This window comes from Pogona vitticeps, chromosome 9 (genome assembly GCF_051106095.1).
Source record: "Pogona vitticeps strain Pit_001003342236 chromosome 9, PviZW2.1, whole genome shotgun sequence".
In the NCBI taxonomy this organism is placed as follows: Eukaryota; Metazoa; Chordata; class Lepidosauria; order Squamata; family Agamidae; genus Pogona; species Pogona vitticeps.
In genome coordinates this window covers 19,680,681-19,752,585 of record NC_135791.1, presented here as the reverse complement: position 1 = coordinate 19,752,585, position 71,905 = coordinate 19,680,681, and the positions used below count along the sequence as shown (strand labels likewise).

The window sequence follows — 71,905 nt, the reverse complement described above, 5'->3', positions numbered from 1 at the left end:
GTGATCTGTCACCTCTAAGGATGGCAGTATCCCATTTGCTCTGATGGACCAGCTGGCACCAAACTCCGAACTGCCCCTCCCAGAACATCTATGTATCGTCTCTCATAAAACTAGACAGTTGGCATTCAGCTCTGTACTGAAAAGCTAAACCATCCACTTAATTTTAAAATATGCATGAAATCTTTGATGGAATACTAATGGGGGAAACAATTCAAAATAGTTGCAGTGTGGGCAGAAGCATTTGATTGAGTGCTTTATTAGAGGTTTTTTTCCCCTCCCTCCCTGGAAATAGTCTTAGGGACAATACAGTAATTAAACCATGACTCCAATGTGATTAAAAGTGTAACAAAAAGAAACAAATCCAGACAAGAAACGTTTCAATGTGTTTTACTCTGGGATACATTTTGTTTTAAGCTTCTATGTACATTGGCTGGTTGTGTTTTTATTGTTAAAAAAAATTGGCAATAGGAGACAAAGTCTTCTTAATGTGGAGAAAAATGCCCGGAGCATTATTTTGTAAACCAAAGATGGGAGGGATTTATAGTGGCTTTGTGTGGTGCTCTAAAAAGGCATGTGTGGGAATGTGTAGCTCAGAATGGGTTGCCTGACCTTCAAAGTTTTCTCAGCAAGATTTACTGGGGCTGGTTATGGGGATGCCGTGATCCTCCTGTCACAGTAGCTCCTTGGGCTGCTGATCCATTTCTAGATGCAATTCGAAGTATATCCGACAAAGCCCTACATGGCTTGGGCCCACGCTTTCTTAAGGACCGCATCTCCCATTATGAGTCAGCTCGACTGTTAAATCCATCAGGGGATGCCTTTCCCTTGGTCTCACCAACTTCACATATGTGTTTGGTGGGGACACGGGAGAGGGGCCTTCTCTGTTGCTGCTCCCAGATTTTGGAACTCCCTGCCACAAGAGGCCACACTGGCACCACCTTTGCTATCCTTCCACAAGCAGGAAAAGACCTTTCTCTTCAGATAGGCTTTTCCTTACGGACAGGCTAAGAGAGGTTTTTAAAGTGGGCTGATTTGCATTTTGTTGCTTCTATGTTTGTCTTAGCAATGCTTTTCCCTAACATTTGAAATATTATGTCATTAATCGTTTATTATTTGAATAATTGCCCATTTTTAGCTTTTAATAGTGGATTTTTCATTATTTAAGCCACCTTGAGTAGTGGTTGTTGTAGGTTTTTCAGGCTGTCTGGCCATGTTTTTGAGGTTTTTCTTCCTAACATTTCACCAGTCTCTGTGGCCGGCATCTTCTTGGGTACTTTTTTAGGAGAAAGGTGGGCTAAAAAAATATTTTAAATAAAATAAATAGAAGAAATAAATCCTCCTTTACATGATTGTAAACAATCCTTTCAAATATGGTGCTGGAGTAGTAGATAACCTCAAGTGCCAGAAAGATAAGCAAGCAGATCCTAGATCAAATCAAACCTGAAACATCCCTGGAGGCAAAATGTTAAAACTGAGGCTGCCCTACTTTGGGCACATCATGAGAAGGCAGTATTCTCCGGAAAACATAATAATTATGAGAAAGGTGGAAGACAGCAGGAAAAGAGGAGGATCAAACATGAGATGGACAGGGTCCATAAAGGAAGCCACAGGCTTGAGTTTACAAGAGCTGAGCAGGACCGTTGAGGACAGGACATTTTGGAGATGGCTCATTCACAGGGTTGCCATGAGTTGGAGGCAACTTGACAGCACATAAACAGCAGCAGCAACTGTTACTTCAGCATAAGAAGCTGCTGTATGCCGAATCACATAATCAGACGATCTCACCTTGCCTTATTTTGGTCTTGATATGTATCAGCTCATTGTCATTGCTCCAGCAAAAGTGCAGAAATCTCTCCGATGCTTCTCTTGAGGATGTGACTTCTCCTTAACCTCTTTTAAATCCCTGCCAGTTCCATGTAGCCTCTGGAACAACCCTCTAGCCCAAATTCCCTGCTGAAGCAAAGTCTCAAGGCATATCATATGGCGGACCAAATGTTCTTTCCTTGTTGCTCGCCACTGTCATTTCATTGTCTCTGCTGTTTCCTTCACATCAGATTTTGACTAAAGGCTGCTCTGGGGTGAAATCCTACCTTTTGTTTGTTCAGTATTTTTAACATTGTTTACGTTGGGGTATTTATTTATTAGATTTTTATACTGCCCATCTAGCTGCCAAGGCCACTCTAGGTTGTTCACAAAACAGAATAAAACAATAACATAAGAGACAAAGATAATCAACAATGACCAAACAAAATATAAGAGCAACTAAAAGAAATCACACTAAGAAGTCACAGAATTAAAGCATAATAAAGTAAAATTCTTTGTAAATTAAAAAATAGTTGCAGTAGTAAAAAAAGGTAGACTTAATGATAGTGTGGACTTTCTTCACCTTTGAATATTCTTTGAAGATTGGATATGAGAACTAATGGTACAATTCTACATTGTAGGTACGCAGTCCTGCTGTACACCCTCCTGCCGTACACCCTCCTGCTGTACACCATCCTGCCGTACACCATCCTGCCGTACACCATCCTGCCGAACACCATCCTGCCGGACACCATCCTGCCGGACACAATCCTGCTGTACACATTCACGGTGAACCACATCACATAAGTGTTCTAGGACAAGTGAGTATTGTTAATAATGTTGCATGGGAAAATCTTTTCACTTCTACTGAGAGTTTTGACTGAAGGAGTCTTTGCTCTTCCATCTTGACAATCTCTACTCATGTTGTTCCCTCTTCAAGTCCCACCACGTGTCCACATCCAAAAATCCTTTCAACAGCCTAAATCTTTCTGTCCCTTTGTACCTTTCCTCAGTTCCCTCTCATCCTCTGTAGCCTGAGGTTCAATTATCCAAGAATGAAACCAGCATGTTCCTGAACTGAACACGTCTTCTTCCCCTGTTTATTCTTCCCTCCGTTTTTCTCTTTTCAAGCTGTTCTTTACTCTGCTTGGGTGTTTTGAGTAGAACTTCTCAGGGAGGAGTGCAGGGACCTATTGTCATGTTTTCCTGATCTCAAGTATTCTGACTGAGACAAAGTAAACACCTTCTGGATGGCAAGAAGAATGACAAGCAGACCAGGGCTTGATCTGGTACATTACGGAAAATAATTGCTCCACCAGGAAGAGCCCCCAAATAAAGAGCATTTGGGTGTCTTCATGAAGTTTCATCTTCTGTCTTTCTCTGAAAATAGAACTTCATTGTACTCTTCTTTGTTGCAGTTATCAGTCGTTCTTCATGACCTAAAAACAGTGGTGAGTATTGCTAATAATTCTTTGTAATCAGTCTTTTAGTTTTTCCTGAGGCATTTCATGTAGTAATCCAGACCAGAGCTGGTTACAGGGAGAACATAAAATTGTTTATTGTACCACTAATACATTAAACAAATATAAGGATGACATGATGTTTTATTTTACTATTTGAATTAATGATATATAAATACACATAAAGGATATGATGACGACAGCAACGACAATGATGATGCCTCTCTCCCAACAAGGGACTCAAAGCGGCTCAGAACAATATGATTAAATAGTATAGACTTAAGCATAGTTCAGCCTCTGCCTACCTCTGAGTAATTTGTAAAATACTGAATATGAAATAATTGTATATTCTTATGTTGTAGATTGGTGAGATCAAGACCACGGTGCCAGAAGATGTGAGTACTGTTGACAATTTTGCAAGAAACATTGTTTTCTTTCTACTGAACATAGAATAAAGACTGAATTTGCTTGAAAGGTTGATTTCCAGTAGCTGCCATGACATATGTTATCTTTGCTTTTGAAATTATCCAATTAGTGTACTAAATGCAAAATGAATGATGTTACCACTGCCATCTTTCTGCTGGATTAAAGCTCATAGACTCTATAGAGTTTTAATTGGGGTGGGGGGAAGCTTTTGTGTTTTAATCTCTTCTTTACGTTCTTCTCTTCCCTTTCTTATTTCTTGTGATCCTTAGAGCGGAAGCTCCTTAGAGCAGGGCCTTTCCTTTGGGTCTGCTATTCTAAAACATTTTGCACATTGGGAGCGGTTTGTGGCCATTTCTTCTGTCCTTGTTACAAAATATTTACAAGGCACAGTGGGATTTGTATCCCACTGTGCCATTTTTTAAAAAAAATCATCCCCTACAACTGTATCTGCTCTGGAAATCTTTGAAATTCTGTAAAAAAATATAAAAGAAGTCCACTTCTCTGTTTGAGTTCCTTTTCTGTGGGAGGCACAGACTTTATCATTGAAAATACTGAGACAAGATAAGTATCTTGTGGATGCAAGAAAAATGTCAATGAAACCAGTGTAGAAACAAGGACATGATCATGAATAAATATTGCATCTGGATTGCCCTCGAAATAAAGAGAGTTTAGATGTCTTAATGAAGACTCACCTGCTGTGTTTTTCTGTGGTTAAGAGGTCACTGTACTTTTCTATGCTGTAGGTTAAAGAAGATGTCGAGAAACTAGATGCACAAGTGAGTATTGTTAATACTTTTATGGTTCTTCTTTCACTTTTTATTGACACATTTAATAGAACAACCAATATGATTGTCTGAAGGGATTTTTGTCAGATTGGCAAAGATCCGTAGTGATATGTTACATAATTCAGGTGTATGTTGTGTGCTACTACTATATACCTTGTCTCTGAGTGTACATTAAAATTGTAAAGGAGTTTCAAATCTGGGTGAACACCTCCTTGTGACACTCTGCTGACATTCATAAATCTTCATAACCACATAATTTTCCAGGATTTCCTTACTGAACTGAGATCTCTCCATGTCAACCTTCCCACTTTTCAATTCTAGTGTTATAAATGCACCATGAGTAAAAGTGCCTTCTGCCCCTCTAACTACTTGTTGTGACCTTTAATTTCATTGCTTCTACACGTTTCCCAGTCTCCTTTCAGTTGTGAAGTTTCCACTAAGACACTGGCATGTCCTAGGTTTGTGCCATTCCAAAGCATTTTGTTTGTTCATGTTAGTTAGTTTAAGTTTACTGTATTGGCTAAAAGCCATCACAATTCATTGAGATACAAATATGATCAAATAAAATCATGATAAAATCACAGTCATGCAAAATGATAAGAGACCTATCCACAGAAGGAAGGATTAAAAAAAGGGGGGGGGGAGAGAAAGTCGGGAGAACATGTGTCGGTGCCCTTCATATCTTGGAGTCCTCCACATAATTGATTGTGATAGCTCTCAGGAAATTAGTGCTGATGTTTCTGGCCACTTTTGCAAACAGCGATGTTCTGTATGTAACACATGGGTCACAGTCCGAGAGTAACCTGCCCACCTTTATCTGAGGGCTTTCCTCCTGTAGGGAAGCCAAAATGTTTCCCAGGAATTTTTCCCTAGGGTTTTGATGGAGCTGACAGTTGACTAAATAGTGAACAATATCCTCTATCTCACCTGCTCTGCAAATACAGTGGTGCCCCACTTGACGATTACCCCCCTTCACAACGAAATCGCTTCACGATGAGGTTTTTGCAATCGGTATTGCAATCCAAAACAATTATTAAATGGGGAAAATCCATTTTACAATGATCGGTTCCCTGCTTCAGGAACCGATTCTTTGCATTACGATGATAAGAAACAGCTGATCGTCAGGTTGCAAAATGGCCGCCCATTGTTTTCCGGACCTATTTCCGGAAGACAGCGACCAAAAATGGCTTCCCCTATGGAGTATCTTCACTGGACAGTGAGGTATTTCCCCCACTGGAACGCATTGAACCAATTTTCAATGCATTTTAATGGGGTTTTTCTTTCGCTTGACGACAATATCGCTTAACAGCGATTTTAACGGAACGGATTATCGTTGTCCAGTTGGACGTCACTGTAGACAGCCTTAGATGCTTAGGGACATTCATGTACCTGCTGTTGGCCTCTTCTCGCTTCTCGGCTTCTTAAGGCTAAGATCAAGTGTAGTATCTGTTCTTTTCCGTGTTTATCGATATTTCAAAATATATAATATCAACCAACAGCATTCTGGTAACTTAAGAGTGGTTTCCTTAACCACCTTTGACCATAGGAAGTAACATTTTTTTTTACTACAGGTTAATGACCTTGTTGAGGAACTGAAAGCTGAAGTGAGTATTGCTGATCATTTTGATGGCCAATCTTTTAATTTGCACCAAATCTTTTAGAATTTCTTGAAATTTCTTCAAATTTTGACTGACAGCGGAGCAATCCTGTCTTTTGGTTGTTACATTGTTTACAGCATTGTGCACATTGGGAATACTTCATAAATAACAAAAAAAATACTCCAGATTCAGGAACAAATGACACCTTTATTAGAACACTAAAACTGTATAGCAAAACTAAAAAATAAACAGCGAGCTTTCAATGATAATTCATCTTCCTCAGGCTGAGCACCATGTTCTCATGGGTAGGTCAAAAATGATATGTAAAGTCCCAAAGTCTCATGGCCACTGTTTGCTGCCAGGTGTAGCTTCTTAAATGCAGATAGCTGTCATCTGCAGTCTGCAGGAGCCCTGTTGGGAGAGGGTGTGGCCTCAGTCTCCTCTTCAGCCAGTGGTTCCGAATTTATCACCCATCTCTCTAAACAAAGGATGGCCAAGCATTCTAATTCCCTCCCGCCTTCTTTTCCCCCTTCCTCCTTCTTGACTGAGGAAAACAAGCAGGGTAACGAGAAGCATGGCAAGCTTTAAATCAGAGATGGGATTAATAATGTTTAGTTAAACCACCAGGAACAGTTAATTCAAGCTAAATTAAAGCCAAATCAATAGCTTTACTTGGTGGATGCTCTCCTCAGCATGCAGTACTGCTTGTCTGGTGTCAAGAATCCAGGATGTTCAACAACTCACATGGGTGTCTTGACCAGCCATTTTACGGTAACGTACACATCTTTGCACTGAAAGCTCACTGTTTTTTAAAAAATGTGTTTTGTTTATTTAGTGGTTCAATAAAGGTTTCACCTGTTTCTGCATTTAGATTGTTTTGGAGAATACCACAACTTTTTCCTGATTTTTATTTACCAAAAAAAAGGGCATATTAATAAGGCAGGTACTCATTTATTTGTCTTTGAATATTCTCTGAAGTACCATTAGATATGAGAACTAATAGTAAAATTCTACTTTGTAGGTTGCCACTGACAAGAAAACCCTGTTGCTCCAAGTGAGTATTGCTAATAATTTTTCATGTAAAAATCTTGCAACTCATATTGGAAGCTTCCCAGTAGTTACCCTTGCACATGGAAAGCACCCTATAAACAACAGTAATATTAATGAGGAGGATTAAGGTGGCTAAATGAGAGTCTTTGTCTAACTCTGGATATTTAAAAAAGGGGGGGTTGCTTTTCTAGATCGTAGACTAAAGCTGCCTTTGAGAGGCTAAAACTAGGAGATTAAATCTGTGATGTAGTCTCCTAGTTTTAGCCTCTCAAAGGCAGCTTTAGGGTTATCCCAAGAATACACCCACAACAAAAATACACGCTGATCAGCATAATCACCCAATCTCCTGAAAAGGACAAAAGCTGATCCCACAGCTATGAATACTCAGCTATCCAACAAACTGCACCAGAGCACAGACAGTTCTGAGTCCTGTCCTCTGAAGATGCTGGCCATGGAGACTGGTGAAATGTTAGGGAGAAAACCCTTAAGAACACAGCCAAACCGCCCAGAAAACCCACAACAACCATAGGATCCCGGCTGTGAAAGCCTTCGGGAATACATTGTTCTTTACTCTGCTTGGGTGTTTTAAGTAGAACCTCCTCAGAGAGAAGTGCAGGGACCTGTTGTCATGTTTTCCTGTTCTCCAGTATTCTAAATGACACGAAGTAAAAGCCTTCTGGATGGCAAGAAAAAGGAGATTGGATGATTATGGGTGATTATGAACAAGAAGATCAGGGCTTGATCAGGTACATTACAGAAAATAAATATTCCACCAGGCAGTGCCCCCAAATAAAGAGTATTCAGATGTCTTTAGGAAATTTCATCTGCGGTCTTTCTCTGAAAATAGAACTTCATTGTACTCTTCTTTGTTGTAGGTAAAAGGCCTTGTTCAAGCTGTAACTTCAACAGTGAGTATTGCTAATAATTCTTTATAATCAGTCTTTTAGTTTTACCTGAGGCATTTCATGTAGCAATCCAGACCAGAGCTGGTTATTGGGACAACATAGAATAATTTATTGCACCACTAATAAATTAAATAAATATAAGGATAACATTGATTTGTTTGTTTTTCCATAATATCTTTGTTGTAAAAACTTGACAGGCTAGCAGTCTTTTACCAGGCAGAACTCCAGATCCCCGTTTTAGTCTACTGTATGAAGTCCTAAATGACTGGGTCCAGGATATGTGAGGGGCTGTTTAATCCCATATCAGACTTCCTGGGCTTTACGATATTTTACAGGAGGCCTTTCTAGCACCCTAAGAGAAACACGTGGTGCAGACACAGAAAAAAAATTAGTGGCTTCTTTCTGGCTCCACAACTCCCTCCTATGGGAGTTATTGCTGGACACCTCCCTTCTGTCCTTCCATGTGCAAGAAACAACCTTCCGTTTCAGGCAGTCTTAATATGTAAATTTGGTGGAATTTTAAGGGGAGAATTGTCATCTTTTAAATGGTGGGTTTATCACCTGCTTTCAGAAGGATGCTTCTATTCTGCCTTTTAATATGATTATGTTGAATTGTTTTTAAGAGCATGATTCTTACACTTTGTAATTGTTTTAATATTTGTGTTTTGTTACACATTTTTCTAAAACAACCCGAGTCCCTTGCTGGGAGAAAGGGGGGGGGGGTATAAAAGGAATGAATGAAGTGAACTGACGAACAATAAATAAATGTACATTTTAAGGGAGTTATTATAATTTTATTAAATAGTATACACTTTATCATAAGTCAGCCTCTGCTAACTTCTGTGTAATATGTAATGAATTAGAAATGACTGTATATATCTACATTGCAGCTCAAGAATACCCTGAATGAAGATGTGAGTACCATTGCTGATTTTGCAGGGGAAGTAGTTACCTTGACACTGAGAGACTGGCAGAATCCACTTGACTGGATGAATCCCAGAAGCCATCACAAGGGATGGGATCTTTGCTCCATCCAGTGTCATAAATGCAAAAGGAATGATGTTGCCACTGTCATCCTTCTACTGGATTAGGCCTAAAGAGAATAGACTCTATAGATTTTGGATGGGGATGCTTGTTCATTTAACTATCTTCTCCGGCTACTTCTACTTCCCATTCATGTGACACTTTTCTTAGATCAGAAGCTCCTTTAAACAGGGCACTGGCTTTGTGTCTGCCATTCACAGTATACACATCGAGAGTGGTTTGTGCTCAGTTGATCTGTCCTTGTTACAAAACTATCACAAGGCATGGTGGGATTCGCATCCAAACCTCCATTTTAAAAGCCTCTTTTCTCACAACCACATGCATTCTGGAAACCATTGACATTCCATAAAAAATATAAAAGAAATCCACTTTTTCACTGGAGCATCTCTTCTGTGGAAGACACAGATTTTGTCCCCATACTGAGACAAGATGAAAGTCTTGTGGTTGCAAATAAAATAAAATGCAATTAATCCATTATAGAACCAGCGACACTAGGGTGAATATATGCTGCATCCTGAATCTCCCCAATAAAGAGAATTTAAATGTATTAATGAAGATTCATCAGCTGTCCTTGTCTGAGAATATACTTTTCTATATTTTAGGAACAGGCAGATATTAAGAAATTACTAGAACAAGTAAGTGTCATTAATTTTTACAGTAACCTTTTTAGTTTTTAGCAACATGTTTAAAATTGTCTGAAGGGATTTTTCAAGGGTGGGAAAGGGTCCATAGAGATACCTTAAATAATTCAAGTGCCTAGTGAGTGCTTCTACTGCACACTTGGACTCTGTGTGTACTTTAAAACAATAAAGGCATTTTAAATCTGGAGGAACAACCCTTATGACACTCTCCCAACATTCATGAATCCCCATAACTGGGTATTTTTCCAGTGACTTCCTCGGTCAATTGGGATCTCTCTGTGTGCCCTTTCAAAGCTAGTGTTATAAAGGCACCATGAGTGAAAGTTTCTTCTGTTTTGCTACTTACTTTGCTTTGATCTTTACTTCATGGACCCTACATGTTTCCCAGTCACCTATCAAGTAGATGTTTCCATGGGGACACTGGTGTGTCCTGTTTTTGTGCCATTCTGTGTTTATGCTGGTAAATGAATTATAAGAACCAAGAGTATTTGGGTGACTTAGGAATGGTTTGCTCTGTTTCTAAGAAGTAACTGTGTTTTTCTCTATTACAGGTTGATGAAATTACACAGAAATTGGATTCTGATGTGAGTATTGCTGATCATTTTAATAGCTAATCTTTTAGTTTACACTTAATCTTCTAAAATGTCTTAAAAATTTTAATGAAGGCTCCTTAGGAGAGTAATCCTTCCATTGGTTGTTGCATTTCTTAACATTGTGTGCATTGGAAATACTTTGTAAATAAAATTAGTATTAATAAAGGAAGGTAATCTTAACGATGGTCTGGCCTTTATCGATCTTTGAATATTCTCTGAAGTAATATTAGATGTGAGAAGTAACTGTACAATTCTACCTTGTAGGCTGAGAGTGATTCCAAAGTTATGTGGGAACAAGTGAGTACTGCTAATAATGTTTCATGTGAAAATCTTGCAACTCATATTGGAAGCTCCACTGGATGATGCCCAGTAGTTACTGTGACAATGATGGATATTTGACAATTAGTATCCTAAATGGGCACCAACAATGAAACACACTAATTCTTCTAATGGCCCACCTTCAAAAGTCACACATTTTATTTTCTCTGAGAAGGAAACCTGGTGGTTGATTGATTCTTATCTCCATGTTCCTCTCTTCCTTCTGTTCTCTCCTCTCTGTCTTTCACAATGGAAACTCATTTACAAAAATGGCTTGCTCTCTTTCACTGCCACTCTAAAGTCAATGATTGCGCATCGAAGGCACCCTAGAAACAACAGCAATATTAAGGAGGAGGATTAAGGTGGCTAAATGAGAGTCTTTGTCTAACTCTGAATGTTACAAAGAAGGGAAGAGAAAAACTACAGTCCATGGTTTGGGAGAGGTTACACTTCTAATGATGTCAAGACCCTTATTTGATCTATCTCATTCTTACTTTCAGTCAAACATGCTTTGCCAGAAAAGATCAAAAACTATCCTAGATATAAGATTTGTAGCATCCTGGCAAATGCTCTTGCAGGTCAGAAGATATGTCCATCTCAGTCTTTGCTTTTCCATTTTAACAATCTCTGCCCATGTTTTTCACTAGTCAAGTCAATGTCCAAAATCCCTTCAACAGCTTTAATCTTCCTGTCACACAAGGATGTTTCATTAGCCTGGAAAAGTCTCCAGTGAACAAGTGTTTGGATGTCTTAACGAAGTTTCATTTACTGTCTTTCTCTTAAAATAAATCTTCACTGTACTTTTCTTTGCTATAGCTGCAAACTGTTCTTCAAAATCTACAATCATCTGTGAGTATTAATAATAATTCCTTATAATCAGTCTTTTAGTTTTTATAGAGGCATTTCATTTTGTAATCCAGACCAGAGTGGTTTACAGGGAATATATAAAATCATTTATTTGATTACTAAAAAAGTAAACAAATATAAGGATCACAAGGGTTTTTTAAAATTTTCCCCGTAAATCTTGTAGTACCAGCTTCACCTGCTGGAAGCAGAATTCAAAATGTTGGTTTTAACTTCAAATTAAAGTCCCTAATCATATGGCCTCAGGAGACGGGGATGACGGAGGATGAGATAGTTGGACAGTGTCATTGAAGATACCAGCATGAATTTGACCCAACTCTGGGAGGCCGTGGAAGACAGGAGGGCCAGGTGTGCTCTGGTCCATGGAGTCATGAAGAGTTGGACAGGTCTAAACGACTAAACAACAAATTCTTCTTCCTGCAATACTCTCTGGGTTTTAAGATCTTTTGCAGGAGCCCTTTCTCTCGGTTCCACCACCCTCAAAGGCACAGCTGGTACACACCTGGGAAGATCCTTTTTAATGGCTGCTCTCCAACTAAAGAACTCCCTCCTACAGGAGATTCAGCTGCCCCTCCCTCCTGTCCTTCCTCCTGCAAGCCAAATCCTTCCTTTTCAAGCAAGCATAAGATGTAAAAATTTGTACACTGCTACTACAGAAAGGATTCTAGGGGGAGAACCTTTATTCTATGTTTTAAAATCTTGGGTTTATCACTTTCAGAAGGGTGATTATATTCTGTCTGTAAATAACTATCATGTTTATTGTTTTTTTAATAATGTAATTCTTGCATTTAGTAATTATTTTAGTTTTTGTGTTTTTAAACTATATTTGTAAAACAACCTGAGATGAATGAATGAACAAGCAATAAATGCACATTGTAAGAGACATTATATTTTATAATGATGAAATATTATATACTAAATCATAATTTGGTTTCTGTCAACCTCTGAGGGATTTGTAAAATATTGAACAAGAAGTAACTGTATGTTTCTATGTTGCAGCTTAAGGAGATCGAGAAAACTGCATCAGACGATGTGAGTACTGTTGTGAATTTTGCAGGGAAAATCATTGACTATATACTGAACATAGAATATAGGTAGAAGTTGCTAGACTGATTTCCAGTAGCTCCCATGAGATACAGGGTCTTTGCTTCTGCAATTATCCATTTAGTGTACTATAGACTCTATAGAGTTTTAATCGGGGTGGGGGAAACTTGTTTGCTTTACTCTCTTCTCCACCTTCTTCTCTTCCCTTTCTTATTTCTTGTAACTCTTTTCTTAGAGCAGAAGCTCCTTAGAGTAGGACCCTGCCTTTGGGTCTGGCATTCTTCAACATTTTGTACATTGAGAGCAATTTGTGGCTGTTTCCTCTGTCCTTGTTATAAAACACTCACAAGGCACAGTGGGATTAATGTCCAAACCACCATTAATTTTTTTTCCTTACAATTGTATCTGCTCTGGAAATCTTTGCAATTCTGTAAAAAATATAAAAGAAGTTCACTTCTCTGTTTGAGCTCCTTTTCTATGGGAGGCACAGATTTTATCACTGAAGATACTGAGACAAGTTAAGTATCTTGTGGATGCAAGAAAAATGTCAATGAAACTAGTGTAGAAAAAAGGACATTATTGTGAATAAATATTGCATCTGGAATGTCCCCCAAATAAAGAGTTTAGATGTCTTAATGAAGACTCACCTGCTGTCTTTTTCTGTGATTAAGATGTCACCGTACTTTTCTATGTTGTAGGCAAAAGCAGATCTTCAGCTGTTAGAAACCATAGTGAGTATTTCTAATACTTTTTATGGTCAATGTTTCCGTTTTTACTCATACATTTAATAGAATAACCCTTGTATGATTATCTAGTGATTTTTCAGGGGTGGGCAGAGGTCCATAGTAGTATGTTAAATAATTCAGGTGCAAAGTAAGTGCTACAACAATAAACCTTTTCTCTTTGTGTGTACATTAAAACAGTAAAGGTGGGAGAACATCCTCTAAGACATCCTGATGACATTTGTAAATCTACATAACTGTGGAATTTTAATTTATTTTCTTGCTATACTGAGATGTCACTTTTCAAAGCCAGTATTATAAATGTACCATGAGTGAAAATGTCTTCTGTTCCACTACATACTTTGGTCTGATGTTTCATTTCATTGATCCTACATGTTTCCCAGTCTCTTTTCAGATGTGAAGTTTCCACTGGGACACTGGTGTGTCCTCTTGTTGTACCATTCTAAACCATTCTCTGTGTTGAATGTTGCTAAATAAGCAAAATGAACCAAGAGCATCTGAAAGATTTAGGACCTGTTTGCTTTACCCACCTCTAGGCATTGTGCATAATTCTGTTTTTCTGCATTACAGATTGGCAAAGTTATGCAGAATGTGCATGCTAAAGTGAGTATTGCTGATTAATTTGATGGGCATTTTTTTAGTTAGCACTTAATATTCTAAAATTTCTTAATTTTTTTCTAAATCTTGACTAGAGGCTCCTTAGGGTTGCAATCCTGCTTTTTTGCTTATTACATTCCTTAACATTATGCACATTGGGGGCACTTTGTAAGTAATATTTTTTTGTAACATTAAAATAAGGTAGACTTAATGATGCTTTGGCCTTTATCCACCTTTGAATATTTTATGTGGTAACATTAGACATGAGAACTAATTTTTCAATTCTACAATGCAGACTGAGAAAACTGAGGGAACCCTGTCAGAAAAAGTGAGTATTGATCACAATTTTGCATGCGGACATTATTTTACTGATACTGGAAGTTTTGATGATTCCCAGGAGTTACTGTGGCAAGGAGAGATCTTTGCTTCTGACTTATGGCAACTAGTATATAGTATATGGGGCACCAACAAGGAAACACACTGATTGAGCAAGTTTCAAAAATCAGACTTTCTTGTTCTCTGAGAAGGAAAACTGGTGGTTGATTGATTCTTATCCCCATGTTCCTTTCTTCCCTGTGTTCTCACCTTTCTGTCTTCTTTTACGTTAAAAGCTCCATTACACCAAGGGCTTGGTCACTTTCGCTGCCACTCTAAAGTCAATGACTGTGTGCATGGAATCACCATATAAACAAGAATAACATTAATGAGGCTAAATAAGATGGCTAAATAAGAGTCTTTGTCTAAGTCTGAGTGTTAAAAAAGGCTGTACTTTTCTAGTTTGTAGACTCAAGCTACCTTTGGGAAGCTAACACCAGAAGACTATATCTGCGATAATACCGAATTAGTAGAATTTCTTCTGTTTTACATGGATGTATCTAATACAGAAAGCAATTGATAGGGCAGGATGGTGCTCCAGGGAGTTTTGTACTGGTGTGACATTCCCGCATGTGATGTTTCTCCTTGTGTTTTTATTGCAACCTCTGTTAAAGGCTTTTTTCCTGACTTTTAAACCTAGGAGTCTGTTAGGTTGTCTATAAGTAGAAAAAAACCCTAAAGCCAACACATCAGCACCCAATGTTCCCATGATTATGTGGAAAGCAACAAAAGAAGGCAAACAATGATATGCATATTGTAAAGTTTTGCCTACCAAAATCCACTCCAGTAATCTCAGTCTCCCCAATACTAACAAAAGGCATTTGGACAAACTGTAGACTGTGGTTTGGGAGAGATGCTACCGGCTATGATATCAAGACACTCGTTTTTCCTATCCCATTGTTACGTTTAGTCAAATGTACATTTTTGGAAAAGGTCAAAAACCATCAGAACTCTATGTACGGGATTTAAGATTTGCCCTCTAAGGGCAAATTGTTTTGCAGGTCAGATGACATGCCCACCCCAGTCTTTGCTCTTCCATTCCAGCACTTTCTGTCCATGTTTTTCACTTTTCAGGTGATGGGACCTGAAAAATGAAAATCCCTTCAACAGCCTTAATCTTTCTGTCCCTCACCACCCATGGGATGCTGTTTCATTACTACATTTCGCCACTTCTCTCTCATCCTCTATAGCCTGAAGGTCAACTGCCACCATCCTTATCCCAGAGTAAAGCCAATCTGAAGGACATATGACTGAACTGAACACCTCTTCTTCCATTTCTCCTTTTCTTTTCTGAAGCTGTTCTTTACCCGTTTTGGGTGTTTTGCTTAGGACTTCCTCAGGGAGTAGTGCAGGGACTTGATGTCTTATTCTCCTGTTCTCTAATGATTCTATTGAGACAAAGGAAATGCCTGACGAATGGCAAGAAAATCTACCATCACACCAGGGCTGGATGAGGTATAGTGTGGATAATAAATGCCCCACTTGGAAGAGGCCCCAAATAAAGAGCATTTAGATGTCTTAATGAAGGTTTATCAACTGTCACTCTCTGAAAATGAAATGTCACTGAACTCTTCTTTGCTATAGGTAAGAGAAACTCTGCATGAAATAAAATCAGGGGTGAGTATTGCTAATAATTCTTTGTAACCATTCCCCCCCCCCCCAGTTTTTGAAGAGGCATCTCATATAATAGTTCAGATCAGGGCTAGTTATAGGGAGAACATAAAATCCCTTAGTGGACCACTACAAAAATTAAACAAATATTATAAGGAACATATGGAATTTTTGTTTCATATAATTCTTGTTGTATTAGCTTCAGTGAGTGGCAGACTTTTACTGGGTACAATTCCCAATCCTGGTTTCAATTTATAAATCCCTAAATGACTGGGTTCAGGCTATTTGGGGGATGCTTTTCTCCATATCAAGCTCCCTGGTCTTTAAGATCTTTTACAGGAGGCCTTTCAAGCACCACGTTCAGAAAACCTCACTGGGCAGCCATGCACTCAGGGAAAGCTTGCCTTAAGAGAAAGGTCTTTGCCTGTCTGCAAAAGGATAGTAAAGATGGGGCCAGTCTAGCCTTTTGAGGGAGGGTGTTCTAAAATCTGAGAGCCACAACAGAGAAGGCCTTCTCCTGCGTCCCCACTAGACACACCTAGACGTTTGGTGGGACCAAGAGGAAGGCCTGATGGTCTTAACAATCAAACAGGCTCATAAAGCCTTGAGAGAGCCACTTAGGGTTTTATAGTTTGGAACCATCCCTTTAAATTCTGCCATTATTATTTTTTTATGACGTGATTCTTCTATTTCATAATTATTGTAGGATTTCTGTTCTTTAAACTATTTCTGTTAGACAACCTGAGTCACTTTACAGGGAGAAAGGAGGGGTATAGAATTAATTAATTAATTAATTAATTAATTAACACTAAATGAATGTACATTATAAAAGATATTATATTGATATGATTCAATAGTATAGATTTAATGATAATTCAGCTTCAGACCTCTTCTGTGAAATTTGAAACAGAATGAATAAGAAATAATTCTATATTTCTATGTTGTAGATCGACAACATCAAGTCAAAAGTGCCAGAAGCTGTGAGTACTGCTGCTAATTTTGCAGGGAAAATAGTTTACTTTGTACTGAACATATAATATATAGTAGGACCCTTGTATCTGCAGGATCAGGATCCACTGATTCACTTATCCATGGTCTGAAAATATGAAAAATATTAAAAGAAAAATTCCAGGAATTTTATATATATTTAATGATGAAGTTACCAGAACTAGTTACTAGAGGAGATAGAGAGCATGCTCTGTATAGTATTTGCTATTATAAAAATATTTGCTATAATCCGTGTATTTCAGCATCCATGGCTGGCAGGGGTGGTGGTGGTTGGGTCCTATTCCCTGTGGATACAGAGGTTGGCCAGTGGGCAGAATTTCCCTGACTAGGTGATTCCCAGTTGCTGCCACAAGGGATGGGATCTTCGCTTCTGAACATTCTAATTAGTGTATTAAAGGCAAAATGAATCATGTTCCCTTAAGCTTTGCTTTAAAGCCCATAGAATCTATAGATCTTGTATTGGGGAAAAGATTGTTTGCTTTCCTCTTTTCACCTTCTTCTCTTCCCTCTTTTATTTTCTGTGACTCTTTTCTTAATGAAGATTTGTCTGCTGTCTATCTCTAAGAATATCATTGTACTTTGTTGTAGGGACACACTGTTTTTAATACAGCCAAATCACTTGTGAGTATTTCTAACAATTTTTATGGTCAATGCTTTAGTTTTTAGTTTACTGAGGCATTTCATACAAGAATCCATATTTGATTGTCTGAAGAGATGTGGGGACAAAGGTCCATAGCGGTACAGTATATTAAATAATTAAGATGCATAGTGTATGCTACTACAATACAGTTTGACTTTGTGTGTACATTAAAACACTACAGTTGTTCTTTTTTTTATATAAATTGGATACCATGCCAATATTCATGAATCTTCACAACTGGCTAATTTCCCAGTTACTTCCTTGCTGAACTGAGATGCCTCCAAGTGCCCTTTCAAAACTGTTGTTATAAATCCACTATGAGTGAAAGTTTCTTCTGTTCTTTCAATTATTTTGCTTTGATCTTAAATTTCATGGATCCTACCTGCTTCTCATTCTCTTTTCAGATTGGAAGGTGTTTTTTTAAATGTCATTCTGAAGCAATGTGTGCATTGATGGTGCTAAATGAACGATATGAACCAGGAGGTTTTTGGTTGACTAAGGACTGGTTTGTTCTACCCACCTCCAGGCCTAAGAAGTAACTGTGTTTTTTTGCATTGCAGGTTGACAAAGTTGGGCATTTATTGGGTCATTTAGTGAGTATTGCTGTCTTTTAATTTCCACTAAATTATCAAAGACCAAAATCAGTTTGTCTGACTCGAGAAACCCCGGACTTCCATGCTGATGTATGCTGTTTGCATTTGACATCTCACACTGATTGTCATAAATGTAGGATGAGCTTCTGTTGTAGCATGAGTATGTGTTGTGATTTCATGCTGACCTTTACACACGGATTAGTTAGATGAAATCTCATCTCAATCACCTATGAATTACCAAAACCGTTCCCTCGAAAATAAGGCCTAACCTGAAAATAAGCCCTCCTATGGTTCGTCAGGATTCTTGTAATATAAGCCCTAACCAAAAAATAAGCCCCAGTTAAGTGAAACCCTGACCTCCAGCATTTTGGGAGCAAAAAAATTATGAGCCCCTGTCTTATTTTTGGGAAAACATCTCTGAGGCAGTGGCCCACCTCCCGACTGCTCCTTCCTTGTCCCATCCTCACCCTGTCCCTTGCTTGTGGAAGGAGGGGGCGCTGAAGGATTCATCAGCTGCCACTGGCAAGCTGGCTAAGGCTTGCCCTGGGGAGTCCCTCCGCTCAGGCTACTCATGGGGGAGGTGACTTAGCTGGCACCATTCTTTGCCCTAGACAAGCACTAACCCGGGGCAGCTGCAGCAACATCGTTCAACAGCAAAAACAGGAAAAACAAACAGGGGGATCCTTGCTCCCTCAGAGGTTGAGGAAGATGTTTGGAAAATATGAGGGCTTGAATGTTCTTGTGGCATTAGAAGTTGCTCCTCATAAAAGCATTGCTTGCACGTGATTTTTGCCTCTCTTGTCCATATGGGTGGCAAGAAAAGGAGAAGAAATACTAATGATTGTTGTTGATTTCTTCCCATTAAATAGTTCCGAAAGAAGAGATCTGCAGTAAGTATGTCTTCTTCTTTGTTTCTTTTGAGATATATCCATTTCAATACATATGAATGTGAGTAGACACACAAACACAGACACAGAGAGAGAGAGAGAGAGAGAGAGAGAATGAGAGAGAGAGAGAGAAATATGCAGGAACAGACATTAATCTCAATTGGTATTAGGATTAATTTTATTTGTAGTTGTCTTCTCACCTGACTGTCCTCTAGAATAACCAACAGGGAATATCAGCTGGACATTGTCAGCCAAGAGAAAAGTTGGACACTGACCTGACATCTGTGGGACTGTCTGTCACATCCAATTTTAAAAGATCCCTCAGCAGATCATGCATCCTGTTGGCATCTGAGCTTTTTCAGTCAACCTGCTAAGACTTGTTCACTTGCTCTCTGTCACTGTGAATTCGCTGAGAAGGAAAGATACCTAAGTAGTGCGCTTTTAGATACCTGTGTTTGCCTAATGTGCTTTCATTATGAGGGAGGAAATTTTGAGCAATTGTGAAGGTGAGCAAAGTGGAGAACCAGATAAGTTTTGAAGTACTCATTGGGGAGCGATATTCCTTTGAGGAATACCGTTTTGCTGTTTCTTTACTGAGACGTAACTCTACTCAAGAAATAGAACTTTGTTTCAATACAATACTCATTTGATCCTTCTAGCTCTTGGCGTATACTTTCCAGAATGTATTGCCTGCTTGCCCTCCTGGAAGATGAATAACTGTTCCTCTCTCTTTTTCAGGAGCCTGAACCTGTGCTAAGCCTGGTGAGTCCTCACAAGGGGGCGTAGGCAGCCCAGGGAAACGTTTCCCACTTCTAAGGATACTTTCTATACCTCGGTTGTACTGCAACAGCAGTCACGCGGGATAAATACCGGGAGAGTGCCCCAATTTCTTTCACGTTACCAATTCATTTTTTTTTCTGAGTCGAATTGTTATGGCCAGCTAAACCATGGTACCAATAAAGAGTTCTATCTTCTCTTGTTTGATGGGGCACTAAACCCAAGTCACTTTATATTTTTTTTGTTTTTTTAAACGTATTAAGGGTACATCGCTATGTCAGATACTATTTTCTAATGGGAAGATTTTCCTCCCTTGCGCTGGAGCTGCTGAAATTAATGTGTTGCACTAAATGAACCTAGCACCCCCACCCAGGGCTGTAGCACGTCCAGACAGCAGGTGGAGTAAGGCAACATTTCACTCTCTGGCTGTAGATTGTATGAGTTTAACCAAGGTGAAAGAACAAACATTGGCTTTGATGTGAGGTTGCAGCATATTGAGAGACTTCCTTGATCAAAAAGTCACTAGAATATGTGTCACATACAGAGTAAAAGTCTGCTAAGCTGAGTGATTTCGATCTATCCCTCTCTTCTCCCTCTATGTTCAGAGCAGAGGGATTAGCAGCCATTTGTTTTGAGACGGTTCTGCTTCCTCTCCTCTGAGAAAGTCAAATCTAGTTGAGGTCCCTAGATAAGTCAGGATATACTTTGAGTTTAAGCAAAGCAAAAAAGAAGCTGTATCTCTTAGAAGAGCCAACACTCGACTCAGAGACCTCATGAACACCGTCACACAATCTCGAAAAACAAATTAATTGCTTGCTTACCTGCTGAAAAGTAAGAATAACTCTGGCTTTCTCTATTTTAGGTTAGTGATCTTCTAAGCGGCGGTGGAGTGAGTATTATAATTAATCAACTGATAGAGAAATTGCAATAAAGAACTTTGGCTCTTTGACTTGTTAACAACGACATGGGCAAAGAGGTCTGGCCTGATGGGAATATTTAGGAACATTATTCAAGAAGGAGAATAGCTGTTGATTTCCATATTTTTGGCTGTTTATGCAGTGAGACATCTTGTGCCACTGAGCCCTGTCCCTTCTCCACTGTCCAAAGCTTCCTCCTTGTCTTTCTCCTTCATCTTACCTGTCACCTTTATGCCCGCCTTTCTACTAGAAAATAATACTCAAGGCAGCTGACAAGAATCCTTCCCAGAGAAAAACTAAACCAAACGACTTGATAGCTCAGTGGTCTGGCTCTCTAGCTGCCGAGCCAGAGGTTGGGAGTTCAGTTCCCCACTGTGGCTCCTTCAGAGGGGCTGGACCCGATGATCCTTAGCTTCTGCAATTCTGAGATTCTTAGCATCGTTAGAGTTGTTGCAACACTGAGAACCATAAAATCCATGAAAAAAAAAGGAAACGAAAACCTATTAAATAAAAATGTAAAATAAGGGAATGAATGCAAATATATAAATATTACAGTCAGGGAGAGGTTATACACCCATGAAAAAGACATGTTTTCACATGTTTCTCAGGGCAGAAAGAGAGAAAAAGGATGGGAATTTTGAAGGATGTGCCTTCCACAGTTTGGGAGTCATACAGGGAGAAGCTCTCCCTCTCACGCCTGCCTTGTTTATCCATACAACACCGAAAGAACACTTGGCTTCTAATGTGAAAATCAACCAGATGACTATATTGATCTGCATTCTCCCCTCTGTCCCCCCTTTTCAGAGAGTTGGTCTTTCTCTCTGGTTAGCGCAATGTACCCATTATGTCTACTCGTCTTCTCTTTGCTTGTCAGTTTTATGTTATCGGTGGCGGCTCTGGCTTGGTGACCCTAATCAGGTTATAGATAGGAAAGTCTTGTGCTTTAAGCTGTGGAGAACAAGGATTGAAGGGCTGAAAATGTGGCCACAGGCATGACCAGAGTGTCCAACCTCTGAGGCAGTGGCCCACCTCCTGACTGCTCCTTCCATTGTCCCATCCTCACCCTGTGCCTTGCTTGTGGAAGGAGGGGGCGCTGAAGGATTCATCAGCCGCCACTGGCAGGCTGGCTAAGACTTGCCCTGGCGAGTCCCTCCTCTCGGGCGATTCATGGGTGAGGTGACTTAGCTGGCACCATTCTTTGCCCTGGACAAGCACTAACCCAGGGCAGCTGCAGCAACATCATTCAACAGCAAAACCAGGAAAAACAAACAGGGGGATCCTTGCTCCCCCCCCCCCCGGAGGTTGAGGAAGATGTTTGGGGAATGTGAGAGCTTGAATATTCTTGTGGCATGAAAACTTTGCTTGCAGGTGATTTTTGCCTTTCTTGTCCATATGGATGGCAAGAAAAGGAGAAGAAATACTAATGATTGTTCTCAATTTCTTCCCATTGAATAGCGCCGAAAAAGATCTCCAGTAAGTATGTTTTTTTCTTTGTTTCTTTTGAGATATATCCATTTCATGTGAATGTGAGTAGACCCACAAACACATACGCACAGAGAGAGAGAGAGATGCAGAAACACACATTAATCTCCATTGATGTTAGGATTAATTTCATTTGTAGTTGACTTGGCACCTGACTGTCCTCTAGAAATAGGGAATATCAGCTGGAGATTGTCAGCCAAGAGAAAAGTTGGACACTGACCTGATGTTTGTGGGACTGTGTGTCTCATCCAGTTTTGAAAGATCCCTCAGCGGATCATGCATCCTGTTGGCATCTGAGCTTTCTCAGTCAACCCGCTAAGACTTGTTCACTTGCTCTCTGTCCCTGTGAATTCGCTCTGAAAGAAAGATACCCAGGTAGTGCGCTTTTAGATACCTGTGTTTGCCTAATGTGCTTTCATTATGAGGGAGGAAATTTTGAGCAATTGTGAAGGTGAGCAAAGTGGAGAACCAGATAAGTTTTGAAGTACTCATTGGGGAGCGATATTCCTTTGAGGAATACCGTTTTGCTGTTTCTTTACTGAGACGTAACTCTACTCAAGAAATAGAACTTTGTTTCAATACAATACTCATTTGATCCTTCTAGCTCTTGGCGTATACTTTCCAGAATGTATTGCCTGCTTGCCCTCCTGGAAGATGAATAACTGTTCCTCTCTCTTTTTCAGGAGCCTGAACCTGTGCTAAGCCTGGTGAGTCCTCACAAGGGGGCGTAGGCAGCCCAGGGAAACGTTTCCCACTTCTAAGGATACATTCTATACCTCGGTTGTACTGCTACGGCAGTCACGCGGTAGAAATACCGGGACGAGTGCCCCAATTTCTTTAACGTTACTAATTCATTTTTTTCAAGTTGAATTGTTATGGTCAGCTAAACCATGGTACCAATAAAGATTTGTATCTTCTCTTGTTTGATGGGGCACTAAAGCCCCGTCACTTGAGGTTTTTATCTTTAAAAAAAACATATTAACGGTACATCGATATGTCAGATACTATTTTCTAATGGGAAGATTTTCCTCCCTTGCGCTGGAGCTTCTGAAATTAATGTGTTGTGCTCAATGAACCTAGCACCCCCACCCAGGGCTGTTGCGTTTCCGGACAGTAGGTGGAGTAACACAACATTTCACTGTCTGGTTTCAGATTGTATGAGTTTAACCAAGGTGAAAGAACAAACATTGGCTTTGATGTGAGGTTGCAGCATATTGAGAGACTTCACTGCCTTACTTGATCAAAAAGTCACTAGAATGTGTGTCACATACAGAGCAGAACTCTGTTAGCAGAGTGATTTCGATCTATCCTTCTCTTCTCCCTCTATGTACAGAGCAGAGAGATCAGCATCCATTTGTTTTGAGACGGTTCTGCTTCCTCTCCTCTGAGGAATTCAAGTTTAGTTGAGAGCCCTAGATGAGTCAGCAAATACTTTGAGTTTAAGCAGAGCAAAAAAGAAGCTGTATCTCTTAGAAGAGCCAACACTCGACTCAGAGACCTCATGAACACCGTCACACAATCTCGGAAAACAAACTAATTTATTGCTTACCTGGGGAAAAGGAGAATAACTGGCTGTCTCTATTTTAGGTTAGTGATCTTCTAAGCGGCGGTGGAGTGAGTATTATAATTAATCAACTGATAGAGAAATTGCAATAAAGAAATTTTGCTGTTTGATTTGTTAACAACAAGGTGGAAAAAGAGGTCTGGCCTAATGGGACTCTCCTTTTTCTGTCTCCTTTCCCTGTAGTTCTGTGTAGTTGTAGATTATCCACTGGTTGTGCACCTCTACCGTGATAGTAATAAGTGGTGCTTTCCCTTAATGACTACAAAGTTATTCTTCTTGGGGTTTGTTCTTCTTCATGGCCTCTATGAATGCACACTAATGGGTTAAAGCTGCGCTTGCACAGAGGCCTCGGAACATTCTAGAAATAATTTTGGCCCCTCCCCGAAGCCCTCATGGTCCACCCCCCTTGACAGTTACCTCAGTTCCATTTCTTCCGCTGCTGCAGCAGGTCTCCTGCCTACAGTTCTGTGATAGAAATCGAATTTCCACTGTGATTCTTCAGTCATTTTCATCCAAATCATTTGCTCCAAACAGTGTCATAAATGCAAAATGATTGATGTTGCCACTGTCAACCTTCTACTGGATTAGCCCTAAAGAGCATAGACTCTATAGATTTTGGATGGGGAAAAGCTTGTTCATTTAACTATCTGCTCTGCCTACTTGTACTTCCCTTTCTTATTACATGTGACACTTTTCTTAGATCAGAAGCTCCTTAAAACAGGGCCCTGGCTTTGTGTCTGCCATTCACAGTATACACATCGAGAGTGGTTTGTGCTCAGCTGATGTGTCCTTGTTACAAAACTATCACAAGGCATGGTGGGATTCGCATGCAAGGCTCCATTTTAAAAGCCTCTTTTCTCACAACCACATCCATTCTGGAAACCATTGACATTCTATAAAGAATATAAAAGAAATCCACTTTTTCACTGGAGCATCTCTTCTGTGGAAGACACAGATTTTGTCCCATACTGAGTTTGTCTTGAGATGGTTCTACTTCCTCTCCTCTGAGAAAGGCAAGTTTAGTTGAGAGCCCTAGATAAGTCACAATGTATTTTGAGTTTAAGCAAAGCAAAAAAGAAGCTGTATCTCTTAGAAGAGCCAACACTTGACTCAAGAGACCTCATGAATACCGTCACACATGATTCTTCCATCCTGAGAAGTCTCTTGTCTCTGACAAATCTTGAAAAACAAATTAATTGCTTGCTTACCTGGCAAAAAGGAAGAATAACTCTGGCTTTCTCTATTTCAGCATGGTGGTCTTCTAGGGGTGAGTATTAAAATTAATCAACTGAAATGGAAATTGCAATAAAGAACTTTGGCTCTTTGACTTGTTAACGACATGGGCAAAGAGGTCTGGCCTGATGGGAATATTTAGGAACATTTCTCAAGAAGGAGAATAGCTGTCGATTTCCATATTTTTGGTTGTTTATGCAGTGAGAAATCTTGTGCCACAGAGTCCTGTTCCTTCTCCAGTTTCCAAAGCTTTCTCCTTCTTTTTCTCCCTCATCTTACCTGTTACCTTTATGCCCGCCTTTCTACTAGAAAATAATACTCAAGGCAGCTGACAAGAAGCCTTCCCAGAGAAAAAAGAAACCAAACTACTGGATAGCTCAGTGGTCTGGCTCTCTAGCTTCTGCAATTCTGAGATTCTTAGCATCGTTAGAGTTGTTGCAACACTGCTCCTTCCTTGTCCCATCCTCACCCTGTGCCTTGCTTGTGGAAGGGGGGGCGCAGAAGGATTCATCAGCCACCACTGGCAGGCTGGCTAAGACTTGCCCTGGCGAGTCCCTCCTCTCGGGCGACTCATGGGGGAGGTGGCTTAGCTGGCACCATTCTTTTCCCTGGACAAGCACTAATCCGGGGCAGCTGCAGCAACACCATTCAACAGCAAAAACAGGAAGAACAAACAGGGATATCGTTGCTCGCCGGGAGGTTGAGGAAGAGGTTTGGGGAATGTGAGGGGTTGAATGTTCTTGTGGCATAAAAACATTGCTTGCAGGTGATTTTTGCCTTTCTTGTCCATATGGATGGCAAGAAAAGGAGAAGAAATAGTAATGATTATTCTCAATTTCTTCCCCTTCAATAGCGCCGAAAGAGATCTCCAGTAAGTATGTCTTTTTCTTTCTTTCTTTTGAGATATATCCATTTCAATACATGTGAATGTGAGTAGACACACAAACACATATGCACACAAAGAGAGAGAAATATGCAGGAACACACATTAATCTCCATTGGTGTTAAGATTAATTTCATTTGCAGTTGATTTAGCACCTTTCCGCCCCCTAGTGTAACCAATAGGGAATATCAGCTGGACATTGTCAGCCAAGGGAAAAGTTGGACGCTGACCTGACGTCTCTGGGACTGTGTGTCACATCAAATTTTGAAAGATCCCTCAGCGGATCATGTATCCTGTTGGCATCCAAGCTTTCTCAGTCAACCCGCTAGGACTTGTTCAGTTGCTCTCTGTCGCTGTGAATTCACTGTGAAGGAAAGATACCTAAGTAGTGCGCTTTTAGATACCTGTGTTTGCCTAATGTGCTTTCATTATGAGGGAGGACATTTTGAGCAATTGTGAAGGTGAGCAAAGTGGGGAACCAGATAAGTTTTGAAGTACTCATTGGGGAGCAATATTCCTTTGAGGAATACTGTTTTGCTGTTTCTTTACTGAGACGTAACTCTACTCAAGAAATAGAACTTTGTTTCAATACAATACTCATTTGATCCTTCTAGCTCTTGGCGTATACTTTCCAGAATGTATTGCCTGCTTGCCCTTCTGGAAGATGAATAACTGTTCCTCTCTCTTTTTCAGGAGCCTGAACCTGTGCTAAGCCTGGTGAGTCCTCACAAGGGGGCGTAGGCAGCCCAGGGAAACGTTTCCCACTTCTAAGGATACTTTCTATACCTCGGTTGTACTGCGATGGCAGTCACGCGGTATAAATACCGGGACGAGTGCCCGAATTTCTTTAACGTTACTAATTCATTTTTTTCAAGTTGAATTGTTATGGTCAGCTAAACTAGTGGTTCTTAACGTGGGCAATAATGCCCCCCAGGGGGCGATTTCATTTTTCAGGGGGGCGGTAGAACAAAAAGGCGCGGTGTGGGGGCGCTGGAGCAGAAGGGGGGCGGTAGGGGGGCCCTGGAGCAAGCCAAACCTGTGAAGATGGCTGCAGCCTTTTTACAGTGTGCATGAATATATATTTTCCTCCAATTTTAATTTAGTTTCAGACTTTTTGTCTTGAAATTTTTAGTTCCTGCATTTGTTTTTATGCCCTTTTTATATTTCTTTTTGTGTCTTAAAATTCACTTGCAACTAAATCATTAAATGTTACTTTTTGGGGGGCATTTCATTTTCTTGGAATTTAATTTTGTTTTCAGGGGTCATTGGATTTAAGTGTCATAAATAAATAAATAAACAAACAAACAAACAAGATATCATCACTGCAGGTAGGGGGCGATGATAACTTCCTCAATGGCTCAAGGGGGCGTTTCTTTCAAAAAGGTTAAGAACCACTGAGCTAAACCATGGTACCAATAAAGATTTGTATCTTCTCTTGTTTGATGGGGCACTAAAGCCCCGTCACTTGAGGTTTTTATCTTTAAAAAAAAAACGTATTAATGGTACATCGATATGTCAGATACTATTTTCTAATGGGAAGATTTTCCTCCCTTGCGCTGGAGCTTCTGAAATTAATGTGTTGCGCTCAATGAACCTAGCACCCCCACCCAGGGCTGTTGCGTTTCCGGACAGTAGGTGGAGTAACACAACATTTCACTGTCTGGTTTCAGATTGTATGAGTTTAACCAAGGTGAAAGAACAAACATTGGCTTTGATGTGAGGTGGAAGCATATTGAGAGACTTCACTGCCTTACTTGATCAAAAAGTCACTAGAATGTGTGTCACATACAGAGCAGAACTCTGTTAGCAGAGTGATTTCGATCTATCCTTCTCTTCTCCCTCTATGTACAGAGCAGAGAGATCAGCATCCATTTGTTTTGAGATGGTTCTGCTTCCTCTCCTCTGAGGAATTCAAGTTTAGTTGAGAGCCCTAGATGAGTCAGCAAATACTTTGAGTTTAAGCAGAGCAAAAAAGAAGCTGTATCTCTTAGAAGAGCCAACACTCGACTCAGAGACCTCATGAACACCGTCACACAATCTCGGAAAACAAACTAATTTATTGCTTACCTGGGGAAAAGGAGAATAACTGGCTGTCTCTATTTTAGGTTAGTGATCTTCTAAGCGGCGGTGGAGTGAGTATTATAATTAATCAACTGATAGAGAAATTGCAATAAAGAAATTTTGCTGTTTGATTTGTTAACAACAAGGTGGAAAAAGAGGTCTGGCCTAATGGGACTCTCCTTTTTCTGTCTCCTTTCCCTGTAGTTCTGTGTAGTTGTAGATTATCCACTGGTTGTGCACCTCTACCGTGATAGTAATAAGTGGTGCTTTCCCTTAATGACTACAAAGTTATTCTTCTTGGGGTTTGTTCTTCTTCATGGCCTCTATGAATGCACACTAATGGGTTAAAGCTGCGCTTGCACAGAGGCCTCGGAACATTCTAGAAATAATTTTGGCCCCTCCCCGAAGCCCTCATGGTCCACCCCCCTTGACAGTTACCTCAGTTCCATTTCTTCCGCTGCTGCAGCAGGTCTCCTGCCTACAGTTCTGTGATAGAAATCGAATTTCCACTGTGATTCTTCAGTCATTTTCATCCAAATCATTTGCTCCAAACAGTGTCATAAATGCAAAATGATTGATGTTGCCACTGTCAACCTTCTACTGGATTAGCCCTAAAGAGCATAGACTCTATAGATTTTGGATGGGGAAAAGCTTGTTCATTTAACTATCTGCTCTGCCTACTTGTACTTCCCTTTCTTATTACATGTGACACTTTTCTTAGATCAGAAGCTCCTTAAAACAGGGCCCTGGCTTTGTGTCTGCCATTCACAGTATGCACATCGAGAGTGGTTTGTGCTCAGCTGATGTGTCCTTGTTACAAAACTATCACAAGGCATGGTGGGATTCGCATGCAAGGCTCCATTTTAAAAGCCTCTTTTCTCACAACCACATCCATTCTGGAAACCATTGACATTCTATAAACAATATAAAAGAAATCCACTTTTTCACTGGAGCATCTCTTCTGTGGAAGACACAGATTTTGTCCCATACTGAGTTTGTCTTGAGATGGTTCTACTTCCTCTCCTCTGAGAAAGGCAAGTTTAGTTGAGAGCCCTAGATAAGTCACAATGTATTTTGAGTTTAAGCAAAGCAAAAAAGAAGCTGTATCTCTTAGAAGAGCCAACACTTGACTCAAGAGACCTCATGAATACCGTCACACATGATTCTTCCATCCTGAGAAGTCTCTTGTCTCTGACAAATCTCGAAAAACAAATTAATTGCTTGCTTACCTGGCGAAAAGGAAGAATAACTGTGGCTTTCTCTATTTCAGGTTGGTGGTCTTCTAGGGGTGAGTATTAAAATTAATCAACTGAAATGGAAATTGCAATAAAGAACTTTGGCTCTTTGACTTGTTAACGACATGGGCAAAGAGGTCTGGCCTGATGGGAATATTTAGGAACATTTCTCAAGAAGGAGAATACCTGTCGATTTCCATATTTTTGGTTGTTTATGCAGTGAGAAATCTTGTGCCACAGAGTCCTGTTCCTTCTCCAGTTTCCAAAGCTTTCTCCTTCTTTTTCTCCCTCATCTTACCTGTCACCTTTATGCCCGCCTTTCTACTAGAAAATAATACTCAAGGCAGCTGACAAGAAGCCTTCCCAGAGAAAAAAGAAACCAAACTACTGGATAGCTCAGTGGTCTGGCTCTCTAGCTTCTGCAATTCTGAGATTCTTAGCATCGTTAGAGTTGTTGCAACACTGCTCCTTCCTTGTCCCATCCTCACCCTGTGCCTTGCTTGTGGAAGGGGGGGCGCAGAAGGATTCATCAGCCACCACTGGCAGGCTGGCTAAGACTTGCCCTGGCGAGTCCCTCCTCTCGGGCGACTCATGGGGGAGGTGGCTTAGCTGGCACCATTCTTTTCCCTGGACAAGCACTAATCCGGGGCAGCTGCAGCAACACCATTCAACAGCAAAAACAGGAAGAACAAACAGGGATATCGTTGCTCGCCGGGAGGTTGAGGAAGAGGTTTGGGGAATGTGAGGGGTTGAATGTTCTTGTGGCATAAAAACATTGCTTGCAGGTGATTTTTGCCTTTCTTGTCCATATGGATGGCAAGAAAAGGAGAAGAAATAGTAATGATTATTCTCAATTTCTTCCCCTTCAATAGCGCCGAAAGAGATCTCCAGTAAGTATGTCTTTTTCTTTCTTTCTTTTGAGATATATCCATTTCAATACATGTGAATGTGAGTAGACACACAAACACATATGCACACAAAGAGAGAGAAATATGCAGGAACACACATTAATCTCCATTGGTGTTAAGATTAATTTCATTTGCAGTTGATTTAGCACCTTTCCGCCCCCTAGTGTAACCAATAGGGAATATCAGCTGGACATTGTCAGCCAAGGGAAAAGTTGGACACTGACCTGACGTCTCTGGGACTGTGTGTCACATCAAATTTTGAAAGATCCCTCAGCGGATCATGTATCCTGTTGGCATCCAAGCTTTCTCAGTCAACCCGCTAGGACTTGTTCAGTTGCTCTCTGTCCCTGTGAATTCACTGTGAAGGAAAGATACCTAGGTAGTGCGCTTTTAGATACCTATGTTTGCCTATTGTGCTTTCATTGTGAGGGAGGAAATTTTGAGCAATTGTGAAGGTGAGCGAAGTGGGGAACCAGATAAGTTTCGAAGTACTCATTGGGGAGCGATATTCCTTTCTTCCCATTAAATACGTAGCTCCTACGGAAGAGATCTGCAGTAAGTATATCTTTTTCTTTGTTTCTTTTGTGATAAGAATAGACTATGTCTAGATGGGCGGCATATAAATGCAATAAATAAATAAATAAATAAATATATAAATAAATAAATGAAATAAATAATCCATTTCAATATACGTATGTGAATGTTAGTAGAAACACAAACACATACACAGACAAAGGGAGAGAGAGGGAGAATATGCAGGAGCACACATTAGTGGATTTCCCCCCCGCCCCATTTTTCATATGGACTTTATTTTAAATTTGAATATATAGCTTGTTCGTGGAAACTGTGGTCATGCCCCACTCAAAACCAGAGGCCAACAGATCTGAAACTGAGTCCTGGAGAGTAGTTGTGTTAGCCACATTTAGCTGTGTTATGTCCAGAGACTTAAAAATGTCTGGTAGGAGAAAATGGGCTACTGAGTGTCTGTAATCTAGAATTTTAAAATCTCATCTCCCACAATATTACACTAAAATCACTAGTAAGAAATTGGGGATTTTTTTGAAGCCTGGAAAAAGTACTGCTGTACTTGAGACCACCGTAATCAATGAGTTTTATCACAGTCCTACATAATTACCATGAGTATTAATGGATCTACAGCTAAAGTTTAGTTCAACCATGACTCAGGGTAGCAATGAACCGTTTCAATTTTAGTATGTAAATCGATCTGTTGTTCTCCATATGTTTTGAACTACAGTTCCATATTGAGATTGTGGCTCTCTATATGCCCTTGTGAATTCTGACTGGTTGTGTTCAAATATGGTGGTGACCCAGCTTGCACTCTGACCCTCTACATCTGATAAGCAGGCCGGCCAGAGTGGGCTGGCTGGGGAAAGCTCACGGTTGAGGTGGGGCAGTATCCCATTTGCTCTGATGGACCAGCTGGCACCAAACTCCGAACTGCCCCTCCCAGAACATCCATGTATTGTCTCTCAAAAAACTAGACAGTTGGCATTCAGCTCTGTACTGAAAAGCTAAACCATCCACTTAATTTTAATATATGCATGAAATCTTTGATGGAATACTAATGGGGGAAACAATTCAAAATAGTTGCAGTGTGGGCAGAAGCATTTGATTGAGTGCTTTACTAGAGTTTTTCCCCTCCCTCCCCGAAAATAGTCTTAGGGTCAGTAGTTAAACCATGACTCCACTGTGATTAAAACTTTAACAAAAAGAAACAAATCCAAACAAGAAACAAGCCTAAACAAGTCCAAACAAGAAATAAATCCTCCTTTACATGATTGTAAACAATCCTTTCAAATATGGTGCTGGAGTAGTAGATAACCTCAAGTGCCAGAAAGATAAGCAAGCAGATCCTAGATCAAATCAAACCTGAAACATCCTTGGAGGCAAAATGTTGAAACTGAGGCTGCCCTACTTTGGGCACATCATGAGAAGGCAGTATTCTCCAGAAAACATAATAATAATAATGAGAAAGGTGGAAGACAGCAGGAAAAGAGGAGGATCAAATATGAGATAGACAGGGTCCATAAAGGAAGCCACAGGCTTGAGTTTACAAGGGCTGAGCAGGACCGTTGAGGACAGGACATTTTGGAGATGGCTCATTCACAGGGTTGCCATGAGTTGGAGGCAACTTGACAGCACATAAACAGCAGCAGCAACTGTTACTTCAGCATAAGAAGCTGCTGTATGCCGAATCACATAATCAGTCGATCTCACCTTGCCTTATTTTGGTCTTGATATGTATCAGCTCATTGTCATTGCTCCAGCAAAAGTGCAGAAATCTCTCCGATGCTTCTCTTGAGGATGTGACTTCTCCTTAACCTCTTTTAAATCCCTGCCAGTTCCATGTAGCCTCTGGAACAACCCTCTAGCCCAAATTCCCTGCTGAAGCAAAGTCTCAAGGCATATCATATGGCGGACCAAATGTTCTTTCCTTGTTGCTCGCCGCTGTCATTTCATTGTCTCTGCTGTTTCCTTCACATCAGATTTTGACTAGAGGCTGCTCTTGGGTGAAATCCTACCTTTTGTTTGTTCAATATTTTTAACATTGTTTACGTTGGGGTATTTATTTATTTGATTTTTATACTGTACAATTCTACATTGTAGGTAGACACTCCTGCCGTACACGTTCCCGTTGAACCACATGACCCAAGCATTCCAGAACAAGTGAGTATTGTTAATAATGTTGCATGGGAAAATCTTTTCACTTCTACTGAGAGTTTTGACTGAAGGAGTCTTTGCTCTTCCATCTTGACAATCTCTACCCATGTTGTTCCCTCTTCAAGCCCCACCACCTGTCCAGATCCCAAAATCCTTTCAACAGCCTTAATCTTTCTGTTCCTTTGTACCTTTCCTCAGTTCCCTCTCATCTTCTGTAGCATGAGGTTCAATGCCACCATCCTTATCCCAGAATGAAAACAGCGTCTTCTTCCCCTGTTTGTCCTTCCCTCCATTTTTCTCTTTTCAAGAAGTTCTTCACTCTGCTTGGGTGTTTTGAGTAGAACCTCCTCAGGGAGGAGTGCAGGGACCTATTGTCATGTTTTCCTGATCTCAAGCATTCTGACTGAGACAAAGTAAACACCTTCTGGATGGCAAGAAGAATGACAAGCAGACCAGGGCTTGATCTGGTACATTACGGAAAATGATTGCTCCACCAGGAAGCGCCCTCAAATAAAGAGAATTTGGGTGTCTTCATGAAGTTTCATCTTCTGTCTTTCTCTAAAAATAAAACTTCATTGTACTCTTACTTGTTGCAGATATCAACCCTTGTGCATGAAGTAGAAACAGTGGTGAGTATTGCTAATAATTCTTTGTAATCAGTCTTTTAGTCTTTTCTGAGGCATTTCATATAGTAATCCAGACCAGAGCTGGTTACAGGGAAAACATAAAATTGTTTATTGTACCACTAATACATTCAACAAATATAAGGATAATATTGATTTGTTTATTTTTCTACAATAAACAAATATAAGGATGACTTGATGTTTTATTTTAAAATTTGAATTAATGATATATAAATACACATTATAAAGGATATGATGATGATGATGATGATGATGATGATGATGATGATGATGATGATGATGATGATGATGATGATGATGATGATGATGCCTTTCTCCCAACAAGGGACCCAAAGTGGCTCACAACAATATGAATAAATAGTATAGACTTAAGCATAGTTCAGCCTCTGCCTACCTCTGAGTAATTTATAAAATACTGAATAAGAAATAATTGTATATTCTTATGTTGTAGCTTGGTGAGATCATGACCACGGTGCCAGAAGAGGTGAGTACTGTTGACAATTTTGCAAGAAACATTGTTTTCTTTCTACTAAACATAGAATAAAGATTGAATTTGATTGAGATATGGTATTTTTGCTTTTGAAATTATCCAATTAGTGTAATAAATGCAAAATGAATGACGTTACCACTGCCATCTTTCTGCTGGATTAAAGCTCATAGACTCTATAGAGTTTTAATTGGGGTGGTTGAAAGCTTTGTTCTATTCTCTTCTTCGCCTTCTTCTCTTCCCTTTCTTACTTCTTGTGACTCTTAGAGCGGAAGCTCCTTAGAGCAGGGCCTTGCCTTTGGGTCTGCTATTCTAAAACATTTGTGGCCATTTCCTCTGTCCTTGTTACAAAATATTTACAAGCCACAGTGGAATTCGTATCCAAATTGCCACTTTTTAAAAATCATCCCCTACAACTGTATCAGCTCTGGAAATCTTTGAAATTCTGTAAAAAATATATATAAAAGAAGTCCACTTCTCTCCTTTTCTGTGGGAGGCACAGACTTTATCACTGAAGATACTGAGACAAGATAAGTATCTTGTGGATGCAAGAAAAATGTCATTGAAACCAGTGTAGAAATAAGGACAGGATCATGAATAAATATTGCATCTGGATTGCCCCCAAAATAGAGTTTAGATGTCTTAATAAAGACTCACCTGCTGTCTTTTTCTGTGGTTAAGAGGTCACTGTACTTTTCTATTTTGTAGGCAAAAGATGATATGCAGAAACTAAATGGACAAGTGAGTATTATTAATATTTTTATGGTTATTCTTTAACTTTTTACTGACACATTTAATAGAACAACCAATATATGATTGTCTGAAGGGACTTTTCTCAGATTGGCCAAGATCCGTAGTGATATGTTAAAAATAATTCAGGTGTATGTTGTGTGCTGCTACTATGTACCTTGTCTCTGAGTGTACATTAAGCTTGTAAAAGGGTTTCAAATCTGGCACTCTGCTGACTTATGGCACTCTGCTGACATTCTTAAATCTACATAACCACGTAATTTTCCAGGATTTCCTTGCTGAACTGAGATCTCTCCATGTCAACTTTCCCACTTTTCAGTTCTAGTGTTATAAATGCACCATGAGTGAAAGTGCCTTCTGTCCCTCTAACTACTTGTTGTGACCTTTAATTTAATTGATTATACACGTTTCAAATGTGAAGTTTCCACTAGGACACTGGCATGTCCTAGGTTTGTGCCATTCCAAAGCACTGTATTTGTTCATGTTAGTTTAAGTTTACTGTATTAGCTAAAAGCCATCACAATTGATTGAGATACAAATATGATAAAATAAAATTATGATAAAATCACAGTCATGCAAAATGATAACAGTCCTGTCCACAGAAGGATGACTAAAAAGGGGGGGGGAGTTGGGGGGGACATGCGTGGGTGCCCCTTCATATCTGGGAGTCCCCCACACAATTGATTGTGATGGCTCTCAGGAAATTAGTGTGGGTGTTTCTGGCCACTTTTGCAAACAGCGCTGTCACAGTCCGAGAGTAACCTGCCCACCTTTATCTGAGGGCTTTCCTCCTGTAGGGAAGCCAAAATGTTTCCCAGGAATTTTTTCCTAGGGTTTTGATAGAGCTGATAGTTGACTAAATAGTGAACAATATCCTCAATCTCACCCGCTCTGCAAATATACAGCCTTAGATGCTTAGGGACATTCATGGACCTGCTGTTGGCCTCTTCTCGCTTCTTGGCCTCTTAAGGCTAAGATCAAGTGTAGTATCTGTTCTTTTCAATGTTTATTGACGTTTCTAAATATACAATACCAACCAACAGCATTCTGGTGACTTAAGAGTGGTTTCCTTTACCACCTTTGACCATAGAAAGTAACAGTGTTTTTTTTTTTAACTACAGGTTAATAGCCTTGTTCAAGAACTGTGTGCTGCAGTGAGTATTTTGATGGCCAATCTTTTAATTTGCACCAAATCTTTTAGAATTTCTTGAAATTTCTTCAAATTTTGACTGACAGCGGAGCAATCCTGTCTTTTGGTTGTTACATTTTTTTCAGCATTGTGCACATTGGGAATATTTCGTAAATAACAAAAAACAAAAACAAAACTCCAGATTCAGGAACAAATGACATCTTTATTCGAACACTAAAACTGTATAACAAAACCAAAAAATAAACAGCGAGCTTTCAATGATAATTCATCTTCTTCAGGCTGAGCACCAAGTTCTCATGGGTAGGTCCAAAATGATATGTAAAGTCCCAAAGTCTCATGGCCACTGTTTGCTGCCAGGTGTAGCTTCTTAAATGCAGATAGCTGTCATCTGCAGTCTGCAGGAGCCCTGTTGGGAGAGGGTGTGGCATCAGTCTCCTCTTCTGCCAGTGGTTCCGAATCTCTCTAAACAAACGATGGCCAAGCATTCTAATTCCCTCCCACCTTCTTTTCCCCCTTCCTCCTCCTTGACAGTGGAAAACAAGCAGGGTAACAAGAAGCATGGCAAGCTTTAAATCACAGATGTGATTTAAAATGTTTAGTTAAACCACCAGGAACAGTTAATTCCAGCTAAATTAAATCCAAATCAATAGCTTTACTTGGTGGATGCTCTTCTCAGCATGCAGTACTGCTTGTCTGGTGTCAAGAATCCAGGATGTTCAACAACTCACATGCGTGTCCTGACCAGCCATTCTACGGTAACTTACACATCTTTACACTGAAAGCTCACTGTTTTTTTAATTTGTTTTATTTATTTAGTGGTCCACTAAAGGTTTCACCTGTTTCTGCATTTATATTATTTTGGAGAATACCACAGCTTTTTCCTGATTTTTATTTACCAAAAAAAGTCATATTAATAAAGGCAGTTACTCATAATGAGGGTCCAGCCTTTATTTGTCTTTGCATATTCTCTGAAGTACCATTAGATATGAGAACTAATTGTAAAATTCTACTTTGTAGCTTGCCACTGACAAGAAAACCCTGTTGCTCCAAGTGAGTATTGCTAATAATTTTTTATGCAAAAATCTTACAACTCATATTGGAAGCTTCAGCAGATAATTCCCAGTAGTTACCCTTGCACATGGAAAGCACCCTATAAACAACAGTAATATTAATGAGGAGGATTAAGGTGGCTAAATGAGAGTCTTTGTCTAACTCTGGATGTTTAAAAAAGGGGGGGTTGCTTTTCTAGATCGTAGACTAAAGCTGCCTTTGAGAGGCTAAAACTAGGAGACTAAATCTGTGATGTAGTCTCCTAGTTTTAGCCTCTCAAAGGCAGCTTTAGGGTTATCCCAAGAATACACCCACAACAAAAAACACGCTGATCACCATAATCACCCAATCTCCTGAAAAGGACAAAAGCTGATCCCACAGCTATGAATACTCATTTATCCAACAAACTGCACCAGAGCACAGACAGTTCTGAGTCCTGTCCTCTGAAGATGCCGGCCACGGAGACTGGTGAAATGTTAGGGAGAAAAACCTTAAGAACACAGCCAAACAGTCCAGAAAACCCACAACAACCATTGGATCCCGGCTGTGAAAGCCTTCGGGAATACATTGTTCTTTACTCTGCTTGGGTGTTTTGAGTAGAACCTCCTCAGAGAAAGTGCAGGGACCTGCTATCATGTTTTCCTGTTCTCCAGTATTCTAAATGACACGAAGTAAATGCCTTCTGGATGGCAAGAAAAAGGAGATTGGATGATTATGGGTGATTATGGACATGATTAGGGACATGGTGGCGCTGTGGGCTAAACTGCAGAAGCCTGTGCTGCAGGGTCAGAAGACCAGCAGTCGTAAGATCGAATCCACACAATGGAGTGAGCTCCCGTTGCTTGTCCCAGCTCCCGCCAACCTAGCGGTTTAAAAGCATGTAAATGCAAGTAGATAAATAAGGGCCATCTCGGTGGGAAGGTAACAGCGTTCCGTGTCTAAGTCGCACTGGCCATGTGACCACGGAAGATTGTCTCCAGACAAACACTGGCTCTATGGCTTGGAAACGAGGATGAGCACCGCCCCCTAGAGTCGAACACGACTGGACAAAAATTGTCAAGGGGAACCTTTACCTTTACCTTTATGGACATGAAGATCAGGGCTTGATCAGGTACATTATGGAAAATAAATGTTCCACCAGGCAGTGCCCCCAAATAAAGAGTATTCAGGTGTCTTAAGGAAATTTCATCTGCAGTCTTTCTCTGAAAATAGAACTTCATTGTACTCTTCTTTGTTGTAGGCAAAAGGCCTTGTTCAAGCTATAATTTCAGCAGTGAGTATTGCTAATAATTCTTTATAATCGGTCTTTTAGTTTTTCCTGAGGCATTTCATGTAGCAATCCAGACCAGAGCTGGTTACTGGGACAACATAAAATAGTTTATTGCACCACTAATAAATTAAATAAATTTAAGGATAACATTGATTTGTTTGTTTTTCCATAATATCTTTGTTATAAAAGCTTGACAGGCTAGCAGTCTTTTACCAGGCAGAATTCCAGATGCTTGTTTTAATCTATGAAGTCCTAAATGACTGGGTCCGGGATATGTGAGGGGCTATTTTATCCCATATCAGACTCCCTGGACTTTACAATATTTTACAGGAGGCCTTTCTAGCACCCTCAGAGAAACACATGGTGCAGAGAGAGGGAAAAAAAAACATTTTTAGTGGCTCCTTTCTGGCTCCACAACTCACTCCTATGGGAGGTATTGCTGGACACCTCCCTTCTGTCCTTCCATGTGCAAGAAAATACAGTTTTCAGGCAATCTTAATATGTAAACTTGGTGGAATTTTAAGGGGAGAATTGTCATCTGTTCTTTTAAACTTGCTTTCAGAAGGACATTTCTATTCTGCCTTTTAATATGATTGTGTTGAATTATTTTTTTAATAACATGATTCTTACATTTTGTAATCATTTTAGTATTTGTGTTTTGTAACCCATTTTTCTAAAACAACCTGAGTCCCTCTGCTGGGAGAAAATGGGGAGGGGATATAAAAGGAATGAATGAAGGCATAGACAAGCGAACTGACAAACAGTAAATAAATGTACATTTCAAGGGAGTTATTATAATTTTATCATAAGTCAGCCTCTGCCAACTTCTGTGTAATATATAATATAACAAATTAGAAATGACTGTATATATCTATGCTGCAGGTCGAGAACACTGTGAACAAAGATGTGAGTACCATTGCTGATTTTGCAGGGGAAGTAGTTACCTTGACACTGAGAGACTGGCAGAATCCACTTGACTGGATGAATCCCAGAAGCCATCACAAGGGATGGGATCTTTGCTCCATCCAGTGTTATAAATGCAAAAGGAATGATGTTGCCACTGTCATCCTTCTACTGGATTAGCCCTAAAGAGCATAGACTCTATAGATTTTGGATGGGGATGCTTGTTCATTTAACTATCTTCTCCGGCTACTTCTACTTCCCATTCATGTGACACTTTTCTTAGATCAGAAGCTCCTTTAAACAGGGCACTGGCTTTGTGTCTGCCATTCACAGTATACACATCGAGAGTGGTTTGTGCTCAGTTGATCTGTCCTTGTTACAAAACTATCACAAGGCATGGTGGGATTCGCATCCAAACCTCCATTTTAAAATCCTCTTTTCTCACAAACACATCCATTCTGGAAACCATTGACATTCCATAAAAAATATAAAAGAAATCCACTTTTTCACTGGAGCATCTCTTCTGTGGAAGACACAGATTTTGTCCCCATACTGAGACAAGATGAAAGTCTTGTGGTTGCAAATAAAATGAAATGCAATTAGTCCATTATAGAACCAGCGACACTAGGGTGAATATATGCTGCATCCTGAATCTCCCCAATAAAGAGCATTTAAATGTATTAATGAAAATTCATCAGCTGTCCTTGTCTGAGAATATACTTTTCTATATTTTAGGAACAGGCAGATATTAAGCAAGCAGTAGAACAAGTAAGTATCACTAATTTTTACAGCAACCTTTTTAGTTTTTAGCAACATGTTTAAAATTGTCTGAAGGGATTTTTCAAGGGTGGGAAAGGGTCCATAGAGATACCTTAAATAATTCAGGTGCCTGTGTGTACTTTAAAACAATAAAGGCATTTTAAATTTGGGGGGACAACCCTTGTGACACTCTGCCAGCATTCATGAATCCCCATAACTGGGTATTTTTCCAGTGACTTCCTCGGTCAATTGGGATCTCTCTGTGTGCCCTTTCAAAGCTAGTGTTATAAAGGCACCATGAGTGAAAGTTTCTTCTGTTTTGCTACTTACTTTGCTTTGATCTTTACTTCATGGACCCTGCATGTTTCCCAGTCACCTATCAAGTAGATGTTTCCATGGGGACACTGGTGTGTCCTGTTTTTTGCCATTCTGTGTTTATGCTGGTAAATGAATTATAAGAACCAAGAGTATTTGAGTGACAGGAATGGTTTGCTCTGTTTCTAAGAAGTAACTGTGTTTTTCTCTATTACAGCTTGAGGAAATTATCAAGAAATTGGATTCTGATGTGAGTATTGCTGATCATTTTAATAGCTAATCTCTTAGTTTACACTTAATCTTCTAAAATGCATTAAAATTTTTAATGAAGGCTCCTTAGGAGAGTAATCCTTCCATTGGTTGTTACATTTCATAACATTGTGTGCATTGGAAATACTTTGTAAATAACAAAAGAAAATTAGTATTAATAAAGGAAGGTAATCTTAACGATGGTCTGGCCTTTATCAATCTTTGAATATTCTCTGAAGTAATATTAGATGTGAGAAGTAACTGTACAATTCTACCTTGTAGGCTGAGAGTGATTCCAAAGTTGTGTGGGAACAAGTGAGTATCGCTAATAATTTTCCATGTTAAAATCTTGCAACTCATATTGGAAGCTCCACTGGATGATGCCCAGTAGTTACTGTGACAACGATGGATATTTGCTTCTGACCTTTGACAATTAGTATCCTAAATGGGCACCAACAATGAAACACACTAATTCTTCTAATGGCCCAGCTTCAAAAATCATACCTTTTATTTTCTCTGAGAAGGAAACCTGGTGGTTGACTGATTCTTATCTCCATGTTCCTCTCTTCCTTCTGTTCTCTCCTCTCTGTCTTTCATAATGGAAGCTCCTTTACAACAATGGCTTGCTCTCTTTCACTGCCACTCTAAAGTCAATGATTGCGCACATCGAAGGCACCCTAGAAACAACAACAATATTAAGGAGGAGGATTAAGGTGGCTAAATGAGAGTCTTTGTCTAACTCTGAATGTTGCAAAGAAGCCTGTACATTTCTAGATTGTAAAGCTGCCTTTGAGAAGCTAAAACTTCAAGACTATATCTGCGATAATGCAGTATTGGTGGCATTTCTTCTAGTTTACATGTTTGTATTTAATAAAGAAGGCAACTAAAAAGGCAAAATGGTTTTCCTGGGGGTTTTGCACTAGTTATTTCTCCATGTGATTTTCTTCTGCTGTGTCTTGAATGCAGCATTCATGGAGATGTCTTCCAGCTAGTTCTATTAAGGGCTTTCTTCTGACTTTTAAACCTAGGATTTCCATTTTCTCTATCAACAGGGAAATAAAACTCAAAGCAAACACATCATAACCACACTACTTATGTTTATCTAGAAATGCACCCCAAAAAGCAAACAATTATATCCATATTTTAATAGTTTGCCTATTAAAATCTGTTTCTGAATACTTGGAGCAGTAACCTCTGTTTCTCTAACACAATGGAAAGGGAAGAGAAAAACTACAGTCCATGGTTTGGGAGAGGTTACACTTCTAATGATGTCAAGACCCTTATTTGATCTATCTCATTCTTACCTTCAGTCAAACATGCTTTGTCAGAAAAGATCAAAAATTATCAAAAACGACCTGAGGTGTAAGATTTGTAGCATCATGGCAAATGCTCTTGCAGGTCAGAAGATGCACCCATCCCAGTCTTTGTTCTTTCATCTTGACAATCTCTGCCCATGTTTTTCACTACTCAAGTCAATGTCTCAAAATCCCTTCAACAGCTTTAATCTTCCTATCACACAAGGATGTTTCATTGGCCTGGAAATATCTCCAGCTAACAAGCAGTTAGATGTCTTAACGAAGTTTCATTTGCTGTCTTTCTCTGAAAATAAAACATCACTGTACTTTTCTTTGCTATAGGTAGTAACTACTCTTCAAAACCTAGAATCATCTGTGAGTATTAATAATAATTCCTTATAATCAGTGTTTTAGTTCTTATAGGAAGAATATAAAATCCTTTATTTGATCACTAAAAGGATAAGCGAATATAAGGATCACATGGGTTTTTCAAATTCTTTTCCATAGTGCTTGTAGGACCAGCTTCACCTGCTGGAAGTAGAATTCAAAATGCTGGTTTTCACTTATAAAGTCCCTAATCATATAGCCTCAGGCCACATTTGAGGGGTTTAGTCTTCTTTCTACAATACTCTCTGGTTTTTAAGATCTTTTGCAGGAGCCCTTTCTCTCGGTTCCACCACCCTCAAAGGCACAGCTGGTACACACCTGGGAAGATCCTTTTTAATGGCTGCTCTCCAACTAAAGAACTCCCTCCTACAGGAGGTTCAGTTGCCCCTCCCTCCTGTCCTTCCTCCTGCAACCCAAGACCTTCCTTTTCAAGCAAGCATAAGATGTAAAATCTGTACACTGCTACCACAGGAAGGATTCTAGGGGGAGAACTTTTATTTTATGTTTTAAAATCTTGGGTTAATCACTTTCAGAAGGGTGATTATATTCTCTCTGTAAATAACTATCATGTTTATTGTTTTTTTAATAATGTAATTCTTGCAGTTAGTAATTATTTTAGTTTTTGTGTTTTTAAACTATATTTGTAAAACAACCTGAGATGAATGAATGAACAAGCAATAAATGCACATTGTAAGAGACATTATATTTTATAATGATGAAATATTATATACTAAATCATAATTTGGTTTCTGTCAATCTCTGAGGGATTTGTAAAATATTGAACAAGAAGTAACTATGTTTCTATGTTGTAGCTTAAGGAGATCGAGAAAACTGCATCAGACGATGTGAGTACTGCTGAGAATTTTGCAGGGAAAATCATTGACTATATACTGAACATAGAATATAGGTAGAAGTTGCTAGACTGATTTCCAGTAGCTCCCATGAGATACAGGGTCTTTGCTTCTGCAATTATCGATTTAGTGTACTATAGACTCTATAGAGTTTTAATCGGGGTGGGGGAAACTTGTTTGCTTTACTCTCTTCTCCGCCTTCTTCTCTTCCCTTTCTTATTTCTTGTAACTCTTTTCTTAGAGCAGAAGCTCCTTAGAGCAGGACCCTGCCTTTGGGTCTGGCATTCTTCAACATTTTGCACATTGAGAGCAATTTGTGGCTGTTTCCTCTGTCCTTGTTATAAAACACCCACAAGGCACAGTGGGATTAATGTCCAAACCACCATTATTTTTTTCTTTACAATTGTATCTGCTCTGGAAATCTTTGCAATTCTGTAAAAAATATAAAAGAAGTCCACTTCTCTGAGCTCCTTTTCTGTGGGAGGCACAGATTTTATCACTGAAGATACTGAGACAAGTTAAGTATCTTGTGGATGCAAGAAAAATGAAACTAGTGTAGAAACAAGGACATCATTGTGAATAAATATTGCATCTGGAATGTCCCCCAAATAAAGAGAGTTTAGATGTCTTAATGAAGACTCACCTGCCGTCTTTTTCTGTGATTAAGATGTCACTGTACTTTTCTATGTTGCAGGCAAAAGTAGATCTTCAGATGTTAGAAACAACAGTGAGTATTGCTAATACTTTTTATGGTCAATCTTTCAGTTTTTACTGATACATTTAATACAATAACCTATTTATGATTAACTAGTGATTTTTCAGGGGTGGGCAGAGGTCCATAGTAGTATGTTAAATAATTCAGGTGCAGAGTAAGTGCTACAACAATAAACCTTTTATCTTCCTATGTAAATTAAAACCGTAAAGGTGGGAGAACATCCTCTAAGACATCCTGATGACATTCATAAATCTACATAACTGCACAATTTTTAAATTATTTTTTTGCTATACTGAGATGTCACTTTTCAAAGCCAGTATTATAAATGTACCATGAGTGAAAATGTCTTCTGTTCCACTACGTACTTTGGTCTGACCTTTCATTTCATTGATCCTACATGTTTCCCAGTCTCCTTTCAGATGGGAAGTTTCCACTGGGACACTGGTGTGTCCTCTTTCTGTACCATTCTAAACCATTCTCTGTGTTGATGCTGCTAAATAAACAATATGAGCCAAGAACATTTGAATGATTTAGGACCCATTTGCTCTACTACCCACCTCTAGGCATTCTGCCTAATTCTGTTTTTCTGCATTACAGGTTGACAATGTTCTGGAGAAAATGCGTGCTACAGTGAGTATTGCTGATTAATTTGTTGGGCATTTTTTAAAGTTGGCACTTAATCTTCTAAAATTTCTTAAATTTTCTTAAAATCTTGACTGGAAGCCCCTTAGGGTTGCGATCCTGCTTTTTGCTTATTACATTTCTTAACATTATGTACATTGTGGGCACTTTGTAAGTAAAAACAATTTTTTGTAATATTAAAATAAGGTAGACTTATAATGCTTTGGCCTTTATCCACCTTTGAATAGTCTATGTGATAACATTAGACATGAGGTCTAATTTTACAATTCTACAATGCAGGCTGAGAGAATGGAGGGAACCCTGTCAGAAAAAGTGAGTATTGATCATAATTTTGCATGCGAACATTATTTTACTGATGCTGGAAATTTTGACTGGATGATTCCCAGTAGTTACTATAACAAGGAGAGATGTTTGCTTCTGACTTTTGGCAACTAGTATGCTATATGGGGCACCAACAATGAAACACACAGATTGAGCAAGTTGCAAAAATTACAGACGTTGTCTTTCTCTGAGAAGGAAAACCGGTGGTTGACTGATTCTTATCTCCATGTTCCTCTCTTCCTTCTGTTCTCGCCTCTGTGTCTTCTTTTACATTAGAAGCTCCTTTACAACAAAGGCTTGTTCACTTTTGCTGCACTCTAAAGTCAATGATTGTGAACATGGAAGCACCATAGAAACCATAGTAATAATAATCAGGAGGATTAAAATGGCTAAATAAGAGTCTTTGTCTGAGTGTAAAAAAGGCTGTATTTTTCTAGATTGCAGACTAATGCTGCCTTTGGGAAACTAACACCAGAAGACTATATCTGTGATAATACAGAATTAGTGGCATTTCTTCCATTTTACACGGATGTATCTAATATAGAAAGCAATTGATAGGGCAGGATGGTGCTCTGGGGAGTTTTGTACTGGTGTGATATTCCCGCACGTGATGTTTCTCCTTCTGTTTTAATTGCAACCTCTGTAAAAGGCTTTGTTCTGACTTTTAAACCTAAGAGTCTGTTATGTTCTCTGTAAGTAGAAAAAGAAAAAACCTAAAGCCAACACATCAGCACCCAATGTTCCCATGACTACATGGAAAGCAAGACAGAAGGCAAACAATTATATGCATATTATAAAATTTTGCCTACTAAAATCTGTTTCAGTAATCTCAGTCTCCCCAATACTAACAAAAGGCATTTGGACAAACTGTAGACCGTGGTTTGGGAGAGATGCTACCGGCTATGATATCAAGACACTCGTTTTTCCTATCCCATTGTTACAAATATACGTTTTTGGAAAAGGTCAAAAACCATCAGAACTCTATGTATGGGATTTAAGATTTGCCCTCTAATGGCAAATTGTTTTGCAGGTCAGATGACATGCCTACCCCAGTCTTTGCTCTTCCATTCCAGCACTTTCTGTCCATGTTTTTCACTTTTCAGGTGATGGGACCTGAAAAGTGAAAATCCCTTCAACAGCCTTAATCTTTCTGTCCCTCACCACCCATGGGATGCTGTTTCATTACTACATGTCGTCACTTCTCTCTCATCCTCTATAGCCTGAAGGTCAACTGCCACCATCCTTATCCCAGAGTGAAGCCAATCTGAAGGACCTATGACTGAACTGAACACCTCTTCTTCCTTTTCTCCTTTTCTTTTCCTTTCTTTTCCTTTCTTTTCTTTTCTTTTCTGAAGCTGTTCTTTACCCTTTTTGGGTGTTTTGCTTAGGACTTCCTCAGGGAGTAGTGCAGGGACTTGATGTCTTATTCTCCTGTTCTCTAATGATTCTATTGAGACAAAGGAAATGCCTGATGAATGGCAAGAAAACCTACCACACCTGGATGAGGTATAGTGTGGATAATAAATGCCCCACTTGGAAGAGGCCCCAAATAAAGAGCATTTAGATGTCTTAATGAAGGTTTATCAACTGTCACTCTCTGAAAATGAAATGTCACTGAACTCTTCTTTGCTATAGTTACAAGAGACTCTGCATGCAGTAGAATCGGGGGTGAGTATTGCTAATAATTCTTTGTAACCATCCCCCCCACAGTTTTTGAAGAGGTATTTCACATTGTAGTTCAGATCAGGGCTAGTTATAGGGAGAACATAAAATCCCTTAGTGGACCACTACAAAAATTAAACAAATATTATAAGGAACATATGGAATTTTTGTTTCATATAATTCTTGTTGTATTAGCTTCAGTGAGTGGCAGACTTTTACTGGGTACAATTCCCAATCCTGGTTTCAATTTATAAATCCCTAAATGACTGGGTTCAGGCTATTTGAGGGCTGCTTTTCTCCATATCAAGCTCCCTGGTCTTTAAGATCTTTTACAGGAGGCCTTTCAAGCACCACGTTCAGAAAACCTCACTGGGCAGCCATGCACTCAGGGAAAGCTTGCCTTAAGAGAAAGGTCTTTGCCTGTCTGCAAAAGGATAGTAAAGATGGGGCCAGTCTAGCCTTTTGAGGGAAGGTGTTCTAAAATCTGAGAGACACAACAGAGAAGGCCTTCTCCTGCGTCCCCACTAGACACACCTAGACATTTGGTGGGACCAAGAGGAAGGCCTGATGGTCTTCAGGCTCATAAAGTGAGATGTGGCACTTGAGAGAGCCACTTAGGGTTTTATAGTTTTGAACCATGACTTTAAATTCTGCCATTACTATTATTTTTATGATGTGATTCTTCTATTTCATAATTATTGTAGGTTTTCTGTTCTTTAAACTATTTCTGTAAGACAACCTGAGTCACTTTACAGGGAGAAAGGAGGGCTATAGAATTAATTAATTAATTAATTAACACTAAATGAATGTACATTACAAAAGATATTATATTATATTGATATGATTCAATAGTATAGATTTAATGATAATTCAGCTTCAGACCTCTTCTGTGAAATATGAAACAGAATGAATAAGAAATAATTGTATATTTCTATGTTGTAGATTGATAACATCAAGTCAAAAGTGCCAGAAGCTGTGAGTACCGCTGTTAAATTTGCAGGGAAAATGGTTTACTTTGTACTGAAAATAGAATATACAGTAGGACCCTTGTGTCTGCAGGATCAGGATCCACTGATTCACTTATCCATGGTCTGAAAATATGAAAAATATTAAAAGAAAAATTCCAGGAATTTTATATATATTTAATGGTGGAGTTACCAGAACTAGCCACTAGAGGGAGGCAGAGAGCATGTTCTTTATAGTATTTGCTATAATAAAAATATTTGTTATAATCCATGTATTTCAGCATCCATGCTGAGGGGGGTTGTTGGATCTTATTGCCTGTGGATACAGAGGTCGTTGGTGGGTAGAATTTCCCTGACTAGGTGATCCCCAGTTGCTGCCACAAGGGATGAGATCTTCACTTCCGAAACATTCTAATTAGTGTATTAAATGCAAAATGAATCATGTTCCCTTAATCTTTGCTTTAAAGCCCATAGAATCTATAGATCTTGTATTGGGGAAAAGATTGTTTGCTTTTCTCTTTTCACCTTCCTCTCTTCCCTCTTTTATTTTCTGTGACTCTTTTCTTAATGAAGATTTGCCTCCTGTCTTTCTCTAAGAATATCATTGTACTTTGTTGTAGGCACACGCTGCTGTTGATGAAGTCAAATCACTTGTGAGTATTTCCAACAGTTTTTATGGTCAATCCTTTAGTTTTTACTGAGGCATTTCATACAGGAATCCATATCTGATTGTCTGAAGAGATGTGGGGACAAAGGTCCATAGCGGTACAGTATATTAAGTAATTAAGGTGCATAGTGTATGCTACTACAATACAGTTTGTCTTTGTGTCTATATTAAAACACTAAAGTTCTTTTTTTTTAATTGGATACCATGCCAATATTCATGAATCTTCACAACTGGCTAATTTCCCAGTTACTTCCTTACTGAACTGAGATGCCTTCAAGTGCCCTTTCAAAACTGTTGTTATAAATCCACTATGAGTGAAAGTTTCTTCTGTTCTTTCAATTATTTTGCTTTGATCTTAAATTTCATGGATCCTACCTGCTTCTCATTCTCTTTTCAGATTGGAAGGTGTGTTTTTTTAAATGTCATTCTGAAGCAATGTGTGCATTGATGGTGCTAAATGAACGATATGAACCAGGAGGTTTTTGGTTGACTAAGGACTGGTTTGTTCTACCCACCTCCAGGCCTAAGAAGTAACTGTGTTTTTTTGCATTGCAGGTTGGCAAAATTGGGCATTTATTGGGTCATTTAGTGAGTATTGCTGATACTTATGATGGCTTGTCTTTTAATTTCCACTAAATTACTAAAGACAAGAATCAGTTTGTCTGACTGGAGGAACCCCGGACTTCCATGCTGATGTGTGCTGTTTGCAATTCACATCTCACACCGATTGTCATAAATGTAGGATGAGTTTGGGTTGTGATTTCATGCTGACCTTTACACACAGATTAGTTAGATAAAATCTCATCTCAATCACCTATGAATTACCAAAACCGTTTCCCCGAAAATGAGGCCTAACCTGAAAATAAGCCCTCCTATGATTTTTCAGGATGCTTATAACATAAGCCCTGTCCAAAAAATGAGCCCCAGTTAAGTGAAACCCTGCCCTCCACGGTTTTTGTAGCAAAAAATTATGAGAGCCTGTCTTATTTTGGGGGAAACATCTCTCAGGCAGTGGCCCACTTCCCGACTGCTCCTTCCTTGTCCGATCCTCACCCTGTCCCTTACTTGTGGAAGGAGGGGGCGCAGAAGGATTCATCGGCTGCCACTGGCAGGCTGGCTAAGGCTTGCCCTGGTGAGTCCCTCCTCTCGGGCGACTCATGGGGGAGGTGGCTCAGCTGGCACCATTCTTTGCCCTGGACAAGCACTAACCCAGGGCACCTGCAGCAACATCGTTCAACAGCAAACCCAGGAAAAACAAACAGGGGGGATCCTTGCTACCCCAGAGGTTGAGGAAGATGTTTGGAGAATGTGAAGGCTTGAATGTTCTTGTGGCATAAAAGCTTTGCTTGCAGGTGATTTTTGCCTCTCTTGTCCATATGGGTGGCAAGAAAACGAGAAGAAATACTAATGATTGTTTTCGATTTCTTCCCATTGAATAGCACCTAAAGAAGAGATCTGCAGTAAGTATGTCTTTTTCTTTGTTTCTTTTGAGATACATGCATTTCAATTCATGTGAATGTGAGTAGACACACAAACACATACGCACACAAAGAGAGAAATATGCAGGAACACACATTAATCTCCATTGGTGTTAGGATTAATTTCATTTTTAGATGACTTAGCAACTTACCGTCCTCTAGAGTAACCAATAGTGAAAGAGACCTGGGCAATGTGCTTTTGATATCTGTGTTTGTCTTGTGTGTTTTCATTATGGCTGAGGAAATGTTGAGCAATTGTAAAGGTGAGCAAAGTGGAAGAACCTGATTTCTGCCATTGAATTTTACGTAACGTTTCGTAGTTTAGTCGTGTCTGACTCTTCGTGACCCCACGGACCGGAGCACGCCAGGCCCTCCTGTCTTCCGCTGCCTCCCGGAGTTGGGTCAGATTCATGTTAGTTGCTTCGGTGACACTGTCCAACCATCTCATCCTCTGTCGTCCCCTTCTCCTCTTGCCTTCACACTTTCCCAACATCAGGGTCTTTTCCAGGGAGTCCTCTCTTCTCATGAGAAGGCCAAAGTACTGGAGCCTCAGCTTCAGGATCTGTCCTTCCAGTGAGCACTCAGGGTTGATTTCCTTTGAATTTTACACCTTCATATAAATTTTGGAGGACTCATTTGGGTACAATATTCTTTTGAGGAATAGCTTTTGCTGCCACTTTACTGAGACGTAACTCAAATGAAATGTTGATTAAATACATTTGATCCCTCGAGCCTTTGATGTATATATTCCAGAATGTATTGCCTGCTTGCCCTCCAGAATGATGATTGACTGCTCCTTTCTCTCTTTCAGGAGCCTGAACCTCTGGTAGGCGGTCTGCTAAACAGTCTTCCAGTGGTGAGTCCTGACAAGGGGGCCGCGGGGAGCCCGGGCAGACATTTCCCAATTCTAAGGATACTTTCCATACCTCGGTTGTATTGCACGGCAGTCACGTGGTATATATACCGGGATGAGTGCCCCAATTTCTTTCATGTTACCAATTCATTTTCTTTGAATCGAATTGTTGTAGCCAGCAAGCCATGCTGCTGATAAAGCTTTGTGTCTTGTTTGATGGGGCACGAAAACCCCGTCATTTTAATTTTTTTCTTTAAAAAAAGTGTATTTTACTGGTACTCAAAATATGGATATGTCATGGATATGTCAGGTACTGTTTTCTAATTGGAAGATTTTCCTCTGTTGTGCTGGAGCCTCTGAAATTAATGTGTTGCACTCAGTGGACCCAGCACCCCCACCCTGGGCTGTACCCCTTGCCAGGCAGTACCAGGCAGTAGGTGTTGACATATGTTTATCAATATACCAACACTCCTACTGCAGAAATATTTTTAAAATCTATTCTAGAAGGGTAGCGGCTCTAGAAAAATGGCTGCCATCTTCCTCTATTAATTTGCTTTGAAGAATTATCAATAGGATCGAAAAGCATGGCATACCACACTAAGGATTATATGGCAATACACTGCTAGAACAAACAAAAAAGAGAGAGGTCTTCTAGCATGGAAAAACTGACCTACAGTTACAGTGCTGACCGGTAAAATGCATACCTAATGGCCATGCGTCATGCTACTGCAAGTTGGAGCTATGATCTAACTTGGGCATAATGAGGGAACAATTATGGGACCCTGCAGCCCCATCACTTTGATTTGTTTGAAATATTAAATGGTACAGCAATATGTCAGATACTGTTTTCTGATGGGTAGGTTCTCCTCGCTTGCAAGGGTTCCTCTGGAAGCAATGCATTGCAATCAAAGGACCCAGGACTCCCACGCAGGGCTGTTCCGCTTGCCGGACAGTAGGTGGAGTAACGCAACATCGTATGAATGCTTTCTCGAAGGCTTTCAGGACCGGGATCTGATGGTTGTTGCGGGGTTTTTGGGGGGGTTCTTTAGCCGTGTTCTGAAGGTTGCTCCATGGACAGAGTTGCCCCTCCAGTCCTCTGAAGATGCCGGCCACAGAGACTGGTGAAACGTCAGGAAGAACAACCTTCAGAACACAGACAAAGAAGCCAAAAAACCCACAACAACCAACATTGTATGAGTTTAACCAGGGCAATATAACAAGCATTAGCTTTGACATGAGCTAGAAATGGACTGAGAGACTTCACTGCTTTCCTTGATACCGATACGGGTCTTTCTGCTACAAAGTCATGCTCAAGACAGCTGACAGGAATCATCCCTACAGCAAAAAGAAGTGAAAGAAACAGGAATATAACATCCTTGAAATGAATCCCCCCCAAATCACTAGAATGTGTGTTACATACAGAGTAGAAGTCTGCTAAGCTGAATGCTTTTGATCATTTCCCTTCTTCTCCCTCTATGTGAAGTGCACAGATATTATCAGGCCTTTGTTTTTTCAATTTCTATATTGTATTTTATTTATAATTTCCAAATTGTATAAAATTTATAATTTGTATATGGTGGCCAGTTCTGGTAATGACATCATGGAAATCTATATCTCTAGCAAACACTATAAATAGCATGGTATCTGGCTCCTTCTATTGGCCATTTCTGATACCTTCACCATCAAGTATATATATATTTGGATTTTATTTTCAATTTGTTTAATATTTTGACACTATGGGTAAATGAATCAGCGGATACAGATCTTGTGGTTATTGGGGTCCTACTGCCCGACTCAAGGCAGCTGACAATGATTTTTCCTACAAATAGAACTAATGGGACCATAAAATCCTTGAAATCAAATGAAACCAAACCTACTTACCAGAAAACCATGTAAAATCTATGAATTGTGCAAATAGATAAAAACTTTGCAGTTAGGGTCAGGTTCAGCGCCCATGTAAAAGCTTTATTTATACTCTTTTCCTAAAGTCAATGAGAACGCAAACTAAGTGGAATTTTGAATTTTGTGTGCCTTATCCACTTTGAGAGTGGTACTCTTTTTATTTTTTAAAGCAGCTGGCACTTTGCTGCCTGGTCTTCTGATCATTATTGAAAATGATCAAAGGATGTAAAAATATGATCTAGAAAAACAGTTGCTTGTTCTTTGTCTACCTAAAACAGATTAGACAAGGAACTTTTGAGGGGTCCCATCTGTTGGTCTGTCTATTTCTCCTATTTTTATGCAATGCAAAAGCACGAGGAGGTGATGCCTTCAGTGGACCACAAACCAGATTTTTTAAAAAAAACAATGAGCTTTTGATGACAACTCATCACCTTTAGGCTTTGGTGCAGAAGACTCCAATATAGAAATGCAGTGGTCTTCAGAGTGATTCTGTTCGATTTTCTCTGGAAAGACAATTTCAATTGGAGAATCGCAGATAGGCCATCTGCAAAAGAAAAATATAAAGCAAGAGCTAAAACTAGACAGAGACTTTCCTGGTCTCCTTCATACACCCCTGCATACATTTTTGATCCTGATGAAGCCTCTTATTTGGGGGAAATCCTTCAATGCAAATCAATTACCTGCTTGCTGCACAAAAAGGATTAATCACCGCTCCTTTGTTTTTCCCTTTTAGGGTGGTTTGACATCTACAGTAAGTACAGACAATACGTGAAGCAATGTTTGCCTTTAGAAGACATTTGCTTGTTTTATTATCAACAACAGAGGAGAGGAGGAAGTTTGTTTAGCTGGATATTTTTGGTCTCTCCCCCTCTATGTGCATTATACAGATATTAGCAGCCACTTGTCTTTAGACTGATCCTGGTTCATCTCTTCTTAAAAAATTCAAGTTAAAAGTTGGAGGTTCCTAGATGGGCCTGCTGGTGCTATGAGTTTAATCAAAGTTGAAAGAGCAAGCCTGATCTTTGGGATGAGGTGGAAGTGGCCTGAGAGCCTTCCCTGCTTCCCTGACTAAGCCTCTTCTCTCTGGGTAATCTCTAAAAGCAAATTAAATCCCTGCTTTCCCTAAAAAAAGAATCACTGTTTCTTTCTCTGTTTCAGGTCACTGGTCTAACGAGTAGTCTTCCAGTGAGTACTGTTAATTATATGACTGCTGTGGAGCTTAGAAGGGAGAAAAAAGTTTAATTTTTAGTTTCTCCACCACATAATAGGCAACCCGCCTTCTCTCTGCCTTTAACACCCTAATATGTTTTTTTAAAGAATGAACTATCATCAGTAATTAACCATGTAATTAGCCGGCTCAAGGTTGACTCAGCCTTCCATCCTTCCCAGGTTGGTAAAATGAGTACCCAGCTTGCTGGGGGGGGGGGGGCAATGTGTAGCCTGTATAATTAAAATATTGTAAACCGCCCGGAGAGTGCTTGTAGCGCTATGGGGCGGTATATAAGTCCAATAAATAAATAATAAATGTACTTGCCCTACAAAAAGGAAGAATCACTGCTCCTTTTTCTTTTTTAGCCGCTTGATGATGTTGTGAATTATCTTCCAGTGACTAATGACAATTAGTGATCTGATACTGAAATTATGACAAAGAAAAACATGTGTTTTTGTACTGTGCAGCTCCGAAAGGGTGGCTGAATGTTCTTGGCATTTAGACTGATTCATGCTTTTCTAGGAAAGGCAAATTAAATAGGAGGAAACCAATATGGGACAGCAGATCATATAAATTGAACCACCTTTAAATAGCAGTCATTATCTTGGAGGAGATCTGAATGTGGACTAAATGATTTCCTTGCTTTCCTCCACATGTCTTTTGTCCTGGTTAAGCTTCTTGCCTCTGGAAAATGTTTGAATGCAAATTAATCACCTGATTGCCCTACCAAAAAAATGATCACTCCTCCTTTTTTCCCCCTTTTAGGTCGCTGGTGGATTAGTTAATGGATTACTAACAGTGAGTACTGACAACAGAGTGAACTGATACGGGTGTTTAGAAAACATTTGCTTGTTCTCTTATCAGCTACAGAGGAGCGGAGGAAGCCTGTTTAACTGAATCCTTTTGGTCTATCTCCCTCTTCTCCCTCTACTACACAGATATTAGAGGCCATTTGTCTTTAGACTGATTCCCTGTCAACTTTTCTGGGAAGGACAAGTTACGTTGGCAGGCCCCTAGATGGGCCAGCATACAGTTTGATTTCAAGCAAAGCAAAAGAGCAAGCAGTAGCTTTGAGGAGATGAAAGTGGAAAGAGAGATCTCATTGCTCTCCTTGATAAAGCCATGCATACTTTTTTCATTCTGATGGAACCTCTTATCTCTACGAAATCGCTAAACGCAAATTAAATGCCTGCTTATCCTCCACAAAAGAACACTCATTTTTCCTTTCTCTCTTTTAGTTTACTAATCTTGTAGGCGGTCTTGTAGTATTATAATTAATCAACTGATATGGAAATTGCAATAAAGAACTTACTGTCTTTGACTTGTTAACAACAACATGGGCAAAGAGGTCTGGCCTGATGGGACAGTCCTTTCCCTGTAGTTCTGTGTAGTACCTGATTATCCACTGGTTGTTCATCTCTACTGTGACAGTAATAAGCGGTGCTATCTCCTGATAACCACAAAGTAATTATCTTTCCAGTTTGCTTCTCACGTTGGTGATAGTGGTGTGTAAAAAAAGCTCCTAAGAATTAAAATGCATTGGATATATTTACAGGGTTCTCTATTGCCAGGAAAAAAACCCTGTCATGATGTGATGAGGCTAAATTGAAACCTTGCTTTGCACATTACATCACATATCCTTACCTAGGAGGAGCTCTCACAAGGAAGAGACTAAGACGGAGAACTTTCCAATAACCCTGTTAGTAAATTTACAGAGAATATTTAGAAACATTCCTCAAGAAGGAGAATAGCTGTTGATTTCTATATTTTTGGTTGCTGATACAGGGAGAAATCTTGTGCCACAGAGTCCTGTTCCTTCTCCAGTTTCCAAAGCTTTCTCCTTCTTTTTCTCCTTCATCTTACCTGTCACCCGTATGCCCGCCTTTCTACTAGAAAATAATACTTGGCAGCTGACAAGTCTTCTTCCCAGAGGAAAAATAAACCAAACTACTGGATAACTCAGTGATCTGGCTCTCTAGCTGCAGAGCCAGAAGTTGGGAGTTCAGTTCCCCACTGTGGCTCCTTCAGAGTGGCTAGACTTGGTGATCCTTAGACTGTGCAGTTCTAAAATTTTTATCATAGCTAGAATTGTTGTAACAGTGAGAACCATAAAATCCTTGAAACAAAAAGAGAAACAAAAACTTATTAAAAACCCCTCTTAAAAAAAGATAGAAATATTACAGTCAGGGAGAGGTTCTACACTCATGAAAAGACATGTTTTACATGTTTCCTCAGGGCAGAGAGAAAAGGGATGGGAATTTTGAAGGATGTGCCTTCCACAGTTTGGGAGTCATACAGGGAGAGGCCCTCCCTCTCACGCCTGCCTTGTTTATCCAGACAACACTGGATATGTGGCCACAGGCATGACCGGAGTGTCCCATCTCTCAGCCAGTGGCCCACCTGCCAACTGCTCCTTCCTTGTCCCATCCTCACCCTATCCCTTGCTTGTGGAAGGAGGGGGCGCTGAAGGATTCATCGGCCGCAACTCGCAGGCTGGTTGAGACTTGCCCTGGCGAGTCCCTCCTCTCAGGCTACTCATAGGGGAGGTGGCTTAGCTGGCACCATTCTTTGCCCTGGACAAGCACTAACCCAGGGCAGCTGCAGCAACATCATTCAACAGCAAAACCAGGAAAAAACAAATGGGGATACTTGCTCCCCCAGAGGTTGAGGAAGATGTTTGGAGAATGTGAAGGCTTGAATGTTCTTGTGGCATTAGAAATTAGTCCTCATAAAAGCATTACTTGCAAGTGATTTTTCCCTTTCTTGTCCATATGGGTGGCAAGAAAAGGAGAAGAAATACTAATGATTGTTCTCAATTTCTTCCCATTCAATAGCGCCGAAAGAGATCTCCAGTAAGTATGCCTTTTTCTTTGTTTCTTTTGAGCTATATCCATACTAATGCATATGAATATGAGTAGAAAGACACACACAGACATACAGGGAGAGAAATGGGCAAGACATAGATCTTGATCTGTAATTGTATTTAAATGTGTTTGTTAGCAGCTAACCTCCTCCTGGGTAAACAATAAGGACCATCAGGGAGACCTTGCCATGCAAGAGAAAATCCTGACAATGCTTTGAAGCCAGTACAGTATTATGGCTCTGCCACCATGTGTTTCTTCCAATTTTGAACGATCTTTCAGGGCATCGTTTCTTCTACTGGCATCTGAACTTTCTCAGCTGATCAGCTAAGGAGTGTTCAGTTGCTGTCTGCAGCTATGAATTCGCTGTGAAGGAAATATATGTAAGAAGGACAGTTTTTGACACCTGAGTTTTCCAGACATTTGCCAGAGGATATTTTGAGCTGTTCTGAAAATGAATGAGATGGAGAGCATTATTTTCATCACTGATTTTGCTCTGACTTTTACACCCTAATATGTTTTTTTGATGACAAAACTATCAACAGTAATTAACCACGTGCTTGCCCTACAAAAAGGAAGAATCACATCTCCTTTTTCTTGTTTAGTCATTTGATAATGTTGTAAGTGATCTTCCAGTGACTACTGACAATTAGTGATATGATACCGAAATTATGACAAAGCAAAACATTTTTTTTTTTACTGTGCAGCTCCGAAAGGGTGGCTGAATGTTCTTGATCTCATTCCTCTACTTCTATGTGGAATACTCACGTATTGACATGCAATGGCATTTAGACTAATTCATTTCTTTTCTAGGAAAGGCAAATTAAATAGGAGGAAACCAATATGGGACAGCAGATCATATAAACTGAACCACCTTCAACCAGCAATCATTATCTTGGAGGAGAGCTGAATGTGGACTCAATGATTTCCTTGCTTTCCTCCACATGTCTTTTGTCCTGATTTAGCTTCTTGCCTCTGGAAAATGTTTGAATGCAAATTAATTATCTGATTGCCCTACCAAAAAGAATGATCATTGCTCCTTTTTTTCCCCCCTTTAGGTCGTTAGTGGATTAGTTGGTGGAGTACTGAAACCAGTGAGTACTGACAACAGAGTGAACTGATACCAGTGTTTAGAAAACATTTGCTTGTTCACTTATCAGCTACAGAGGAGAGGAGGATGTCTGTTTAACTGAATCTTTTTGGTCTGTCTCCCTCTTCTTCCTCTACTACACAGATATTGGAGGCTATTTTCTTTAGACTGATTCCGTGTCAACTTTTCTGAGAAAGAGAAGTTATGTTGACAGGCCCCTAGAGGGGCCAGCATACAGTTTGATTTCAAGTAAAGCAAATGAGCAAGCAGTAGCTTTGAGGAGATGAAACTGGAAAGAGAGACCTCATTGCTCTCCTTGATCAAGCCATGCATACTTTTTTCATTCTGATTAAGCCTCTTATCTCTAAGAAATCTCTAAATGCAAATTAATTGCCTGCTTACCCTCCACAAAAGAAGACTCACTCTTCCTTTCTCTCTTTTAGGTTGGTGGTGTTGTAGGCGGCCTTCTAGTAAGTATTGATAATCAACTGATAAGGAAATTGCAATAAAGAAGAACTTTTGCTTTTTGATTTGATGACAACAACATAGACAAAGAGGTCTGGCCTGATGGGACAGTCTTTTCCCTGTAGTTCTGTGTAGTATTTGATTATCCACTGGTGGTTCATCTCTACTGTGACAGTAATAAGCGGTGCTATCTCTTGATAACCACAAAGTAAATATCTTTCCAGTTTGGTTTTCACCTTGGTGATAGTCGTGTGTAAAAACCTCCTAAGAATTAAAATGCATTGCATATCCTTACAGGGTTCTTTCTTGCCAGGAAAAAACCCTGTTATGATGTGATGAGGCTAAACTGAAACCTTGCTTTGCACATTACATCACACATCCTTACCTAGGAGGAGCTCTCACAACGAAGAGACTTAAGACGGAGGTTTCCAACAATCCTCTTGGAAAATTTGAAGAGAATATTTAGAAACATTCCTCAAGAAGGAGAATAGCTGTTGATTTCTATAGTTTTGGTTGTTTATGCTCTAAAAATCTTGTGCCACAGAGCCCTGTCCCTTCTCCACTGTCCAAAGCTTTCTCCTTCTTTTTCTCCCTCATCTTACCTGTCACCTTTATGCCCGCCTTTCTACTAGAAAATAATACTCAAGGCAGCTGACAAGAATCCTCCCCAGGGAAAAAAGAAACCAAACTACTGGATAGCTCAGTGTTCTTGCTCTCTAGCTGCCGAGCCAGAGGTTGGGAGTTCAGTTCCCCACTGTGGCTCCTTCAGAGGGGCTGCACCCGATGATCCTTAGCTTCTGCAGTTCTGAGATTCTTAGCATTGTTAGAGTTGCTGTAATAGTGAGAACCATAAAATCCATGAAATAAAAAAGAAAACAAAAAAACTTCCAACAGCCCCCACGTAAAGTGCAGGGAATGCACTCGAAGATAGAAATATTACAGTCAGGGAGAGGTTCTACACCCATGAAAGAGACATGTTTTCACACGTTTCCTCAGGGCAGAAAGAGAGAAAAAGGATGGGAATTTTGAAGGATGTGCCTTCCACAGTTTGGGAGTCATACAGGGAGAAGCTCTCCCTCTCACGCCTGCCTTGATTATCCAGACAACACCAAAAGAACACTTGGCTTCCGAATGTGAAAATCAACCAGATGACTGTATTGATCTGCATCTCCCCTCTGTCCCCCCTTTTCAGAGAGTTGGGCTTTCTCTGTGATTAGCGCAATGTACCAATTATGTCTACTCATCTTCTCTTTGTTTGTCAGTTTTATGTTATTGGTGGCGGCTCTGGCTTGGTGACGGTGGTCAGGTTATAGATAGGGAAAGTCTTGTGCTTTAAGCTGTGGAGAACAAGGATTGAAGGGCTGAAAACGTGGCCACAGGCATGACCAGAGTGTCCCACCTCTCAGGCAGTGGCCCACCTCCCGACTGCTCCTTCCTTGTCCGATCCTCACCCTGTCCCTTACTTGTGGAAGGAGGGGATGCTGAAGGATTCATCGGCCGCCACTGGCAGGCTGGCTAAGACTTGCCCTGGTGAGTCCCTCCTCTCGGGCGACACATGGGGGAGGTGGCTTAGCTGGCACCATTCTTTGCCCTGGACAAGCACTAACCAGGGGCAGCTGCAGCAACATCTTTCAACAGCAAAAACAGGAAGAACAAACAGGGATATCCTTGCTCCCCCGGAGGTTGAGGAAGAGGTTTGGAGAATGTAATGGCTTAAATGTTCTTGTGGCATTAGAGTTGTCATAAAATAATTGTTTGCACTTGATTTTTGCCTTGTGCTAATGATTGTTCTCAATTTTCCCCCATTAAATAGCAACGAAAGAAGAGATCTCCAGTATGTATATCTTTTTCTTTGTTTCTTTTGAGCTATATCCATACTAATGCATATGAATATGAGTAGAAAGACACACACAGACATACAGGGAGAGAAATGGGCAAGACATAGATCTTGATCTGTAATTGTATTTAAATGTGTTTGTTAGCAGCTAACCTCCTCCTGGGTAAACAATAAGGACCATCAGGGAGACCTTGCCATGCAAGAGAAAATCCTGACAATGCCTTGAAGCCAGTACAGTATTATAGCTTTGCCGCTATGTGTTTCTTCCAATTTTGAACGATCTTTCAGGGCATCGTGTCTTCTACTGGCATCTGAACTTTCTCAGCTGATCAGCTAAGGAGTGTTCAGTTGCTGTCTGCAGCTATGAATTCACTGTGAAGGAAATATATGTAAGAAGGACAGTTTTTGACACCTGAGTTTTCCAGACGTTTGCCAGAGCATATTTTGAGCTGTTCTGGAAATGAATGAGATGGAGAGCATTATTTTCATCACTGATTTTGCTCTGACTTTTACACCCTAATATGTTTTTTTGATGACTAAACTATCAACAGTAATTAATTACGTGCTTGCCCTACAAAAAGGAAGAATCGCATCTCCTTTTTCTTGTTTAGTCGTTTGATAATGTTGTAAGTGATCTTCTAGTAACTACTCACAATTAGTGATATGATAACGAAATTATGACAAAGCAAAACATATGTTTTTGTACTGTGAAGCTCCGAAAGGGTGGCTGAATGTTCTTGGTCTCATTCCTCTACTTCTATGTGGAGTACACACGTATTGACATGCAGTGACATTTAGACTAATTCATTTCTTTTCTAAGAAAGGCAAATTAAATAGAAGGAAACCAATATGGGACAGCAGATCATATAAACTGAACCACCTTCAACCAGCAATCATTATCTTGGAGGAGAGCTGAATGTGGACTCAATGATTTCCTTGCTTTCCTCCACATGTCTTTTGTCCTGATTTAGCTTCTTGCCTCTGGAAAATGTTTGAATGCAAATTAATTATCTGATTGCCCTACCAAAAAGAATGATCATTGCTCCTTTTTTTCCCCCCTTTAGGTCGTTAGTGGATTAGTTGGTGGAGTACTGAAACCAGTGAGTACTGACAACAGAGTGAACTGATACCAGTGTTTAGAAAACATTTGCTTATTCTCTTATCAGCTGCAGAGGGAAGGAGGATGTCTGTTTTGGTCTATCTCCCTGTTCTCCCTCTACTACACAGATATTGGAGGCTATTTTCTTTAGACTGATTCCGTGTCAACTTTTCTGAGAAAGAGAAGTTATGTTGGCAGGCCCCTAGATGGGCCAGCATACAGTTTAATTTCAAGCAAAGCAAAAGAGCAAGCAGTAGCTTTGAGGAGATGAAACTGGAAAGAGAGACCTCATTGCTCTCCTTGATCAAGCCATGCATACTTTTTTCATTCTGATTAAGCCTCTTATCTCTTAAGATATCTCTAAATGCAAATTAATTGCCTGCTTACCCTCCACAAAAGAAGACTCACTCTTTCTTTCTCTCTTTTAGGTTGGTGGTGTTCTAGGCAGCCTTCTAGTAAGTATTGATAATCAACTGATAAGGAAATTGCAATAAAGAAGAACTTTTGCTTTTTGACTTGTTAACAACAGAACAAGCAAGGAGAATTAGGGCCTGATCACATGGATCATTTGAATTGTTTCTTTTTCCTCCTTTTTTATATCAATATATTTGGATACATAGTCATGTGGTATTTAGGCCACTGGACCCCTTCACATGGCACTCAGTTCAATTAGTACATTTCTTGCTATTTCTGCTATTTCTGTAGATTACACGTCTCATATAAATCAATTCAGTTTTTCCCCTGCTTCCAAGTCCACACTATCCTTGTGTGTGTGTGTATATGGGCAATGTACAAAAGCAAAATACAAAGCAAGAGCTAAAACTGCACAGAGACTTTCTTGCTCTCCTTCATAGACCCCTGAATATTTATTTCATCCTGATGAATCTTATTTGGTGGAAATCCTTCAATACAAAGCAATTACCTGCTTCCGCCACAAAAAGGATTAATCACTGCTCCTCTTTCCTTTTCCATTTAGGGTGGTGGTATGGTGAGTATTAACAACACATGAAGAGATGTTTGTGTTTACAAAACATGTTCTTGTTTTATTATCAACAACAGAGGAGAGGAGAAAATCTGTTTAGCTGAATATTTTTTCTGTCTCTCGCTCTCTTCCCCCTCTATGCACATTACACAGAAATTAGCAGCCACTTGTCTTTAGACTGATTCTGCTTCATCTGTTCTTTTAAAAAATTCAAGTTAGAAATAGGAGGGCCCCAGATGGGCCTGCTGGTTCTATGAGTTTAATCAAAGTAGAAAGAGCAAGCCTGATCTTTGGGATGAGGTGGAAGTGGACTGAGAGCCTTCACTGCTTCCACTACTAAGCCTCTTCTCTCTGGGCAATCTCTAAATGCAAATTAAATCCCTGCTTTCCCTGCAAAAAGAGAATCACTGCTTCTTTCTCTGTTTCAGGGTGGTGGTGGTCTTACCGGCAGTCTTCCAGTGAGTACTGATAATTCTTCGACTGCTGTAGAGCTTAGAAGGGAGAAAAAAAATTGCTTTTTGGCTTCACCACCACAGAATAGGCAACCCCCATTCTCTCTGTCCCCCTATTCTACCTCTGCTGTAGATCTGTGTTACAATTGATGGTCCATTAGTTTTACACCACTACCATAGCAGTTATAAGTCCTGGTACCTCTTCCTGACTGTAAACAAATTCTTGTCCTGATTTTGATCCAGAATTTGTAACCATGGTGTGTAAAATACTCTGTAGAAATTGAAATCCTGTTCTGGTTATTATCACCCTATAACTGATATCCCAAGTTTCATCCTTCTCCCTAATCTAACTTCTTACATCTATACTCTGTCACCTAAGAAGGACTGTTCCTACAGTAAGAATATGTAGAAACCACATAACTGTAAAATCCTGGAAATCAAATGAAACAAAACCCAACCTTAGACCCAGTCAAATCCAGGGAATATAGAAACAGAAAAAAACTCATAGCTGACAAAAGTAAAGTGGCTACATAAAATATGTTTTTGCATGCATTTTCTAAAAGCAGTGAGAATGGAAAGTGAGTGGTATTTTTAATTTTGAGTGCCTTCTCCAGTTCCAGAGCCATACTAGAGTGACTAGCAATTTGCTGTGTGATGCTGCAATCATGTCTGACAGCTAGTAAACTATCATGGAAATTATGATGTAGAAAAACAGTATCTTACTCTTGTCTAGCTAAAACTGAATAGACGAGGAAGGTATGGAGGATCATTGCTGTAGAAGAGTCTTCGTGACCTAGTTTTTTGCAGAATAAATGTATAATTATTTGCCACGGTCTTCAAACTACTTATCGTCCATTTTTTTTTTTTTGAAAACTAAATTAAATTAGAAACCCATAGAGGAGACAGAAGATGATATGATTTAAACCAAAGCATAAGAGGAAGCAAGAGCTAAAACTGTACAGGAAGACGTCATAGGTTTCCTTGATAAAGTGGTCATAGGTTTCCTCCATAAAGTGGTGCATAATTCTTTCATCCTGATGAAGCCTCTTATTTGGGGGAAATCTTTCCATGCAAATCAATTACCTGCTTGCTGCACAAAAAAGGATTAATCACTGCTCCTTTGTTTTCCTTTTAGCTTGGCGGTTTGACATCTACTGTGAGTACTGGCAACAAGTGAAGTGATGTTTGTGTTCATAAAACATTTGTTTGTTTTATTATCAACAACAGAGGAGAGGAGGAAGTCTGCTTAGCTGAATATTTTTTGTGTCTCTCCCTCTGTTTCCCCTCTATGTGCATTACACAGAGATTAGCAGCCACTTTAGACTGATTCTGGTTCATCTCTTCTTAAAAAATTCAAGTTAAAAGTTGGAGATTCCTAGATGGGCCTGCTGGTTCTATGAGTTTAATCAAAGTAGAAAGAGCAAGCCTGGTCTTTGGGATGAGGTGGAAGTGGACTAAGAGCCTTCACAGCTTCCCTGACTAAGCCTCTTCTCTCTGGGCAATCTCTAAATGCACATTAAATCCCTGCTTTCCCTGCAAAAAGAGAATTACTGCTTCTTTCTCTGTTTCAGGTCAGTAGTCTTAACAGTGGTCTTCCAGTGAGTACTTCCAGTGTTTCCCCTACAAAACGGATTAATCACTGCTCATTTTTTTTTTTTTTGTAGGCTGGCGGTTTATTAGACACAGTGAGTACTGACAATAAGTGAAGTGATGCTTGTGTTTAGAAAACATTTGCTGGTTGTCTTATGAAGAACAGAAGAGAGGAAGAAGTCTGTTTCTCTGAATATTTTTAGTCTCTCCCTCTCTTCCCTCTCTATGTACAGTACCCAGGGATTAGCAGCCATTTGTCTTAGACTGAATCTGCTTCATCTCCTCTGAAAAATTGAAATTGATATTGTCAAGTTAATAAGAGTATTAGATGTTCCTGCTGGTTCTACGAATTTAATCAGTGTAGAAAGAGCAAGCCTTATCTTTGGGATGAGCTGGAAGTGGACAGACAGCCTTCACTGCTTCACCGATGAACTACCATGGAAATCATGATGTAGGAAAAGAGTTTCTTTCTGTTTGTCTACCAACAACAGAATAAATAAAGTAATATGGGAGGGGGGGGGCTCATTGCTGTGGAACTGTCTTTTTCTCCTACTTTTTTTTTTGCAGAATACACCAATACTTACATGCCTCTGGTTTTCAAACTGACTATATAACATTTTTTCCAATTTCCAAATTTACTCCAAATGAATTGGAGAGCTCCAGAGGAGGCAGCATACAATATGATTTCCCCAAAGTAAAAAAAAGCAAGCAAGAGCTGAAGCTGGTCAGAGAGACTTCATAGGTTTTCCCGATACACCTTCTTTAGTCCTGATGAAACCTCTTATTTTGGGGAAATCAACGATTTTGATGTACAGCGATTTTCCTGGGACGGATTATCGTTGTCATGCGGGGCACCACTGTATAGGGTATTATTATAATATTGCCTATTTTAAATTGTTTTAATGTTTTTAAAGTTTTAATATTGTTGTACGCCGCTCAGAGGCCATTGGTAATGGTGCGGCTAATAAAATATTGTATATATAAAAAATAAATAAATAGTCTTCTTTACATGGAAAAATAAATAATCCCTGCTCTCTTGTTCCTTTCTCATAGGCTACTGGTTTGGTAGGCACGGTGAGTACTGACAACGAGTGAAGTGATATCGGTGGTTAGAAAACATTTGTTTGGTTTTTTTTTAAATCAACAACAGAGGAGAGGAGGAAGTCTGTTCAGCTGAATCATTTTGGCCTCAACCTCTCTTCCCCATCCATGTGCAGGACACTGAAGTGACAGTCTATTTGTCTTTAGACTAATTCTGCTTCATCTCTTCTTTAAAAATTCAAGACAAAAGCTGGAGGGTCCCAGATGGGCCTGCCAGTGCTATGATTTTAATCAAAGTAGAAAGAGCAAACCTGATCTTTGGGATGAGCTGGAAGTGGACTGAGACCCTTCACTGGTTCCCTGACTAAGCCTCTTCTCTTTTGGCAATCTCCAAATGTGAATTATTTCCATGCTTTCTCTATGAAAACAGAATTAATCTAACCTCTAATATCAATATTCTTCCCTCCCACTATAAAGTAGTGCTCAAGGGAGCAAACAAGGATTGTTCGTTCATAGTGAGAACAAGTAGAAACCAGGAAACTGTAAAATCCTGGAAATCACATGAAACAGAACCTAACCTTAGACCCAGTAAAATCCAGGAAATATGGAAACAGAAAAACATTGTAGTTGGGAAATGTTCTATGCCTACATAAAATATGTTTTTACATGGATTTTCTAAAAAGCAGTGAAAATGGAAACTGGTTGGAAATTTCAATTTTGGGTGCCTGCTCCAGTTTCAGAGCCATACTCCTTTTTTCCCCTCAAATGGCTAGCAATTTGCTACGTGAACTTCCTATCATTCCTGACAGTGAATCGGGGTGGAAAAACGATGTAGAAAAAGCAGTATCTTCTCTTGGTCTACCTACAACAGAATAGACAAGGAAGGTATGGGGGCTCATTACTGTAGAACTGTCTTTGTCTATTAGTTTTTTGAAGAATACATGAATAATGATTTGTCTCGGTCTTCAGACATCCTATCTTCCATTTTTTTCTGGGAAAATCATATTAAATAGGAAAGCTCTAGATAAGACATCAGATAATTTGATTTAAACCAAAGTAAAAGAGCAAGCAAGAGCTAAAGCCTCTTATTTTGGGGAAATCTTTCAATGCAAAGCAGTTACCTGGTTGCTGCCGAAAAATGAATAATCACTGCTCCTTTCCCCCCAATCACTTTTAGGGGCTTGATACTGCAGCATCTCTGGTGAGTACTGACAACAAGTGAAGTAATGTTTGTGTTTAGAAAACATTTGCTAGTTGTATTATCAACAACAAAGGAGAGGAAAAAGTCAGTTTAGCTGAATATTTTTGGCCTCTCCCTCTCTTCCCTCTCTATGTACAGTACCCAGGGATTAGCAGCCATTTTTCTTAGACAGAATGTGCTTCATCTCCTCTGAAAAATTCAAGTTAATAGTGTCAAGTTAATAAGAGTCTTAGATGTTCTTGCTGGTTCTATGAGTTTGATCAGTGTAGAAAGAGGAAGCCTTATCTTTGGGATGAGCTGGAAGTGGACAGACAGCCTTCACTGCTTCACCGATGATGTATCATTTTCTCTGGGCAATCTGTAAATGCAAATTATCTCCTGCTTTCCCTGAAAAAAAAAAAATCACTGTTTCTTTTACGTTTGGTGGTCTAACCAATCTTCTTCCAGTCAGTATTGAAAACTACTCAACTGATGTGGAACTTGCAAGAGAGAAAAAAAATTGCTTTTTTACTTCACCACAGAATAGGGAACCTCCCCTTCGCTCTGTTCCCTTTCTCCACCTGTGCTGTAGATCTGTGTTGCAATTGATGGTCCATTTGTTTTACACCACTCTCATAGCGTTATCTGCTCTGGTCATTCTTCCTGACTGTAAACTAAGACTTCTTCTGGTTTAGATCCAACTTCTGTAACTATGGTGTGTAAATCAGCCATACTAATAAAAATCTTCTTCTACTTACTTCCCTGTCACTGATATCCCAAGTTCTATCCTTCTCTTTCTCCTTAATCTTCCTTCTAACGTTAATACTTTGTCTTCCCACTATAAAGTAATGCTTAAAAGAGCTGGGAAGGATTGTTTGTACAGTAAAAAGAAGTAGAACAGATGGAACTGTAAAATCCTGGAAATCACATGAAACAAAATCCACCCTAAGATCCCGTAAAATCTAGGAAATACGTAGACAGAAACAAACTTGCAGCTGGGACAGGTTTGATGTTTACATAAAAGATTTATTTATACACCTTTCCTAAAAGTAGTGAGAATGGGAACTGGATGGAATTTTCAAATCTGAGTGCCTTCTCCACTTTCAGAGCCATACTCCTTTTTTCCCCAAGTGGCTAGCAATTTACTACGTGATCTTCCAAACATTTCTAATAATTAGTGAACTACCATGGATATCATGATGTAGAAAAACAGTGTCTTTTTGTTTGTCTACCAGCAACAGAATAGATAAAGTAATATGGGAGGGGGGGCTCATTGCTGTGGAAATGTCTTTTTCTCCTACTTTTTTTTTTGCAGAATACACCAATACTTACATGCCTTTGGTTTTCAAACTGACTCTATAACATTTTTCCAATTTCCAAATTTACTCCAAATGAATTGGAGAGCTCCAGAGGAGGCAGCATACAATATGATTTCCCCAAAGTAAAAAAAAGCAAGCAAGAGCTGAAGCTGGTCAGAGAGACTTCATAGGTTTTCCCGATACACCTTCTTTAGTCCTGATGAAACCTCTTATTTTGGGGAAATCAACGATTTTGATGTACAGCGATTTTCCTGGAATGGATTATCATTGTCATGCAGGGCACCACTGTATAGGGTATTATTATAATATTGGCTATTTTAAATGGTTTTAATGTTTTTAAAGTTTTAATAGTGTTGTACGCCGCTCAGAGGCCATTGGTAATGGTGCGGCTAATAAAATATTGCAAATAAATAAAACAAATAAATATTCTTCCTGCCATGGAAAAAGAAATAATTCCTGCTCCCTTGTTCCTTTTTCATAGGCTACTGGTGTGGTAGGCACGGTGAGTACTGACAACGTGTGAACTGATATTAGTGTTTAGAAAAATTTGCTGGTTTTTTTTAATCCACAACAGAGGAGAGGAGGAAGTCTGTTTAGCTGAATCATTTTGGCCTCAACCTCTGTTCCCCATCCATGTGCAGGACACTGAAGTGACAGTCTATTTGTCTTTAGACTGATTCTGCTTCATCTCTTCTTTAAAAATTCAAGACAAAAGCTGGAGGGTCCCAGATGGGCCTGCCAGTGCTATGATTTTAATCAAAGTAGAAAGAGCAAACCTGATCTTTGGACTGAGCTGGAAGTGGACTGAGACCCTTCACTGGTTCCCTGACTAAGCCTCTTCTCTTTTGGCAATCTCCAAATGTGAATTATTTCCATGGTTTCTCCAAGAAAAGAGAATTAATCTAACCTCTAATATCAATATTCTTCCCTCCCACTATAAAGTAGTGCTCAAGGGAGCAAACAAGGATTGTTCGTTCACAGTGAGAACGAGTAGAAACCAGGAAACTGTAAAATCCTGGAAATCACATGAAACAGAACCTAACCTTAGACCCAGTAAAATCCAGGAAATATGGAAACAGAAAAACATTGTAGTTGGGAAATGTTCTATGCCTACATAAAATATGTTTTTACATGCATTTTCTAAAAAGCAGTGAAAATGGAAACTGGTTGGAATTTTCAATTTTGGGTGCCTGCTCCAGTTTCAGAGCCATACTCCTTTTTTTCCCTCAAATGGCTAGCAATTTGCTACGTGAGCTTCCTATCATTCCTGACAATTAGTGAATCGGGGTGATAAAAATGATGTAGAAAAAACAGTATCTTCTCTTGTTCTACCTACAACAAAATAGACAAGGAAGGTATGGGGGCTCATTACTGTAGAACTGTCTTTGTCTATTAGTTTTTTGAAGAATACATGAATAATGATTTGTCTCGGTCTTCAGACTTCCTATCTTCCATTTTTTGTGGGAAAAATCAAATTAAATTGGAAAGCTCTATGTAAGAGAGCAGATAATTTGATTTAAACCAAAGCAAAAGAGCAAGCAAGAGCTAAAGCGTCTTATTTTGGTGAAATCTTTCAGTGCAGATCAATTACCTGGTTGCTGCAGAAAACTGATTAATCACTCTTCCTTTCCCCTCCCCCCTTTTAGGGGCTTGATACTGCGGCATCTCTGGTGAGTACTGACAAGTGAAGTGATGTTTGTATTTAGAAAACATTTGCTTGTGTTATTATCAACAACAAAGGAGGGGAAAGAGTCTGTTTAGCTGAATATTTTTAGTCTCACCTTCTGTTCCCCACCTACATGCAGCACACTGAAATGAGCAGCCATCTGTCTTTACACTGATTCTGCTTCATCTCCTGTGAGAAAGTCAAATAAAAAGTTGGAGAGTCCTAGACGGGATTGCTGGTTCTATGAGTTGAATCAAAGTAGAAAGAGCAAGCCTGATCTTTGGGATGAGCTCAGAGTAGACTGAGAGCCTTCACTGCTTCACTGACTAAACATCTTCTCTTTCGGTAACCTGTGAATACATATTAATTCCCTGGTTTCCTTGCAAAGTTTGAATCACTCCTTCTTTCTCTGTTTCAGGTTGGTGGTGTTGCCGGCGGTCTTCCAGTAAGTATTCATAAACTGATTTGGAGCTTACAAGGGAGAAAATCGTTTGCATTTTGACTTTTCCACCACAGAATAAGCAACCTCTCTCTCCTTTTCTCTGCCTATGCCATAAATCTGTGTTGCATTTGATAGTGCATTTGGTTTACACCACTTCCATAGAGTTATCTACTCTGGTCATTCTTCTTGACTGTAAACTAATACTTCTTCTGGTTTAGATCCAACCTGTGTAACCATGGGGTGTATATAAGCCATAAAAATAGAAATCTCCCTCTACTTAATATTTCCATGTCATTGATATCCCAAGTTTTATCCTTCCCCTTAATCTTCCATCTTAAATTAATACTCTGTCTTCCCAGTATGAAGTAGTGCTCAAGGGAGCTGAGAAGGATTATTTCTACCCTAAAAAGAAATAGAACTCATGGAACTCTAAAATTCTGGATATAACATGAAATGAAACTACCCAAATACTCAGTGTAATCCATGAATTATGGAAAGAGAAAAAACATTGCAGCTGGGACAGGTTCTATGCCTATATAAAAGATTTGTTTACAGACCTTTCCTAAAAGCATTGAGAATGGAAAGTGGGTGAATTTTTTAATTTTGAGCATCTTCTCCAGTACCAGCCCTATACTCCTTTTTTCTTCCAAGTGCCTAGCAAATTGCTACATGAACTTCTAATCATTACTGACAATTAGTGAACTGGCGTGGAAATCATAATATACAAAAAAAGTTTTCTTTTTGTCTGCCTGTGTAGAAGAGTCTTCATCACCTAGTTTTTTGCAGAATAAATGTATAATTATTTGTCTCCATCTTCAAACTACCTATCTTCCATTGTTTAATTTGGAAAACTGAATTAAATTGGAAACCCATAGAGGAGTCAGAAGACGATATGATTTAAACCAAAGCAAAAGAGGAAGCAGGAGCTAAAACTGCACAGGAAGATGTCATAGGTTTCCTCGATAAAGTGGTGCATAATTCTTTCTTTCTGATGAAGCCTCTTATTTGGGGGAAATCTTTCAATGCAAATCAATTACCTGCTTGCTGCACAAAAAAGGATTAATCACTGCTCCTTTGTTTTCCTTTTAGCTTGGCGGTTTGACATCTTCGGTGAGTACTGGCAACAAGTGAAGTGATGTTTGTGTTTATAAAATATTTGCTTCTTTTATTATCAACAACAGAGGAGAGGAGGAAGTCTGCTTAGCTGAATATTTTTTGTGTCTCTCACTCTCTTCCCCCTCTAGGTGCATTACACAGAGATTAGCAGCCACTTACTTTTCTTTAGACTGATTCTGGTTCATCTCTTCTTAAACAATTCAAGTTAAAATTTGGAGGGTCCCAAATGGGCCTGCTGGTGCTATGAGTTTAATCAAAGTAGAAAGAGCGAGCCTGATCTTTGGGACGAGGTGGAAGTGGACTGAGAGCCTTCCCTGATTCCCTGACTAAACATATTCTCTTTGGGCAATCTCGAAGTGTAAATTAATTCCCTGCTTTCCCTGAAAAAAGAGAATCACTTCTTCTTTCTCTGTTTTAGGTTGGTGGTCTAACCAATGTTCTTCCAGTCAGTATTGATAATTGCTCAACTGCTGTGAAGCTTACAAGGGAGAAAAATGTTTGCTTTTTGACTGCTCTACCACAGAATAGGCAACCTCCCCTTCTCTCTATCTGTGCTGTAGATCCGTGTTGCAGCTGAGGGTCCGTTTGTTCTCCACCACTTCTATAGGATTTATAAGCTCTAGTCCTTCTTCCTGATTCTAAACTAATTCTTCTTTCGGTTCAGATCCAACCTTTGTAACCAGGGTGTGTATATAAGCGGTACAAACTGAAATCTTACTCTAGTTAACATTTCCCTGTCAGCGATATCCCATGTTTATCTTTCTCTTTCTCTTTAATCTTCCTTCTTACATTTATACTCTGACTTCCCATTATAAAGTAGTGCTCTAGAGAGCTAAGAAGGATTGTTCATACTGTAAGAACAATTAGAACTCACGGAACCATAAAATCGTGGAAATCACATGATACAATACCTATTGTAAGAGCCACTAAAATGCATGGAATATAGAAAAAAAAATCTTGCAGCAGGGACACGTGTTCTGCCTACATAAAATATGTTTTTACAGGCCTTTCCTAAAAGCAGTGAAAATGGAAACTCAGTGGAATTTTTAATTTTGAGTGTAAACTTCAGTTCCAGCTCTATATTTCTTTTTTCTTCCAAGTGGCTAGCGATTTGCTATGTGATCTCACAAACATTGCTGACAATGAACTGGAGTAGAAATCATGAGGTAGAAAAACAGTGTCTTCTTTTTGTCTGCCTGCAACTGAATAGACAAAAAAGATGTGGGAGCTCATTGTTGTAGAACTGTCTTTGTCTCCTAGTTTTTTGCAGAATACACAAATAATTGGTCTTCAAACTAACTATATTGCATTTTTTCTGAGAAAACCAAATTAAATTATAGAGGTTTATACAACAATATGTTTTTTTAACCAAAGCAAAGGAGCAAGCAAGACCTAAAGCTGGACAGAGAGACTCCATTGGTTTCCTCAATATAGCTGTGCATTTTGTTTTTTTGTTTTGATGAAGCCTCTTATATTTGGGAAGTCTCTGAATGTAAATTGTCTGTTTACTCTT

At 39.5% G+C, this 71,905-nt stretch overlaps 1 protein-coding gene, 1 long non-coding RNA gene and 2 pseudogenes across 2 annotated transcripts; all 4 read left to right on the top strand.

Moving 5' to 3' along the window:
• The first annotated feature begins 5,879 nt into the window (after nt 1–5,879).
• LOC140702137 (U2 spliceosomal RNA) lies at nt 5,880–6,057 on the top strand (annotated as a pseudogene).
• Nucleotides 6,058–14,166: 8,109 nt separating this feature from the next.
• LOC110070363 (uncharacterized) lies at nt 14,167–20,650 on the top strand. Its single transcript, XR_013538505.1, has 8 exons — nt 14,167–14,199; nt 15,831–15,863; nt 16,805–16,837; nt 17,454–17,486; nt 18,066–18,098; nt 18,968–18,988; nt 19,724–19,747; nt 20,625–20,650. It is a non-coding gene; the product is annotated as an uncharacterized LOC110070363 (long non-coding RNA).
• Nucleotides 20,651–24,982: 4,332 nt separating this feature from the next.
• Nucleotides 24,983–60,416, top strand: LOC110071066 (uncharacterized). Its single transcript, XM_078380288.1, has 35 exons — nt 24,983–24,992; nt 25,812–25,829; nt 26,535–26,558; nt 27,947–27,973; nt 29,173–29,190; nt 30,010–30,027; nt 32,674–32,733; nt 33,324–33,356; nt 33,823–33,855; nt 34,567–34,599; nt 35,730–35,762; nt 36,776–36,808; nt 38,049–38,081; nt 38,961–38,984; nt 39,717–39,749; nt 40,273–40,305; nt 40,587–40,619; nt 41,942–41,974; nt 42,799–42,831; nt 43,532–43,564; nt 44,150–44,182; nt 44,474–44,506; nt 46,151–46,183; nt 47,120–47,152; nt 47,763–47,795; nt 48,365–48,397; nt 49,249–49,269; nt 50,099–50,143; nt 52,776–52,793; nt 53,201–53,227; nt 54,018–54,050; nt 56,087–56,104; nt 57,172–57,207; nt 57,647–57,673; nt 59,482–60,416. The coding sequence occupies exons 9-35, from the start codon at nt 33,835–33,837 to the stop codon at nt 59,566–59,568; spliced, it is 885 nt and encodes a 294-aa protein (XP_078236414.1). The 5' UTR covers nt 24,983–24,992; nt 25,812–25,829; nt 26,535–26,558; nt 27,947–27,973; nt 29,173–29,190; nt 30,010–30,027; nt 32,674–32,733; nt 33,324–33,356; nt 33,823–33,834; the 3' UTR covers nt 59,569–60,416.
• LOC140702138 (U2 spliceosomal RNA) lies at nt 35,558–35,728 on the top strand (annotated as a pseudogene).
• Nucleotides 60,417–71,905: the final 11,489 nt, after the last annotated feature.

Excerpts from the sequence above, each read along its gene's own strand:
- LOC110071066 (XM_078380288.1), top strand. The coding sequence starts at position 33,835 with ATGACCACGGTGCCAGAAGAG. Across the intron at positions 33,856-34,566 it reads TGACCACGGTGCCAGAAGAG|GCAAAAGATGATATGCAGAA; the intron begins GTGAGTACTGTT and ends TCTATTTTGTAG. Across the intron at positions 49,270-50,098 it reads ACCTAAAGAAGAGATCTGCA|GAGCCTGAACCTCTGGTAGG; the intron begins GTAAGTATGTCT and ends TCTCTCTTTCAG.